We start from the raw sequence: 72,089 nt of genomic DNA, 5'->3' as shown, positions 1-72,089 counted from the left end.
TGGTAACTTTGGTGAAGGTTAAGACAGCACACAATACAGCACAACTTTGACTCAGGAAAAGTCACAGACGCTTCATAAACACATCCAAACTCCCTGAGGGACCAAATTACTGGGCTGAGGGCTGGGGACCATGGTCTCAGGGAACATCTAGCTCAATTGGCATAACATAGTTCATAAAGAAAATGTTCTACATCTGACTGTAGTGAGTAGAGTCTGGGACCTTAAAAGCCTATGAGCGGCCCTCTAAGGATATCTACTGGTGCCACCCTATCTGGAAAAAAAGGAGAATGTAGACAAATTATTCCAAAGGACTGAGGAAGCACACAACTACCACAGCCTGCACCAGACTGAGCCAGAACAACTAGATGGTGCCCGGCTACCTCCAACGATTGCTCTGACCAGGTTCACAATAGAAGGTCCCAGACAGAGCTAGAGAAAAATGTAGAACAAAATTCAAAATCACAAAAAAAGACCAGACTTATGGCCTGAAAGAGACTAGAGAAACCCCAACCGTATGCCCCTGGACACCCTTTTAACTGAGTACCAAAGTCACTCCTGAAGTGCATTCTTCAGCCAAAGCCTAGACAGGTCTTTTTTTTAATAAAACGAGCAAATAACCCAAGAAGATGGACTACATCATTAATATCACACACAAGTAAAATTTTGCTGACAAAACAAGAAAAAAACAAACCCAATGCCGTTGAGTCGATTCCGACTCATAGCGACCCTATAGGACAGGGTAGAACTGCCCCATAGAGTTTCCAAGGAGCACCTGGTGGATTTGAACTGCCAGCATTTTGGTTAGCAGCCATAAAACTTAACCACTACTCCACCAGGGTTTGCTGAAGATCATTCAAAACGGTTGCACCAGTACTTCATCAGAGAACCGCCAAAAATTCAAAGCAGATTCAGAAGAGAGCATGGAACACGGGATATCATTGTTGATGTCGGATGGATGCTGGCTGAAAGCAGAGAATACCAGGAAGATGTTTACCTGTGTTTTATTGACTATGAAAAGACATTTGACTGCGTGTATCACAACAAATTATGGATAACGTTGTGAAGAATGAGAATTCCAGAACACTTAATTGTGCTCATGAGGAACATGTACACAGATCAAGAGGTTGTCATTTGAACAGAATAAGGGGATACTCCATGGTTTAAAGTCTGGAAAGGTGTGTGTCGGGGTTGTATTCTTTCACACTATCTATTCAGTGTGTATACTGAGAAAATAATCTGAGAAGCTGGGCTATATGAAGAAGAATGGGGCATCAGGATTGGAGGAAGACTCATCAACAACCTGTATTATGCAGATGACATAACCTTGCTTTCTGAAAGCAAAGAGAACTTGAATCGCTTACTGATGAAGATCAAAAACTGCAGCCTTCAGTACAGATTGCACCTCAACATAAAGAAAACAAAAGTCCTCACAACTGAACCAATAAGCAACACCATGATAAATGGAGAAAAGATTGAAGTTGTCAAGGATTTCATTTTACTTGAATCTTCAGTTAATACCATGGTTGTAAATGGAATCTATGTACAGTTTCCTGCAGGAGCAGTCAAGAAGTCAAACGATGCACTGCATTGGGCAAATCTGCTGCAAAACACCTCTTTAAAGTGTTGAAAACCAAAAATGTCACTTTAAGAGCTAAGGTGCAACTGACCCAAGAGAAGGAGAAGTACAACCAGAATGCTCCTTAGAAACAAGGATGGCAAAATTTCGTCTCACATACTTTGCACATGTTATCAGGAGGGATCAGTCCCTGGAGAAGGATATCATATTTGGTATAAAGTAGAGGGTCAGCAAAAAAGTTGAAGTCCATCAACGAGACGGATTGACCCAGTGGTTGCAAAAATTAACTCAAGCATAACAATGATCATGAAGATGGACCTGGTTGTGTTTCATTCTGTTGCACATGGGGTTGCCATGAGTCGGAATGGACTCAATGGCAACTAACAACAACAACAACATACCAAATGTTGGAAAAGAAGTAGAAAGAGTGGAACTTTCATACATTGCTGGTGGGAAAGTGAAATGGTACAACCATATTCTAAAACAGTTTGACAATTTCTTAAAAGGTAAAACATCTGATCAGTGGCTAATCTCTCAAATATACATGTTACTGCAAAAACTCAACAACAAAAAGACAAATAACCCAATTAAAAAATGGGCAAAAGATGTGAACAGGCACTTCACTAAAGAAGACATTCAGGTAGCTAAGAGATACATGAGGAAATGCTCATGATTATTAACCATTAGAAAAATGCAAATGAAAACTACAATGAGATTCCATCTCACTCCAACAAGGTTGGCATTCATTCAAAAAACACAGAATAATAAATGTTGGAGAGGTTGTGGAGAGATTGGAACACTTCTACACTGCTGGTGGGAATGTAAAATGGTGCAGCCACTTGGAAATTGATTTGGTGCTTCCTTAAAAAGTTAGAAATAGAACTACCATACTATTCAGCAATCCCACTCCTTGGAATATATCCTAGAGAAATAAGAGCCTTTACATGAACAGATATATGCACACCCATGTTCATTGCAGCACTGTTTACAATAGCAAAAAGATGGAAGCAACCAAGGTGCCCATCAATGGATGAATGGATAAATAAATTGTGGTATTCACACAATTGAATACTATGTATCAATAAAGAACAATGATGAATTTGTGAAACATTTCATAACATGGAGGAATCTGGGTGGCATTACACTGAGTGAAAGTAGTCAGTTGCAAACAGACAAATATTGTAGTTTAAACAGAGAAAAAACATTCTTTGATGGTTATGAGATGGGGGAGGGAGGGAAGGAGGGGGGATTCACTAATTAGATAGACAAGAACTAATTTCGGTGAAGGGAAGGACAAACCACAATACAGGAGAGATCAGCACAACTGGACTATACCAAAAGCAAAGCAGTTTCCTGAACAAACCAAATGCCTCAAAGGCCAGCATAGCAGGGGCAGGGGTTTCGGGGCCATGGTTTCAGGGGACATCTTTTTTTTTTTTTTCTAGGTCAACTGACATAATGAAAACTATTAAAAAAATGTTCTGCAACCCATTTTGGAGAGTGGCATCTAGGGTCTTAAACGTTAGCAAGCAGCCATCCAAGATGCAACAATTGGTCTCAACCCACATGAAGCAAAGGAGAATGAAGAACTCCAAAGACCCAAGGTAAGTATGAGCCCAAGAGTCAGAATGGGCCGCAAGAATCAAAGACTACATCAGCCTGATACCAGAAGAACTAGATGGTACCTGGCTACAACAGATGACTGCCATGACAGGGAGCACAACAGAGAATCCCTGAAGTAGCAGAAGAACAGTGGGATGCAGACCCCAAATTCTCGTAAAAAGACCAGACTTAATCATTTGATGGAGACTAGAGGGACCCCAGAGGTCATGATCCCCAAACCTTCTGTTAGCCCAAGACAGGAGCCATTCCCAAAGCCAACTCTTCAGACAGGGATTGGACAGGACTATAAGACAGAAAATGATGCTGGTGAGGAGTGGGTTTCTTGGACCAAGTAGACACACAAGGCTTTGTGGGCAGCTCCTGTCTGGAGTGGAGATGTGAAGGCCAAGGTGGACAGAAGCTGGCTGAATGGATGCAGAAACACAGGATGGAGAGGAGGAGTGTGCTGTCTCATTAGGAGGAGAGCAACTAGGAGTATAGAGCAAGGTGTATATAAGGTTTTATATGAGAGACTGACTTGATTTGTAAACTTTCACTTAAAGCACAATTAAAAAAAAAAAGTTAAACATACATACACTATATGATCCAGCGCTCCACACCTAGACATTTATCCAAGAGAAAGAGAAGCATATACCCACACAAAGACTTGTACATAAATGGTCATACAGGCTTTATTTGTGATAGCCCAACACTGGAAACATCCCAAATATCCATCAAGAAATGAATGAATAAATAAATTGCTGGTGGGAGTGAAAATGACAAAAAACATTTATGAAAGCCAATTAGAAAATCTGTCTATGTATTAAAAAGCACATATCCTCTAATCTAGAAACAGTGCTTCTAAAAATTTAGGCTTCACATATTACCACACTTATAGAAAATAATATTTCTAGAAGGATATTAATTGCAACATGGTTTGTAAAATAAGATTTGCAACAACCTAAAGGGTCTCCAATTGGATAGTAAATAAACAGATTTTGATACACCATAAAATTAATTCTATGCAGATCATAAAGGATGTGACACCTTTTTACGTAATAATGTGAAACAATCTTCACCCTCTACTGAGTGGAAAAAAGAAAAGCTCAGAGCGTATTATATTAATAAGGTAGAGTATAGGCTCTCTTGGTATAAAAAGCATTAAAATAACAATGGTTTAAATAAACCATTACATAACGCAACCATTAAATAAACTCTTACATAACAGTCCAGAGATAAGTATCCACAGCTAGTATCGTGAATTTAAGTGTCAGGGGTTCAGGTTCCCTCTCTCTTGTTGTTTTGTCATCTGTAGCATATGGCTCACTCTGCTCCAATCAAAATGGAGGGGGAAAAGAATGGGAGAGCATCAGCCTTATAAGAACACAATCTGGAAGTCGCACGTATCACTTTCACTCTAATTCACTGGCCACCACGTAGTCCTTGGCCACATAAAGATGTAAGAGAGGCTGGAAGTGTGGTCAATAACATGGTGGTCAATAATACATGTTTTTATATCAAAATTCAGGAATCTCATTACCACAGAAGAGGAGACAAAACATTATTAGAACTGTTAGCTGTCTAATCTGAAGTTATAACTGAGTTATGACAAGCTATAATATTGAGTTATAATTTGGATTTAAAAAATAAAAATCACACGCAGAGACACTTATATGTATAGAATATTAATATGTGTGGAAGACACAAAGAATCTGCTAACATGGCTGCATCAGAAGAGAGAAACTGAGTAGCTGGGGCATAGGCAAAAGGAAGAATTAACTTTCAACTGTATATTTACTTTACCTTTTGAATGTTCTACTATTTGCATATGTATTACTTCGTCAAAAAATAAAATTTAATTTAAAAGAAAATTTTCCAACTTAAAGTAAAATTGTGTTTCAAAATATTACCAATAATTATACTCAAGATGCTCCAGGTAATAGTTTTGGAGTAAGGTAGAAAAAAGTATTATCTTTCTGTGCATATCTCCAAAGACTTGGCAAATAAATAAAGTTTAAGTCTGTCAATTGAAGATAAAAACCTTTAAAAATGAGAGTTCTCTAGGGGACCTTGGGGGGAGATGTGTCTTTCACACTCACATCTTAACACATAAATTCCTACTCTGAGACGATATTTCCCATATTCCTTAGTATGTCAGGATCAGCCTATGAGGATCCAGCAGGCTCACTTGTCCTGGTCAACCTCCCATCTTACCCACACTGGGTTCCAGTCATGCCACGCAAGTTCCAATTTTATCACTAGAGCAAGCCTTTTCTCATATTCTTCCTTAACACATATTTCCCTTCCTGGGACACCCCTTCTCCTCACTTTGTCAACTGGGAAATCTCACCCTTGGAGATTCACCTCTGCATCATGTCCCCTTGGCATCCTTCCTTCCATTTCCAGACGCATTTAAGTCCTTCATCAACTCTATTTCTGAGGGCCCCTGTTAAGTACTTCTGCTTGAGCCTTCTTACGCTGCTTGAGCTTTCTTAAATGCTTGGTGTTCTCAGTAACTGTAGAGAATGTCCTAGAAGGGTTTGGTGCAAGTTTTGCATGGGATACAGTCCTGAATATATTTCCATTAACAAATTACATGACCTTAGGCAAGTTATCTAATCTCTGAGCCCAACCCTCCTTATCTATCAATAAGACTGCCAAGTGGCCTGTTTTGAACTGCTCTGGAAATATGTGCCAGCTATAAAAATGTCGGAGCCCTGGTGGTGCAGTGGTTAAGAGCTTGGCTGCTAACCAAAAGATCGGCAATTCAAATCCACCAGATGCTCCTTGGAAACCGTATGGGCCAGTTCTGCTCTGTCCTATAGGGTTGCTATGAGTCAATTGATTCGATGGCAAGGGGTTTTTTGTTTGTTTTATACAAATGTGGAAGAGTCCTGGTGGTGCAGTTGTTAAACACTCAGCCACTAACTGAAAGGTAGTCTGTTTGAACCCACCAGCCACTCTGCAGGAGAAAGATGTGGCAGTCTGCTTTTGTAAAAACTATAGCCTAGAAACCTATGGGGCAATTCTACCTTGTCCTATAGGGTCACTATGAGTCAGAACTGACCTGAAGGCAATATATAATGTGTCTATTCTCCTTTTACATAAGACAAAATTCGTAAGGAATTAGGACTCACCCTATTATGTAAGACTTTGTTAACCAAACTGACAAAATCTACAATGAAGTATCCTATTTCCCCAAGCAGGGCCACATTCACAGATACAGGAGTTAGGACTTCAGCATATTTTCTTTGGGGTGGCAACTTAATCCATAATACCTGCCTTATCTATTTCTGTAACCAGTATCACATTTATTCTCCCTGAACATGCCATATGACTTTATTTTCCTTTGTTTTTGTTGTATCCCAGGGTCTATTTGGGGTACATGGTGGTGGAAAGATAATTGTTCCTGGGGATTTTATTCAAAAAGTGTCTTACATTGAGGCTTTTTTATTATCTCTAAATAAACAGATGTTTTCAGCTGTTTCTTCTCATTTTGAGTCATGCCACATCAGCAAATGAAGGTCCCGAAAGCTTGACTTCATCCACATCATTTAGGTCCTCTTTTCTTTGAGGAGGCAGCTGTTTCCCAGTAGTATTTTGACCACCTTCCAACCTGAGGGGCTCATTTTCCAGCACTATATCAGACAATATTCCACAGCTATTCATAAGGTTTTCACTGGCTTATTCTTTTCCGAAGAAGACCGCTGGTTCCTTCTTCCTAGTCTTTCTTAGTCTGGAAGCTCCACTGAAACCTGTCTGTCAGGTGATCCTGCTGGTATTTGAATACCAGTGGCATAGCTTCCAGCATAACAGCAACACTTAAGCCCCCACAGTATGTCAAACCAGACACATGGGAGATCAATAATCGGAATGTAGAATGTACCAAGTATGAATCTAGGAAAATTGGAAATTGTCAAAAATGAAATGGAACCCATAAACATCAATATTTTAGGCATAAAAAATAACTAAAAAAACAATTTTTCTGACATGGAGTCAACTCTGACTTATAATGACCCAATAAGACAGAGTAGAACTGGCCCATAGAGTTTCCAAGTTGCAGCTGATGGGTCAGAACTGCTGAACTTTTGGTTAGCTCTTAACCACTAGGGCTCCAATACTGGTATTGGCGAGCTGAAATGGGCTGGTATTGGTCATTTTGAATTAGACAATCATACGGTCTACTATGCCAGGAATGACAACCTAAAGAGGAATGATGTTTCATTCATCATCAAAAAGAACATTTCAAGGTCTATTCTAAAGTACAACGCTGTCAGTGATGGGATAATATCCATATGCCTACAAGAAAGACCAGTTACTATAAGTTTTTTTTTAATTTACACACCAGACACTAAGGCAAAAGATGAAAAAATTGAAGATTTTTAGCAATTTCTGCAGTCTGAAATTGATCTAACATGCAACCAGCATGCATTGATAATTACTAGTAATTGGGATGTGGAAGTTGGAAACAAAGAAGAAAAATTGGTAGTTGGAAAATATAGCTTTGGTGATAGAAACCATGCCAGAGATCACATCACAGAATTTTGCAAGACCAACTACTTCTTTATTGCAAATACCTTTTTTAACCAACATAAATGGCAGCTATCCACATGGACCTTTCCAGGTGAAATACACAGGAATCTAATCGACTACATCTGTAGAAAGAGAAGATGGAAAAGCTAAATATCATCAGTTAGAACAAGGCCAGGGGTTGACTGCTGAACAGACCATCAAATGCTCACAAGCAAGTTCAACTTGAAACTGAAGAAAATTAGAACAAGTCTGTGAGATCTAGAGTAGAGCCTTGAGTACATCCCACCTGAATTTAGAGACCATCTCAAGAATAGATTTGACACATGGAACACTAATGACTGAAGACCAGACGAGATGTGGAATGACTTCAAGGACATCATACATAGAACAGAAAGTCATTTAAAAGACAAGAAAGAAAGAAACTTCCAAAATGGATGTCAGAAGAGACTCTGAAACTTGCTCTTGAACGTCAAGTACATAAAGTGAAAGGAAGAAATCATGAAGTAAAAAAGCTGAACAGAAAATCCCAAAGGGCAGCCAGAGAAGACAAAGTATTATAATGATATATGCAAAGACCTGGAGATAGAAAACCAAAAGGGAAGAACATGCTCAGCATTCCTCAAGCTGAAAGAACTGAAGAAAAAATTAAAGCCTCAAGTTGCAATATTGAAGGATTCTATGGTGAAAATATTGAATGATGCAGGAAGCATGAAAAAAGTTGGAAGGAATACAGAGTCACTATACCAAAAAGAATTGGTTGAAGTTCAGCCATTTCAGGGGGTAGCATATGATCATGAACCAAATGGTACTGAATGAAGAAGTCCAACTTGAACTGAAGGTTTTGGTGAAAAACAAGTCTCCAGGATTTGATGCCAAGAAATTTGGAAGACAGCTACCTGGCCAACTGACTGGAAAAGATCCACATTTATGCCTATTCCTAAGAAAGGTGATCCACCGAATGCAGAAATTATCGAACATCATTAATATCACACGCAAGTAAAATTTTGCTTAAGATCAGTCAAAAGTAGCTGCAGCAGTACATCAGCAGGAAACTGTCAGAAATTCAAGCCAAGTTCAGAAGAGCACATGGAATGAGGGATATCACTGCTGATGTCAGATGGATCCTGGCTAAAAGCAGAGAATACCAGAAATATGTTATTTCATGGATTGAATTCTGTCCCTCAAAAAATGTGTGTCAACTTGGTTAGGCCATGATTCCCAGTATTGTGGTTATCCTTCATTTTGTGATTGTAATTTTACATTAAGAGGATAAGAATGGGATTGGAACACCACACTTACTCAGGTCTCCTCCCTGATTAGGTGTAAAGGGAGTTTCCCTGGGGTGTGGCCTGTACCACCTTTTATCTCTCAAGAGATAAAAGGAAAAGGAAGCAAGCAGAGAGTTGGGGACCTCATACTACCAAGAAAGCAGCACCAGAAGAAGAGCGCGTCTTTTGGACCCAGGGGTCCCTGTGCCTGAGATCCTCGACCAGGGGAAGATTGAGTACAAGGACCTTCCTCCAGAGCTGACAAAGACAGAAAGCTTTCCCCTGGAGCTGACACCCTGAATTTGGACTTGTAACCCACTAGACCCCCACGTATCTGTCAGTTTGTTGTACTGTGGAGGCTCGTGTGTTGCTGTGATGCTGGAAGCTATGCCACCACTATTCAGATACCAGGAGGGTCACCCATGGAGAACAGGTTTCAGCTGAGCTTCCAGACTAAGACAGACTAGGAAGAAGGACCCGGCAGTCTACTTCTGAAAAGCATTAGCCAGTGAAAACCTTATGAATAGCTGTGGAACATTGTCTGATATAGTGCTGGAAGATGAGCCCCCAGGTTGGAAGGCACTCAAAAGATGACTAGGGAAGAGCTGCCTCCTCTAAGTAGAGCCGACCTTAATGATGTGGATGGAGTAAAGCTTTTGGGACCTTCATTTGCTGATGTGGCATGACTCAAAATGAGAAGAAACAGCTGCAAAAATCCATTAATATTCGGAACCTGGAATGTAAGAAGTATGAATCTAGGAAAATTGGAAATCTTCAAAAATGAAACAGAATGCATAAACATAGATACCCTAGGCATTAGTGAGCTGAAATGGACTGGTATTGGCCAGTTTGAATTGGACAATCATATAGTCTACTATGCTGGGAATGACAACTTGAGGAGGAATGGTGTTGCATTCATTGTCAAAAAGAACATTTCAAGATCTATCCTGAAGTACAACGCTGTCAGTGATAGGATAATATTCATACGCCTACAAGGAAGACCAGTTAATATGACTATTATTCAAATTTACGCACCAACCACTAGGGCCAAACATGAAAAAATAGAAGATTTCTATTTTTCTGAAATTGATCGAACGTGCAATCGAGATGCGTTGATAATTACTGGCAATTGGAATGCAAAAGTTGGAAACAAAGAAGAAGGATCAGTAGTTGGAAAATATGGCCTTGGTGATAGAAACAACGCCTGAGAACTAATGATAGAATTTTGCAGAACCAATGACTTCTTCATTGCAAATACCTTCTTTCACCAACATAAATGGCAACTATACACATTTTTTTTTTTTTATACACATGGACCTCACCAGATGGAACACACAGAAATCAAATTGACTACATCTGTGAAAAGAGAAGATGGAAAAGCTCAATATCATCAGTCAGAACAAGGCCAGGGGCCGACTGTGGAACAGACCATCAATTGCTCCTATTCAAGTTCAAGCTGAAACTGAAGAAAATCAGAGCAAGCCCACGAGAGCCAAAATATGACCTTGAGTATATCCCACCTGAATTTAGAGACCATCTGAAGAATAGATTTGACGCATTGAACACTAGTGACCAAGGACCAGACGAGTTGTGGAATGACAGTCCACAAAGAAAGCAAGAGGTCATTGAAAAGACAGGAAAGAAAGAAAAGACCAAGATGGATGTCAGAGGAGACTCTGAAACTTGCTCTTGAGCATCAAGCAGCTAAAACAGAAGGAAGAATTGATAAAGTAAAAGAAATGAACAGAAGATTTCAAAGGGCCTCTCGAGAAGACAAAGTAAAGTATTATAATGACATGTGCAAAAAGCTGGAGATGGAAAACCAAAAGGGAAGAACACGCTCAGCGTTTCTCAAGCTGAAAGAACTGAAGAAAAAATTCAAGCTTCGAGTTGCAATAGTGAAGGATTCCATGGGGAAAATATTAAATGATGCAGGAAGCATCAAAAGAAGATGGAAGGAATACACAGTCATTATACCAAAAAGAATTAGTCAATATTCAACCATTTCAAGAGGTGGCATATGATCAGGAACCGATGGTACTGAAGGAAGAAGCCCAAGCTGCTCTGAAGGCATTGGCGAAAAACAAGCCTCCAGGAATTGATGGAATATCAATTGAGATGTTTCAACAAACAGATGCAGCGCTGGAGGTGCTCAGTCATCTATGCCAAGAAATATGGAAGACAGCTTCCTGGCCAACTGATTGGAAGAGATCCATATTTATGCCTATTCCCAAGAAAGGTGATCCAACTGAATGTGGAAATTATAGAACAATATCATTAATACCACATGCAAGCAAAATTTTGCTGAAGATCATTCAAAAATGGCTGCAGCAGTATATCGACAGGGAATTGCCAGAAATTCAGGCTGGTTTCAGAAGAGGACATGGAAACAGGGATATCATTGCTGATGTCAGGTGGATCCTGGCTGAAAGCAAAGAATACCAGAAGGATGTTTACCTGTATTTTATTGACTATGCAAAGGCATTTGACTGTGTGGATCATAACAAACTATGGACAACACTGTGAAGAATGGGAATTCTAGAACACTTAATTGTGCTCATGAGGATCCTTTACATAGATCAAGAAGCAGTTGTTCGGACAGAACAAGGGGATACTGATTGGTTTAAAGTCAGGAAAGGTGTGTGTCAGGGTTGTATTCTTTCACCATACCTATCGAATCTGTATGCTGAACAAATAATCAGAGAAGCTGGACTATATAAGAAGAACGGGGCATCAGGATTGGAGGAAGACTCATTAACAACCTGCGTTATACAAATGACACAACCTTGCTTGCTGAAAGTGAAGAGGACTTGAAGCACTTACTAACGAAGATCAAAGACCATAGCCTTCAGTATGGATTGCACCTCAACATAAAGAATAGAAGAATCCTCACAACTGGACCAATGAGCAACATCATGATATATGGCGAAAAGATTGAAGTTGTCAAGGATTTCATTTTACTTGGATCCACAATCAACATCCACGGAAGCAGCAGTCAAGAAATCAAAAGATGCATTGCATTGGGCAAATCTGCTGCAAAGGGCCTCTTTAAAGTGTTCAAGAGCAAAGATGTCACTCTGAAGACTAAAGTGCGCCTGACCCAAGCCATGTTATTTTCAATTGCATCATATGCATGTGAAAGCTGGACAATGAATAAGGAAGACCGAAGAAGAGTTGACGCCTTTGAATTGTGGTGTTGGCGAAGAATATTGAATATACCATGGACTGCCAAAAGAACGAACAAATCTGTCTTGGAAGAAGTGTGGCCAGAATGCTCCTTAGAGGCAAGGATGGTGAGACTGCGTCTTACATACTTTGGACATGTTGTCAGGAGGGATCAGTCCCTGGAGAAGGACTTCATGCTTGTCAGAGTACAGAGTCAGCAGAAAAGAGGAAGACCCTCAACAAGGTGGATTGGCACAGTGGCTGCAACAATGAGCTCAAGCATAACAACGATTGTAAGGATGGCGCAGGGCCGGGCAGTGTTTCATTCTGTTGTGCATAAGGTCGCTATGAGTCAGAATTGACTCGACGGCACCTAACAACAACAACAGCAACCTACTAGACTGTGAGAGAATAAATTTCTTTATTAAAGCTATCCATTTGTGGTACTTCTGTTTTAGCAGCACTAGATAACTAAGACAGTTGTTTACCTGTGTTTTATTGACTATGAAAAAGCATTCGACTGCGTGTATTACAACAAATTGTGGATAACATTGTAAAGAATGGGAATTCCAGAACACTTAATTGTGCTCATGGGAAGCCTGTATATATATCAAGAGGCAGTCGTTTGAACAGAATAAGGTAATACAGCGTGGTTAAAGTCAAGAAAGGTGTGTGTCAGGGTTGTATTTTTTCACCACACTTATCTGGGGCCTCTTTCCTTTTCATATGAAGTTAATGATTAGTTTTTCCATCTCGTTAAAGAATGCTGTTGGTATTTTGAATCAGAATCACATTGCTTTTGTAGATTGCTTTGGATAGAACCGGCATTTTCACAATGTTAAGTCTACCTATCCTTGAGCATGATTATGTTTTTCCATTTATTTAGGTGTTGTTTAGTTTCTTGCAATAGCATTTTGTAGTTTTCTTTGTATAGGTCTTTTACATCCCTGGTTAGATTTTATTTTTTTTAGGGGATATTATAAATGATATTGTCTTCCTGATTTCTTTCTTATAGTTTTCTTTATTGGTGTACAGGAATCTAACTGATTTTTGTATGTTTATCTTGTGTTCCATTACTTTGCTGAAATCTTTCTGTTAGTTCCAGTAGTTTTCTTGTGGAGTCCTTTGAGTTCTCTATATATAGTGTCACATCATCTGCAAATAGGTATAGTTTTACATCTTCCTTACCAATTTGGATGCCCTTTATTTCTTTTTCTTGCCTTATTGCCCTAGCAATAGATAGATTTTGTATCTACTGAGACTTTATGTTTTTCTTCTTTATTTTGATGAGTAAGTTTGTTAACTTTCTTTGTGGTTACCTTGAAATTTACCTCTAGCTTCTTAAGTTTAAACCAGTCTTTTATTGCTTGATAACAACTTGACTTCCTCTCCATTTGAAAATTCTATACCTACTTAGTTTATTCCCTCTTTTATTGTTGTCACTTTCAGATTGACTTCTCTGGTTCCCTGTTGTAAATTTTTTAGTTTTGTTTTATCCTTGAGAGTTCATTATCTAGATTGGTATCTGGCTGATGTTGTCTTAGGTCCTAGATTCAAGTTGTTGCCTATGTTGGTTCTCTAACCAAAGGACTCCCTTTAATAATTCTTGTAAGTTTGGTTTGGTTTTTACACATTCCCTTAATTTCTGTTTATCTGGAAATGTCCTAATTTCGCCATCATATATGAGAGAGAGTTTTGCAGGATATATATTATTTTTGTTTGGCAATTTTTTTCTTTCAAAATTTTATATGTGTCATCCCATTGCCTTCTTGCCTGCGTGGTTTCTGCTGAGTAATCAGAGCTTAGTCTTATTGTTTCCCCTGTGTCTGTGGCTTTGCATTTTTCTTGTGCTACTCTCAGTATTTTGTCTTTGTCTTTGATTTCAGCAAGTGTGATTATGATAAGCTTTTGTGTTTTGGGGGGGTTTATCCTATATGGGGTTCACTGAGTTTCTTGGATGGTCAACTTCTCATCTTTCATGATATTAGGGAAGTTTTCTGTCAGGAAATAGTCAATGATCCTCTCGTGTCTTCTATTTTCTCCCCTTGTTCTGGAATTCTGATCACATGCAGATTTTTGCTCTTGATTTTATTCCACATTGCTCTCAGGTTTTCTTCATTCTTTTCTCTGATTTTCCTCAAACAAAGTGATATACAAGAATTTGTCTTCAATTTTGCTGCTCCTGTCTTCCATTGTTTCAAATTTGCTCCTAAAACTTTCTATTGCACTCTCCATTTCTGAAATCTTGTTGTTTATGTTTTGGATTTCTAATTGCTGTTTTTGTATTATTTCTAGTTGTTTATTTATTTTAACATTTTCTTCCTGTATTATTTTCCTGGAAGAAAATTTCAAAATAAATAAAAAACTAGAAATAATAAATTTGACATTTTCTTCCTGTATTATTTTCCTACAAAACCCTGGTGGCATAGTGGTTAAGTGCTATGGCTGCTAACCAAAGCGTTGACAGTTCAAATCCACCAGGCGCTCCTTGGAAACTCCATGGGGCAGTTCTACTCTGTCCTATAGGGTCACTATGAGTCGGAATCAACTCAATGGCACTGGGTTGGGTTTATTATTTTCCTGAAATCTTCCATTGCTTTTTCTGTTTTCCCTGATTTTGTTTGTATTACCCATTATTTTGTCTATTTTTACATATTTTTGTCTGCATTTTCCTTCATCAGTTGGAGAATCCTAAATATTAGAATTTTGAATTCCCTATCAAGTAGTTCCAGTGTCTTTTCTTCTACCAGAAGATCATCTGATGTTTTATTTTTGTAGCTTTCTGGAGCCAGCCTCTCCATTTTTTAAATATGTTTTGATATTCTTTGCTGTCTCTAGGACATTCAGGAATTATTTTCTTTGTTTTTTGATTGTAGATTTGATTGTTTCATCTTGCTTTTTTGTTTTATTTGGTTATGTCTGGGCAGGTGGGTTGGGCTTGTTTTGTTTCTTGCTCACCTATGAGCATGATACTTCTCACCACCTTGTCCAGGTGGACAGGGCCAGTCACTCAGCTATGGTGCAGCAGGATGTGTCCAGCAGGGGTTGAGGGGCAGGGATGGGTATTTTGTTACAAGGCCTGGGGCCAATGGGGCATAGCCAGGAGGCAGTGCAGGGTGGGCCTGGGGGACCACGTTGGTGCCATTCCGGAGCATGGCACTTGGCATATGGTGCAGACGGGCAGGCGGGAAAGGAGAGGATGCAATGTGCAGAGTGGGTGTTCTGTTTCCTGTTGGTAGCTCCATAAGTTGCCTTCCCATACTCCCTGTCAGTGGTCCTTGGTGGCTGAGGTTCAAGTGGCAAATCCAGGTGGCAGTGAGCTGGTGTCTCTCCCACCAAGTGACCATGCTTGTTGGAAAGAGGCAGAGACCACAAACAAGGAAGTAGGGTGGGGATGGGAAAGCATACATCCCTGGTTGTTGGTTGCCCTGTTTCCTTTTGGGAGCTCTGTGAAGTTGCCTTCCTGTACACCCTGCCTGTGTCCCTTGGTGGCTGTAGTCCAAGATGGAGACTCCGTGCTGTGTTAGCTGGCAGGGTACCTCTACTCCATAGCTCTTCTCATTCTCTGTTCTTTGTCAGTTTCTTATTCCATTTGGTGCTCGATCAAGTTCTCTATTGCTTCACGTGGTGCTTAATTCTCCAGGGTTGACGTTTATATTTGTTTTACTTAGTTTTTTGGTTTTTTGCTGCAGAGGGGTATCATGGTGCTTTTGTTTACAGCACCCATGTTGTCTAGGCCCTCCATTGTGATCCTAGTCAATTGGTTGGTAGAGGTAGCTGGGCATCATCTAGTTCTTCTGGTCTTGGTGTGGTGTAGGCTGTGGTTCATGTGGTTGACTTGTCCTTTGGACTAATTGCTCCTTTGAGTCTTTGGTTTTCTTCATTATCCTTTGCTCCAGATGGGAAGGAACCAATAGTTGTATCTTAGTTGGCAGCTCACAAGCTTATAAGACCCCAGAGGCAACTCGCCAAAGTAGGATATAGACCATTGTCTTTATGAACTATTTTGTGCCAATTGATGTCGATGTCCCCCGAGTTTATTGTCCTTTTCCTTTGAGCCTAGGAACTTCATCCCATGTGGTGTTTGGTTACATCTAAGAGGTTTCCTTGACTGTGCACCTTGTGTGCTCTATTGTCTATATTAATATATGAGGAGCACCTATAGTCGTGAATGTAGAAATATCTACCACCAAACCTGTATCTGCTGGTGGGTGTGCTCACTTACACTCTCTCACATCTTTTGGCATATCTATCTACCTATATATCCATTCATAAATTATCAGTGGTTAATACTATTGTTGCAGGATTATCTATGCTGTAGTAGTTACCTTAAAAAAAAATAAATAGTTGCCCTTTATTCCTGCATTCCTCTCAGTGCCCTCTCTTGTCCTGGTCATGTTGTGCTGACTTCTCCCACATTGTGTATTGCCTTTCCCTTCACCAACATTAACACATGTCGTCTATCTACTTGGTGATTTTTCCTCCTTTCCCTCGGTAAGCTTCAAATAATTTTTTTTCTGTGTGTAAACTTTTTGTTGTTACTTTATAATAGTTATCTATATATGTCCTTTTATGACTGACATTTCACTCAGCATAATATCTTTCAAATTCATCCACATTGTGAGATGTTTCAAAGATTCGTCATTATTCTTTGTTTTTGCATAGTATCCCATTGTGTGTATGTACTACAATTTGTTAATACATTCATCTGTTAATGGGCACTTAGGTTGATGGGCATCTTTTTGCTATTGTAAATAATGATGTAATGAAAGTGGGTGTATAAACGTCTATTCGTGTCATGGCTCTTATTTCTTTACGGTATACACCTAGGAGTAGGACTGCTGGATCATATGTTATTTCTATTTCTAGCTTTTTGAGGAAGTGCCATACCATTTTCCATAGTGGTTGTACCATTTTATATCCACATTTTATCTCCTTATACTAGGCTGTAGGCTTAATGTAAGCAAGGTTCTTGTTTTATACTTCTACTATGTACTTAGTGCCTCTTAAGCATTCCAAAATATTGTTTCTGAATGGGAGTCTGTGATTGCTGTATTTTCTCAGTCATTGTTTATTAAATCCTCCCCTCCCCCCCAACTCTGCTAACTAGAACCAAAATTGGGTGAAATGTTTTACATGTTGTGAAGGCAACATTTCTAAGCTTGGTGTAGTTTTCAGACTAGGGTATGGAGTTTGTTAGTGTAGATGTTAATATTAGTGTTCTCTTTATTTTCAATGATCTCCATTAGCATCACTTCTCTAATATCAGCTAATTTAGTATGATAACTCAAGAGGCCTCTACTTAACTAGAAAGTCATTCCTCTGGCCATATTCTTGGCTATTTGCGATGTAGTTAGTGATATCTTCACCTCGGTGGCAGAAAAAACATTCCCTGGAGCTCTCAAAGGTCATTAAGCACATGTCCAATTACTGCCTGGGTTATGTTTGGCAACATCACTATTAGATGGCTTCATTCTGGTTATCTTCTAATATTTATCTGTCTACTTTACTCATCTTTACTGAGTTTTGTCTACAGGAAACAACAATTATTCCTATAGTAAATCTTTGCATCCCAGAATGTATTGGTTTTGAGTTGGGCTTCTTAAAACAGTAATTCTAGCACATATGGCAGCTCTTGGTTATATAGTGTTGGTGGTGGTGGTACTGACTCATAGTGACCTCATGTGATGGAGTAGAACTTCCCCATAAGGTTTTCTTAGCTGAAATCTTTAAGGAAGCAGATTACCGGGTCTTTCTCCTGGGGAGCCACTGGATGAGTTTGAACCTCCAACCTTTTGGTTAACAGCCAAGTGTTTAACAATTGTGCCACCACGGCTCCTTCTTGGTTATATAGTTGAGATTTTCCCAGACTCTCCAAGTGTCAGGAAGGTGTGTGGGTGTTCTGAGTGAATTTCACATCTCCAGTGGGAACAGCAATTTCCCTTTGGATGAGCAAGTCAATTTGCCTTTCAGAACCCTGGAGAGATTGGAGAGATCAGATAATCCATAATGTAGGGGCAAAGTGGTATGTAAAAGGGCCCTAAACTGGTGAATTATTTAACAGTCTGTAAAAGGAGCAGCAGTTAGATTGCCATGGCCTCCTCTCCCATGCTGGCTACACAGGTTACTATCCTTTTCACTCTTATAGGAGCCTGAAGATTTAGTCTCTGGAGAAACTGAACCTGCAAAGGGTTTGTAAAATAGGTGGTGTACTGGATTTAGTTCCAGACTGTAGATTGCTGAGCCCAGAATTAACAGCTAAGGAACACTAGATATGTGAGAAAAGTCTTCTCATGAGAGACCAAAACAAACCAACATTAAAAAAAAAAAAAAGAAGTCATTGGAGAAACAGAGATGATGCAAGGCACAGAAGAAAACTTTAGACACTAAACCTGTTAACCTGTTACCAGCCATTGTTTTTAGAAAGGTAAGAAAAGTACAACATCCATTACTCATGAACTGGATTCTATTTAAAAAAAAAAAAAAAAATGGAGCATTCAGAATATAAATGAACTCTAAGAAATTAAAACTCTAAAGGCTAAATTAAAACAAATTCAAAAGAAACTCAAGTTGGCAGATAAAGTTAAGAAATTCCTAGAACAATTAAAAGACAAAGGAATGGATAATTGGAAGGAAAAGATAAAAAAATAAGATGATCAGCCTTGGAGTTTCAACATCCTACCAATAAAAGTTTCAACAAAAGAGAATAGAATACACAGAATGAAAGAAATTAGCAATTAAATAATACTGGAAAATATCCCAGAATTGAAGTACTTGTGACTCTAGATTTTAAAAGCCTACCAAATTTCTGGCTCAAAAAAATTATAACAAACTCTTTCCAAGGCTAATTGTCATGGCTTTTCAATACCAGGGAAAAAAAATCTTAAAATTTTCCAGAGGGAAAAAGGTTTACTTACAAAGAATAGCATCAGAAAATCAAGTAGCATGAAACTTCTCAATAGGAACTTTGAAAGTTAGAAGACTTATAATTTTATACAGAACAGATTATAAATCAGGTGTTATAATGGAACAAAGTTGTCAAACATGTAAGCCCCCAAATCTTTACCTCCCATGCCCTTCCTCAGAAAAATACTGAGAAATGTGCTTCAACTAAGTAAGGGGGTAAACTAAGAGGAAAAAAAATATATATATATATATATATTTTAGCTAACAGCATATCCAGAATGAGAGTGGTGAAGGGAATTTTCAAGATGCCAGCCTAAGGAGCAGTTGGTCTGGCCTGGAGGGGAGCTGAGGCCACGGATCTGGGAGACAGCTACAGGACTATCTCCAGCAAAACGTATGGAATTGAGGAGTTATCTGGCGAGTTTGGTCAAGTTCAAAATTGTATTGCATCGAATTTTATAGAGCTATTGGCGTGTGCTAGAAATGAAGCAAAGAAAAAAAATGAGGCTATCATCAATTCCTGGGAACACAGATTTGTGCAAGAAAGTAAACGTAATCATAATACTCTACTTGACTCAGCGTTGATGACTATTTACATAATTATTATAATTAAAACTCTCCCCTTAATTTAAATGAGGGAGGGAGGAAATGGAGCAGAAAGAAAATAATTTTATAGGGAAGAATAAGAAAAAAATCATTTACCAAATTGGAAAGTTAGTAAATAACATTTAAAAACTAATGAATTGGGAGATAGTAATATATACATATTATTTAGAGATTTGAAAGTAAATATTAAAGAAATATTAAAACAAACAGGACAAGAAGGGTGGCAGGCAAGGAGAACATGGAACTGCTATTCCTTTTTTGTTAGAAGCCTTTTACAATTGCATAAATATAAAAAATGTTTATAAATGTAATACTTTGAAAAAAATTAGAATTAATCAAAGCAATCCACTGGAAAAAAGATCTGTGTACAATCTGTAGTTGAAATTCATTAAGGAGTCTTGCTGACTTCAAATCAGTTCTACCTAAAAGAGACAGTGGTAGAAATTTAGCAGTTATTCCAAGAATTTGGATGTGAAGCACATATGATAATTGAAAATAAAATCTAGAAATCCTAGGAAAGTCAGCTTATAATGGAAAAGCTCAGAGCCACCACACAGTTTTCATGCCTTTTAACAGCATCCACTAAAATGATCAAAATCCTTACATATAAAATGACATAGTAGAACTAGAAAAGAACTAGAAAGGATCCAAGAAATTCTTTCTTATTTTATTCTCTTTCAAAATATTGAAAAAGAAGTCCTATTGCCTTGAATAAGATGTTTTAATTACATTTTGATTGTTTCACAGCCATAAATTGATACTATGAAGAAAGAAGCAGTTTGTTACATCAATACTTCTGTCACCAGACTGAGTTAATGTTGCCCAACTATTTTGTCCATTTTATTAGTTTATTTTATCTTATCTAACCCTAGGAGTCCCTGAGTGACAGTTTAGTGCTCAACTACGAACTGTAAGGTTGGAGGTTCAAGTCCCCCCAGAGGCACCTCAGAAGAAAGTTCTGGGGATCTACTTCCACTGAAAGTCAGTTATTGAAAACACTGCGGAGCACAATCCTACTCTGCCATACGTGGGTTTACCATGAGTTGGAAACAATTTGATGACAACTGGTTTGGTTTTTGGTTTTATCTAATATTAAGATTGACCTGCTCATACGAGTTGTCACAACCATTGTCCCACACACTAGGATCTTACTTCAGTTATCTGAGAATTAGGGTTGATTTTTAATTTCAAGTTGTACTTATTTGGGTTCTTAGATCACTACGACTAGTGTTTCAACTCCAAGGGCATAGCTCTTTAGAAAGCCTCCAATTGAAACTATTCCTCTTCCTCCCTAGAAAGCTGCATCAGGAACTTGGTTCCAGTACTAAAAATGAAGTGTTGTCCAGTGTTCATGTCCAACCGGCCAGTAGACTCCAGGGTACTGTGCAATCTGTGAAAAGACTGTGTTGTATTCTGCAAATTGGAGTTAATTACCTTTGACAGGGAGGTGCTTTGATGTTGCTGTATGAAGTCAATGCAAAGCATCTTGAAGCACCCACATGAAAGGATGCTTTTCTTCATCTTGTCTGAGCACACAGAAGTGTGTCTGCATGGGATTATTCATCTTCTTTCCCTGTGAGAACAGACTGTGGACTTCTGTGTCACGTGCAGCATGAATTTATCTTAACAGGGCTTACTTCCGAGTACAGCCACAAAGAGCAGCTCTGTGCTCATAAAAGCAGACATTTTTTAACTTTCTGTGAAATCTGGTACTCTCCTTCCTAGGATACCCAGGCTTAGAATCATGTCGGTATGTATCACTTTTCCATTTAAGGACACAGTGATTTGAATTTGGGTTCTAGGTACCAGATCGAAAGCTTATCTATCTGCCTTCCTAAATAATTCTAATCCATTATGTTCTCTCCCCTTCTATACTTGTTTTGCAATTCATCTGCTATACTAGACATTGACCTTGTCTTTGTTGGGTGCTTTAGAGAAGCAAAATCAGGGAGATGTATATATATACATAGAGAGAGAGAGAGAGAGAAAGAAATTTAGTTCAAGGAATTGGCCCACACAATTCTGGGGCTGCAGGTCCAAAATCCATAGGTCGGGGAGTAGGCTAGAGACTTCTGCAGATTTACCTCCCAAGGTCTGTAGGTCAAGAGGACGGGAGAAGAGTGCAGTGTCAAAGAGATACAGAGCTCTGCCAGAATATCCGTTTATATTCTGGAGACAGTCCATGCACTATACTGATATAGTCTAATTTAAATAAATAAAATTCTATTTCTAAATGGGATCACATTCACAGGTATAAGGATCAGGATTTACTACACATATTCCTGGGGGGAGGGGGTGGAAATTTCAATCCATAACCCATTTCCTTCAAGTTGATTCCCCATCATAGCTACCCTATGTGTTACATACAGCGTAGAACTGAGCTCCATAGGGATTTCTTGGCTGTAATCTTTACAGAAGCAGATCACCAGGCATTTCTTTTACAATATCACTGGCTGGGTTCAAACTCCCAATCTTTCAATTAGCAGTCAGTGCAAACCATTTGCATCACCCGGAGGACCTATATATAATTAAAAAAAAAAAACCCACAAACCCATTGCCGTCCAGTCATTCTGACTCAGGGCAACCCTACAGGACAGAGTAGAGCTGCCCCACAGAGTTTCCAAGAAGCGTCTGGTGAGTACAAACTGCTCACCTTTTGGTTAGCAGCCGAGCATTAACCACTACAACACCAGGGCTCTACATGTAATATAAACAAAAAAAAAACCTAAACCTGTTGCTGTCAAGTTGATTCCAACTCTTAGTGACCCTACAGGATAGAGTAGAACCACCCTATAGAGTTTCCAAGGAGCCCCTGGTGGATTCGAACTGCCAGCCTTTTGGTTAGCAGCCATACCTCTTAACCACTACGCCATCAGGGTTTCCATATAAATAATTAAAAAAAAAAGACCTTAAAAGAGAATGAGTTGAAAACATCAGGCAAGAAATTGTCAAGGAACTGGAAGAAAGGGCCAGCAGAATCACAACAACAACAAAAAGCTCTGAAATAAGTTGGATGAAGGCTTTCCTAAATAAGAACTGATAAAAATTGAGCATTATGAATTCTATCTTAAAGCAACCAGGGCATCATTTGAAAGGATAGGTGATGAAGTTATAAATGGGCTAATTTTACACTGGCTTAAGTATCTATTTAAGTAATGCAGAATGGCTTTCCAATTTATCAGAAGCTTATTATTTTTTTTTTTCTTTTATAGACTATCTATACTTACTGGTGTTTTTTCATAATATTTATTTTCCTCCAATGGAGTGAATCTACAAAGACTGGTACTAGAATTATTCGTGGAGGATTCATAAGACAGATAAGTTTTTTTTGTTTTTTAACATTTTTTGTGCTTTAGGTGAAAGTTAAACACAGCAAATTCGTTACCCATTCAATAATTCGTACTCAAATTGTTCTGTGATATTGGTTCCAATTCTCACAATGAATCAACACTCTCTCAATTTCCACCCTGGTTTCTCTGTTTCCATCCTCTGGTTCCCCTGCCTCCCCTCTCTGCCTTTTCATCTTTGCTTTTGGGCAAATGTTGCCCTTTTGGTCTCACATAGTTGATCATTTTAAGGAGCACATTCCACAAGGAATGCTTGTTTTAGAGGCTGCTCCATTATTTGGCCAAAAGGTGGCCTCTGGGAGTGGCTTCAGGTCCAAGTTTGAAGAATGTGTTGGGGCTATAGTTTCAAGAGTTCCTACAGTCTCTATCAGAACAGTAAGACTGGTCTGCTCTTTTTTATGGATTTCGATTTTGTTCTACATTTTTTTCCTATTCTAACTGGAACCCTCTATTGTGTTCCTGATTAGAGTGGTCAGTAGTGCTAGCTGGACACCATCTAGTTCTTCGAATCTCGGGTAGAGGAGACCATGGTTCACGTGGGCCATTTGGACTAATTGTTCCCCATGTCTGCAGTTTTCTTCACTCTCTTTTGCTCTGGACGGGAAGAGACCAATAGTTGTATCTTAGGTGTCCCCTTGTAAGCTTTTAAGATGCCAGGCACTACTCACCAAACTAGGATATAGAACATATGTTTATGAACTATGTTATGCCAATTGACCTAGATGTCCCCCAAGACTGTGGTCCTTAGCCTTCAAGCCCAGTAACTTAGTCCCACGAAATGTTTGACTTTGTGTAAGATGTTTCCATTACCATGCTCCCGTGTGATCTATTATATGTATGAATATACAGGCAGCATCTACAAATATATGCATAGAAATACCCATAACCATAACTAGATGTGCATGCAGGTATACTCCCTTCTGACCTCCCATATCTATTTAGCACACATATGTATCCATCCACAAATTATTGTTTGATATTACTGTTGTTATAGGATCATATATGTTATACTACTATACTAGTACTACCAGTTGCCGTCAAGTCGATTCCAACTTGTAGTGACCCTATAGGACAGAGTAGCACTGCCCCATAGGGTTTCCAAGGAGTGGCTGGTGGATTTGAACTGCAAACCTTCTGGTTAACAGCTGAGCTCTTAATCACTGCGCCACCAGGGCTTCTGTATATGTTATAGTATTTACCATACCCATCCAAGTATTAAGTATTTACCATAAAAATAGTCGCCCTTTATTCTTGCATACCTCTCAGTGTCTTCGTTTGCCTTGGCCACTTTCTGCTGATTTCCCCCTTATTGTGTCTGTCTTTCCCTTCACCATTTTTAAAACATGTCTACTGTTTAGTTCGTGATTCTCCCTCCTTCCCCCTCCCATCCCTGGTAATCATCAAAGAATGTGTCTTTCTGTATGTAAACCTTTTCTTAACTTTTTATAACAATGGTCTTTATATTTGTCCTTTTGTGATTGACTTATTTCACTCAGCATAATGTCCTCCAGATTCGTTCATGTTGTGAGATGTTTCCCAGATTCATCACTATTCTTTATCTTGATTAGTATTCCCTTGTATGTATGTAGCACAATTTGTTTATCCATTCAACGATTTAGGTTATTTCCATCTTTTTGGTATTGTGAATAATTCTCCAATGAACATGGGTGTGCATATGTCTATTCGTGTCACAGCTCTTATTTCTCTAGGATATATACTTAGGAATGGGATTGCTGGATCATATGGCATTTCTATTTCTAACTTTTTGAGGAACCACCATGCCATTTTCCCTAGTGGTTGTACCGTTTTACATTCCCAGCACCAGTGTGTGGGTTTTAATCTCTCCCACAACCTTCCCAGCATTTGTTTTCTGTTTTTGTTTGTGTTTTTTATGAGTGTCATTATTGCCAGAGCGAGAAGGTATCTCATTGTAGTTTTGATTTGCATCCATTTTGAGTTAGTTTTTGTGTATGTTGTGAAGTATAGATCCTGTTTCATTTTTCTGCAAATGACTATCCAGTTTTGCCAGCAACATTTGTTAAAAAGACTATCTCATCTTCATTTAATAGACTTCGACCCTTTGTCAAAGATCAGCTGTCCATAGTTGGATAGGTTCGTTTCTGGATTCTCAGTTCTGTTCCGTTAGTCCAGGCTGTTCTGACTACTGTGGCTGTGTAGTGCATTCTGAAATCAAGAAGTGTGAGGCCTCCGACTTTGCTCTTCTTCTATAAAGGTTTATCTATCCAGGCTCTTGTTCCTTTCCATATAAAGCTGAAGATTCATTTTTCTATTTTGTCATTGCTATTGTGAATAATGTTGGAATTTGGATTGGGATTGCATTGTATCTATTGACTGCTTTGGGTACTACTGACATTTTCACAATGTTAAGCCTTTCTATCCATGAGCATGGTATTTTTTCCCATTTATGTAGGTCTCTTTAGGATTCTTGCAGAAGCGTTTTGTAGTTTTCTTTGTATAAGTCTTTTATGTCCTACTTAGATTTATTTCTAAGTGTTTTATCCTTTTGGGGCCTATTGTAAATGGTATTGGTTTCCTGCTTTCCTTTTTGGAGTTCTCTTCGTCAGGGTAGAGGAATCCAACCGATTTTTGTATGTTGATGTTGTACCGTGCCACTTTGCTGAATTCCTCTATTAGTTCCAGTAACTTCCTTGTGGAATCTCTGGGATTTTCTGCTTATAGGATCATGTCATCTGCCAAGAGAAATACTTCACCCTTACCAATTTGGATGTCCTTTACTTCCCTTTCTTGCCTTATTGCTCTGTCTAGAGTTCCAGTACGATGTTGAGTAAGAGTGGTGATAAAGGGTATCCTTGTCTGGTTCCCATTCTCAAGGGGAATATTTTCAGTCTCTATCCATGGAAAATAATATTGGCTGTTGGTTTTGTATATATGCCCTTAATTATGCTGAGGAATTTCCCACCTATTCCTATTTGCTGAGAGTTTTGATCAGAAAAGGTGTTGGATTTATCAAATGCCTTTTCTGTATCTATTGAGATGATGATGTGATTCTTTTCCTTTCTTTTATTTATGTGGTGAATTACATTGATTGATTTTCTAATGTTGAATCATACTTGCATCCCTGGTATGAATTCCACTTGATATGCTGTTGAATTGTATTGGCTAGAATTTTGCTGAGAATTTTTGCATCTATGTTCATGAGGGATATAGGTTGTAATTTTCTTTTTTAGTGGTGCCTCTATGTGGCTTTTGTGTCAGGGTTATGCTGGCTTCATAGAATGAATTAGGGAGTATTCCTTCCTTTCCTGTGTTCTGGAGTAGTTGAAGTAGGATTGGTGTCTGCTCTTCTCTGAATGTTTGATAGAATTCTCCAGCGGAGCTCTTTGGGCTGTGGCTTTTTTTTTTTTTTTTTTTTTTTTTATGACCTCTTTAATTCCTCCTTTTGTTATGGGTCTGTTCAAATTTTCTACCTAAGTTTCTGTTAATTTAGATAGTGTGTTTCTAGAAATTTGTCCATTCTTCTAGGGTTTCAGATTTGTTGGAGTGCAATTTTTCATAATATTCTGTTATGATCGTTTTTTATCTTGGTTGGCTCTGTTGTAATGTCACCCATCTCATTTCTTATTTTGGTTATTTGCATCTTCTCATTCTTTTCCTTTGTCATTTTGGCCAGTGGTTTGTCAACTGTATTGATCCTTTCAGAGAACCAACTTCGTCTTGTTAATTCTTTCTATATTATTTTTCTGTTTCATTTATTTCTTCTCTAATCTTCCATTATTTCCTTTCTTCTGGTGACTGTGGGCTTCTTTGGCTACTCTTTTTCTAACTGTTCAAGTTGTAGGGTTAAGCTATTGATTTTGGCCCTTTCTTCTTTTTTGGCTTCTTTTTTGATGTGTGCATTTATTGTTATGTTATCCTCTTAGCACTGCTTTTGCTGTGTTCCTAAGCTTTTGGTATGTTGTATTTCCATTCTCATTTGATTCTAGGCATTTTTTTAAATTTCATTTCTAATTCCTCATACTCCTCAGTAGTTTTTAAGCAAGGTGTTACTCAGTTTCCATGTATCTGATTTTTTTTTCCTTGTTATTCCTGTTATTTGTTTCTAGTTTTGTAGTGTTGTGGTCAGAGAAGATGCTTTGTATTATTTTGATGTTTTTAAATTTATTGAGGCTTGCTTTGTGGACTAAAATATGGTCTATTCTGGAGGATGATCCATGTGCATTGGAGAAAAATATGCACTGTGCTGCTGTTGGGTGGAGTGTTCTATACATGTTAATGAGGTCTAGTTGGTTGATTGTGTTATTTAGATCTGTATCTGTTTCTTTCTAGATGTTCTATCCTTCATGGAAAGTGGTGTGTCAAAGTCTCCTACTATTATTGTGGAACTGTTTCTCTTTTCAACACTGTTAGAGTTTGTTTTATGTATTTTGGAACTCTGTCATTGGGTGTGTAGATATTTATTATGGTTATGTCTTTTTGGTAGACTGACCTTTAATCACTATGTAATGCCCTTCGTTGCCTCTTATGATGGATTTTGACTTAAAGTCTATTTTATCAGAGACTAATATTGGCACTCCTACTCTTTTTTGGTTACTGTTTTCTTGATATATATTTTTTCATTTTTTGATTTTTAACCTATTTTTGTCTTCTTATTTAAGGTGTGTCTCTTGAAGGCAACATATAGATGGATCATGTCTTTTTTAATATGTTCTGCCACTCTCTATTGACTGGTGCGTTTAAGCCATTTCTATTCAGGGCGATTATGGATAAGTATGAATTTACTGCTGCCATTTGTTATACTTTTCTGTGTGTGTGTGTGGTGTTGGCAGTTTCTTTGTTCCACTTAATTTTCTGTGCTGAGTTCTTTTTGTCTATGGAATTTCTTTTCATTTCCTTTATTGTTGTTGTTTTTGTGTTTACTGATTTTCTTCTTTTTTGTTGAGTAGGTTTATTAATTTTCTTTGTGGTTACTCTAAAATTTACCTTTATCTCCCTAAGTTTAAAACACTCTGTTATTTCTTGATATCATCTTGATTTCCTCTCTTTATGGAAGTTCTTTACCTATGCCATTTATTCGCCCTTTTTGTTTTGAACTCGTTTACAAATTGATGTCTCTCATTCCCTGTTTTCAGTTTTGCAAATTTATTTTATTTTTTTGAGATTTATCTGAGTTGGTATCTGGGTGGTGATGACGTGTGTCTTAACCTCAGCAGCTCCATGGGAGAAAGATGTGGCAGTCTGCTTCTGTAAAGATTACAGCCTTAGAAATCCTATGGGCAGTTCTACTCTGTCCTAAAGGATCACTATGAGTCAGATCAACTCAGTGGCAATGGGTTATGGGTTAGATATCATTACTGTCTTATTTTAGAGATGAGGAAACAGAGAGGAGATTAAGTAATTTGCCCAAAGTCATATCAGTAGTAAAACCAGGATTCAAATTCAAGCAGTATGGCTCTGGAAACCATACTCATTATCTTATTCTGTATTTGAAAAATGTATGAAGTATTCTAAAGATAGGCATAGCATATGAGGCATAGCACAAGGTATATTTTACAATACTACAAATATGTGGTTTTTCAACTTAAAATAATACCAAAAAAATCCACTGCCATCAAATACCAGTACACAATAATTATATTAAAACTGTTTAGCTCAATTCTTCCCTTCCATATTGGAAATAACATATTTTCCAGCAAATTGATGAGTGGGGCAATTAAGAGATTTCCAGGTCTGAGGGTTCTAATTTTCTCATTCCAGGTGTATCTACTTCTTCCATGAGTTTAGAAAATCTGACATCTGGCATCCAAGTTAGGGAATCAAGCTGATTGTATTTCAGAGTGGTTATCCTTGGAATCAATTAGACAGCAATAAATTTTATCCTTCACAAAAAATTGGGGTGATGGTCTAAACAACGTTACTCCTTCCTACCACCAGGTTATATCCAGCTCAATACAGGGGGTGGGTCTGTTGCTGTAGATCTGAAGAGTAAGGAGGAACCCAAGGTCTGAGACAGATCTTAAGACTCAGTCACCCTTGAATATGACTAGGCGATAGGAAGGAAGAATGTTGCTGTAGACCACTGCCTCAATCTTGGTGAGGAATAACCAATCGGAAACATAATCAGCTTGATTCTGCAACCGGGAGACCAGAGTTCAGACTAGAAAGTATGCAAGTAGGTTGTAAGCCATTTCAAAAGAACCTGAAGATCTAGCACTGAGCCTACCCCTCATTAGCCAGAACTCCCATCTCTACTTTTGGCCAACAGTTTCAAGACTGCTAGAATACTCCTAGGAAGAGGAGGATCTTCAAGTGTGTAGAAGCAGCTATGTGATCAGGACCTCACCCTCCTGCTCAGGTAAGAACTTCTATATACAGGTATGAACTAATTTAAAAATTGTTTCTAAACTTGGGAAACCTAGGTGTTCCTTCTCCAAACCTTCACTACTTTTGTTCAACATTAGTTTCCATAAAATAAGAAAATGTTAGAATTGGAAGATGTGGTAGGCACAATAAATGGCTCCCCCAAAATGTCCATACCTCAATCCTCGGAACCTATGAATGTTACCTTACATAGCAAAAGGGACTTTGCAGATGTGATTAAAGCTAATGGCCTAGATTATCTAGTGAAGTCAGTTAAATCATGTAAGTCCTTAAAAGCAGAGAATTTTTTCCGGCAGGGTCAGATAGATGAGATGGAAGGCCGAGAGAATCAAAGCATGGGAGGGACTACACTCACCATTGCTAACTTTAAAGACAGTTCTCACTGGAACAAATTTAAATTGATTTTGCAAAGAATAAGTCAATATTGAATCAAAGTGTTTATTAGAAAAAATAAACAATCCTTTCCTCACCTAATCTTCAATTTCTCTCCGAAATGCAATTGCCTTTTTAAAGTAAGTTTGTAGTTGTATTATTAAGCAAATGGAATCAGGAGTCTTTGGTTGTAAAGATGGAAATTCATTTTTCTTCTTGTCTTCAGGTAGTTCCTAAGATAAGTTTCCTTATTTTGAATGAAAATGCCTTTGCGACTCCTTGATGGCTTTTATTTTAACTATGTTTACCACCTTTTTTTTTTTTTTTGAATATTGGACTCCTAGGAGATTTGTAATGAAACATTTGTGCTCCCTTTTATGTTTTTCTAAAATACTTTATAAGCTTTATTTCCTTTTCCTTGAAATTTTCCTCAGGTCCACTTGAGTAATGAATTATTGTATTATGCTCTATAAAAATTTCTCACTTTAAGAAAAATACAAAATAAATAAATAGATAAACCAAACAAAAAAAAAACCCAAACCCATTGCTGTCAAGTTGGTTCTGACTTATAGTGATCCTATAGGACAGAGCAGAACTGTCCCTTAGGGTTTCCAGGGAGCGGCTGGTGGATTTGAACTGCTAACCTTTTGATTAGCAGCCATAGATCTTAACTACTACACTACGAGGGCTCCAAAATAAATAGATAAAAAGTAAAAATAAAATTTTCACTTTACAAAAATACAGGGCATTAAGATTTTCATCTCTCCGTAAAATAAATTTGTAGTCCCAGGCTGTTTTACTCCCCTGTTGTTAAAAAGAATGTCTTAATTTTTTCTAAGTACTCAAGATTTCATTGTTACTTTCTTATTCACCGCTCATATCTCAGAGCTTGTAGTAGTCTCTGCACAAAATTCCAAAATAGTGGACCATATTGTCCACCTTACCTATAAGAGAATTCATTGAAAATCTAAAAGCAAACGTACTATAAGAACACTGAGTAGAAGAATAAGACCCATTTTTTATCATGCTAATTGATACCAGCTAGAAGTCAGCTATGAATAAGTTCACAAGTACAAATACATGAGCAAACTGAGTCACAAGGAAAAGAAATAAGCTTATTACACTTTACATTCTCCATAATGAGGTCTTCTCTTAAATGTCATCTATCTGAATAAAACACAAACAATGCTGTGTGCCTCCTTAACACAGCACCCACTGGCTTTGGTATGAGATAATAATTTCACACTTGGAATTTCAATAGTGAATGTAGTGAAAACAACGGTAGGATGGAGTTTTACATAATGTGCCCTATAAAGCGACTCAGTTAAAACAGTGTCCTGGAAGCCTTATCTCATCTAACCTGGCTGCCTAGTGACATGCTCCTCTACAAAACCAGGCGTACTGTGAAGAGGATGTTTAAACACTCTGTGTGAAGTGTGTTAGTGGAGGCAGACATTATTGCAGATAGCCAAAAACCATGAATAAACTTCATAAACCCCAGGAAACATAATGATGCCTTCTTAGGCAGTGAAGGGCAGTGTCCAGAGCATGGTAGTTACTTAATAAAGGATTTATAGCTCATCAGATGCCCTCAGGTCCTGAGATGGCAAGAAATCAGGTCTTCCATAAAACACAGTGGGATATGACCTGCCTCAAGATGCTGCTGCCCACAGAGACTGAATTTCCAGACTTGGTGTCCCTGAGGGATGCAACCAGTCCACACACTTGGCTGCAACTGCAGGACTGGAGATTTGAATCCACCCAGAGGCACCTTGGAAGAAAGGCCTGATGATCTACTTCAGAAAAGTCAGCCACCGGAACCCTATGAAGCACAGCTCTACTCTGGCACACACAGGGCCACCATGTGTCAGAATCAACTCTATGGCAACTGGTTCTGGTTTTATGCACTTACTTCAGAATGTGGACAATATGTGAGAGTGTCGATTCTTAGGTACTATCCTCCTACACAGCACCGCTGTTAATCAGGCTCAGTGATAGGCTTCCTTTCACTGAAACAATGACAGCAAGACGTAATGTATACTAGAAGACTGAGAGCCTTTAGAACGATAACAGAATTTAAAAAATCTAAGTATATGACTTATGGCTTATTGACAATAAGTTACTATCAACTTAAATCAAACAGATTTGTTTTTAAACAGGCTCTCCTTCAGCCTCAACAAATTTAATGTTTTCAGATAAAAATACAAGAAGTAATATTTCTCTCTAAAAAAGTAGCCATTCTCTCTATGGAAAGTGTCATGTGCAAAAATTATAACTAATCTGCAAACACTAAGATTTTGGCCTGATAATTCCAATGATGTTATGAAAACTAGCATAAGAGGCTGAGACTTATATTTGGGAATCAAAAGAACCCAGTAATACAGATTAATGTCACATAATATCGGAATATCACCATGGGACAGATTTGATAACTAGATTTATTTTTTCAAAAAATATTAAGTACGAACTTAAATCAGTAGAATTTAACAGTAAGCTTTTCAAGTATTTGATTTTTGGCTTATGGTAATAAAGTGTAAACCATCGCTGTTTCCAACGATATGCAAAAATCACACCTGATTTAAGAACATGCATTTAATAATTTAAATTCTTCAGGAAACATCAAATATGAATTACCATTATATTGTAAACATGATCAAAATAAATCTTAAGCTATGAAAAAAAGAACACGATCACCAGAAGCAGTACAAATCTCACATCCTTCAAAGGCGAATGTGTACCAAAATAAAGAAAAAGGCATTAATAGAATTAACTTGTCAATTACAATAAGAGAAATAAGAAACTGTTTTTAACAGAGATGAACTCTGGAAAGGTACAGTTTTGAAAGATAACAAGGTGCTTTAAAATTTTTACTTGAAAATTCACGTTCCATGTGATTATTCAGAAGACGTGATCTTCTCAAGAAGCAGCCTCCAGCAGTAGTTCTGGAATGCTAGTTGTTACTTGGAGGATGCTGTATTAACATGGGCAAGAAAAGTATGTTATTAAACCTTCAGGCAAAGACTTCACCTCCTCCAAGAAGTCTTCTCTGAATACTACCAACCATTTATATAACCTGTCTATTGCAGGAGGAGAAAACCTTTTATGTTCACCATGAAATCATTCATCCGCTCATTATCAATGTAGTGACCCTCCCTCCCAAGGTTCAAACACAAGCACACACACAAATAATAATAAAACTTACCGCTGCCTTCAGAGCTTGATCTAGATCTTCCAGTAGGTCTTTTTTATCCTCTAAGCCAACAGAGAGTCGAATCAGTGTGTCGCTAATTCCGAGGACATCTCTGTCACTCCTCGGCACAGACGAATGGGTCATGATTGCCCTGAAAGAAAGAGCCAGCATGTTCCTGATCACTATATTGGGTCCATGGATAAATATTTATGTCTCATGCACTGCAATTAGCTTCAATTCTTTTCTATTCCAAATAGCAAACGCTTTGTTTTCCCCTACATTTTTTCACAGATAAAAATGAGAAATTATGAAAAGCATCTCTTCTAATCATGATTCTAGGTGAAAACCAGAATCTTTCATCTGTGAGTAAGGCATGCTCAACCCAGGTGCAAAAGATGCCAATCAAGCGCCCCCACGCAGGGCGAGAAAGACACAGCCACCTGCGTGTGGATTTTAAGACCTGCCTGAAAGAGGGCATGGAGAGAAGTCATATACCTTACAACTAACCTGCTGGACAGCTACCTAAAACTCTGATTTACATGAGGCCTCTTAGACCAGGAGCCTGCCAGAATTAATTCTCTCTATATCAATGGAATCGACTCGACGGCACTGGGCTGGGTTATATCAACAGATCAGTACAGAGCTGGACCTTCTGAGGCAGATCAGGGAAAGACCATCAGGGTTATCAGTTTGCATGAGGAATTCCAGTGTATAACCAATGACATAGAGACCGGGAAGGATTTTCCAAACTATCTAGCAACTCATTGTCGTCATTAACATGTGTAAAGGTAAAGCTCCTATTATGTGTCAAGCACTAGAGTAAGAATTCAGAAAATAAAAGGAATGAGATATTTTCTTTCCCCTAGTTTATGAAGCAGGAGCTAAAAGGTATGACAATTCACAATACAGAACAGTTGATAACAACTGACAAATAAGTTTGAACAATAAGGGATGCCAAATTTCAGAAGGAGCGGTCTCTGTGGGTAAAGAGATCATGGGGGAGAGGCTTGTAGCCTCACTAAGCCTTAACACATTAATTCCTGCCAACACTCACCTTTTCCCTCCACACCACCAGCAAAACCACTGTCTAAGCTGCTTTCTCCTGTCTCACTTCAGACCCATGGGAAGAAAAGCTCAGCTGTGGTCAGAGTAAATGCATATCTTCTTTTATCATAATAAAGTTTTTACACACCAACGTCCTCCTTAAAATGTTCTGCCCTGATCAGACTCTAAATTCCTTTAAAGTGCACAGATAGAAATAAGAACTTAAGCTTCGGAGACCAATAGACTTGGGTGTGAATCCCAGCCCTTCCACATACTGGTTATGAGGACTTGTAAAATTACCTGTCCTGAGAGCCTAATTGTTTATTGAAATAAAAATAGCTATCACTTATTGCAGAAACCCTGGTGGCGTAGTGGTTAAGTGCTACGGCTGCTAACCAAAGGGTCGGCAGTTCGAATCCGCCAGGCGCTCTGTGGAAACTCTATCAGGCAGTTCTACTCTGTCCTATAGGGTCACTAAGGGTTGGAATTGAGTTGACGCCACTGGGTTTGGTTTTTGTTTTGGTATCACTTATTGTATGCTTGGAGTCCCTGGGTGGTGAAAACATTTAAAATGCTTGGCTGCTAACAGAAAAGCTGAAGGGTCAAGTCCATCCAGAGGTGCCTTGGAAGAAAGGGCTGGTGATCTACTTCCAAAAAATCAGCCATTGAAAACCCTATGGAGCACAGTTCTACTCTGATACACATGGGGTCACCATGAGTCAGAATCAACTCAATGGCAGGTAGAGTTGTATCATGTGCTTGTCCTGAAGGCAGGTACTCTACCTAGGTGATTTATGTGCATTAATTCATTTTTGAAATGAATAAAAATTGGTTAATTAAAACCTATCTCAAAAATTTGAAACAAGCATTAATTTAAGGAACATGTATAAAGTACTTGGAATATAGTAGATGCCTAATAAAAATAATTCATTGTAGTAGCTAGCACTTACTGGGTATTTAGTAGAAATCAAGACATTAGTTTCAGGATTTTGTCCCCCATGTTCTCTTACAGTATTATCTACATTTGAGGAAACTTGGAAGTAGAGAGGACAGGTAATGTTTCTAAGGCCACAGAGCTAATATGTGCGGTTAGGCTCACAGACTGTAACTTAGTACATGTTGGCTCAGCTTCCTTCCTCCCTTATTGCAATGCTGCGCTGGTTGCGGCAGAATTGGGAGACACAGAATGAAGGGTAATAGAACAGACAAGCCCTGACCTAAATTCACTTGTCCACTGGCATCTGGGTTATAGCCTAAGCTGGAGTGTCTGGGCCCGAACAAGTTTAAGCAAATCCCTAAATAAGGCAGAAGAGAACCTTGAAGTTATTGTACATTTTATTGCTATGAAAAACAAGCCTATTTTATATGCTAACTGTGCCCTCTTGTGCATCCAGACTTACTAGCAGGAATCTTCTGGGAAGACTGATAGAAACCCCTATCTGTTGCTTGAATTATTCTGATTCATTCTTTGGGCATCTTATTTTTTTTTAACTATGTGAAATTGCGTGACCTCTCCCCATAAACTGTAAACTATTTTGAAAGGGCAGGAAATGTGCCCAAATTTTGGCAACACTCCTCAGCACAATGCTTCCAGAACATAATTATTTCATAAATGTTTATGAAAATTAAAACATAGAAACATCCCATGTGCATGAGTACAGATGAAAATTATTAGGTAATGGTGTTGATTTACCCTTGCAAAAATTACAATATATGGTCATGTTGTTGTTGTTGTTGTGTGCCATCAAGTCAATTCCAACTCATAGCGACCACATAGAACAGAGGAGAACTGCCCCATAGGGTTTCCAAGGAGTGACTGTTGGATTTGAACTGGTGACCTTTTGGTTAGCAGCCGAGTTCTTAACCACTAGGTTAAGAGGCATAGCAACATACAGTAAAGACGTAATTCAGGAGTGGTTGATGGAAAATGTAATCAGTAAATTATAATCATTATTTTTATTATTAACCCCATTTTATGGATGAAAAATTGAGGTTTAAAGCTTAAGCACCTGGTGGAACCACGTTCCAAATCCAGGTGCTGGCTCCTTTCAATGTTTGTGCCTCCTATCACTGTTTCTGATACAAAGCCTTAAGAATGAAGTTGCTAGCATACTCCTGTGTTATTTTTTATTTTTTAACATATTTCTGTGTAACATTTGAGTAAACCAGTTAACCTTTCTGGAGCTTTGTCTGTCTATAAAATAGGGTGTATGACCACATGACCTTAGGCTGCTTTCTATTTCTAATATCCTTTGGTGCTTTGATAAGATTAGGTTAATTGACTGGATCAGACAGTCAAGGGCGTGGAATACCAAGATAGATTTTGGATTTACTTGATAGACAACAAGGGAGCCACGGCATATCTTTATCCCATGGAGAAGAGAAAATAAATGGGTTTCTCAGCATCTAGTAGGACTTTTCTCTGATAAGGAGGTATTTTATCAGAGACACAGTCTCTATTTCTCAGGGAGCCTTGAAATCAACTTTTACAATAGTCTCTAATCAAGCTGAGTGGGGTAGGGCATGTGGCCCTGGACCAGAGGTCAGAGATCACAGGCTGCAATTACTGCTGGGATCTCTTTCCGGTAGAACAGGAAAGCAAGCAAAACATGGAAGGATGCAGTTCGTAGCCCACCACTAGATTTGGTGGCATAGTTTGTGCTCAACTACTGACCTAAAGGTTGGGAGTTTGAAACCACCCAGCAGTACCATGGAAGAAAGGCCTGGAGATCTGCTTCTGTTAAGATTGTGGCCAAGAAAGCTCTATGGAGCAGTTCTACTCTGTAACACATGAGGTTGCTATGAGTCAGAATTGACTCAATGGCAATGGGTTTAGTTTTTTTTTTTTTTCATTCTGACTGTGCTGGAGTCCCTTCTGATTAGTTAGAGACATGCAGTTGTTAAATAACTTGAGTTGCCCCGATTTTATCACATTAATTTCCCAATCGTTAAAACTAACATCAAAGTTAAAATACTGAGAAAAACAGAAATATACTCACGGAAGCTCAGCAAGACTTTCGTATCCTCCCAAGCTCTCAGCCAGAGTAAATATCTACAGCAAACAAAAGATTAATTTAGATCTTCCAGTAAAATAAAAATACCAAAGTCTAAAAATAAAGATTTTAAATAAAGTGGCCCTGGAACAGGTGATGAGGAACAGTACTGATTATGACTACACTGCAAATTAAGCAAGAAACTCAGAACTAAAATGAGAATAAAATCTCTAACGATTTCACCAGTTAGACATATTATGTGTAAATTTTTAAAATATTAAAAGTTGATCAAAGTCAATTTCCTACACCTTCCTGACCTGGCCCTATTCGTAATATGTAACATGAGCTCTAAAAGCCCAGGATATTGCATCTGAAACCTAGCCCTGCAGTTACCTTTTAAATAAAAATCTCTAAATATCTATGAAATTATACATACTTGCTTGTTAATATGTATCACTTATTAAATTAATACATCCACTTAATCCTGTATGGGAGTAGCAAAAGAGACATAGTTCTTGTATTTAGTGCTACAGTGCCATAGAATTTTGCAAATGTTTTTAAAATGTCTCTCACAATTACATCAAATGAGGTAGATATTACTATCATTCTGATTTTAGAGGTGGACAAATTTGAGACACCAGGGTGGGTTTGACTAACCTAGCAGCATTCTATTTATTCTCTTCATTACCACTTACCAGTTGTCGATTCTGACTCATGGTGACTGTGTGTATCAGAGTAGAACTGTGCTTAATAGGATTTTTAATGGCTGATTTTTTGGAAGTACACCGCCAGGCTTTTCTTCCTAGGCACCTCTGGGTGGACTCCAACCACCAACCTTTTGGTTAGCAGCTGAGTGCATCAACCATTTGCATCACCCAGAATTAGATCTGTACTATTTAAACCTGAGAGTCTATTGTAGGGATTCAAGATAAACCTAGATTATGAAGTTACATAGGCCTCTCACCCAGGGCCCTTGAGAGCCTCCTGCCTTTGTACAAATGACAAACAAAACTTCCCTTCTCCAACCCCAAGCACAGGCAGCCTGGGAGCACAGGTTTTAGAAAGCCATTGCTCCACTGGATTTCAGAATAGACTTCGTACATTGCACTAATCACACAATACTTCTAGGTTTCACAAAATATTTTACTTGTAAAAAGGATGTACTTTTAAATAAATGTCAAAACCAATGTATTAGAATATGCCATCTCTCTCAAACTAATTATGGTATGTGGAGAATTAAGCAAATGGACATATTCAGATATCTGCTGCTGTGCCATTACTGTTTCATGCCATTATCTGACTCAATGAATTTCACGATAAACAGGTTTTATTAGTGTGAACTGTACATACGAAAACATTAATCTGAGTAGGATGGGAGAATGAATTGCTGTAAGAAAGTTAGGAGGTCCCTGGGTGGTGCAAGCAGTTTGTATTCAGCTGCTAACTTAGAGGTTGATGGTTTGAATGAACCCAGCAGTGCTGTGGAAGAAAGGCCTGGCAAACTGCTTCTGTAAAGGTTACGGACAAGAAAACACCATGATGCAGTTCTACCTCTCTAACACACAGGGTCACCATGAGTCTGAATCAACTCAACAGCAACAGGCTTGGTTTGGTTTAAAGAAAGTCTTACCTTTACAATTTAGAAACCTATTTTGAAAGTTTACCTTTAAGTTCTTGAGGAAAGCCTCAGCATGCTGAAGAGTGCCCTTAATATAGAAGGTGACCATCCCCGGGCAACCTGTGCACTGACGCTTTGCCAACTCGTATTGCGGATGAGAGGGTAGTCCTGTAATTAAGGCATAAGTGAAGTCTTATTTTAGCATCTGTTATGGATTGAATTATGTCACTCCAAAAATATGTGTTGTAAATCCTAATGTCTATGCCTGTGATTGGAGCCCTGGTGACACAGTAGTTAAGAGCTCAGCTGCTAACCAAAAGGTTGGCAGTTCAAATCCACCAACCACTCCTTGGAAACACTGTGGGGCAGTTCTACTCTGTCCTATAGGGTCACTGTGAGTCAAAATCGACTCAACAGCAACAGGTCTGGGTTTTTGGTTTCTTTGCCTGTGGTTATAATCCCATTTGGGAATGGGTTGTCTTTGTTATGTAAACAATGCAGGATCTTGAATCAATCTCTTTTGAGATATAAAAAGAGATTAACAAGTGAGCAGAGAAAGAGATGTGGTAAAATAGATGCCAAGACACATGGAGATCTATAAGGAGCCAGGAAGCCGAAGTTGAAGAGACAAGGACCTTCTTCCAGAGGCAACAGAGAAAGAAAACCTTCCCCGTTTAGCTGGCACTCTGAATTCGGACTTCTAGCCTCTTAAACTGTGAGAACATACCTTTCTGTTTGTTAAAGCCAACCACTTGGGCATTTCTGTTATAGCAGCACTAGATAACTAAGGCAGCATCAAATGTATGATTTCAGGTAAAAAAAAAAAAAAAAAAGATCCACTGTCCACTTAAGTAAACTGCAAATAAGCCTCATAATGAGATTTATGCTATACTCACAATTGACTACTTGCTCTGGCCCCTGGCTATTTCTCCAACTTCATTTTGATTCATCCTTTGTACAGTCACCACGCTCTAGTCACAAGGCTATCTTTTCACCACACTCTCATCTCAGGACTTCTACACATGCACATTCCTTTTAACCAGAACACTCTCCCCAATGGCCACCCTCCTTGTAAACTTACAGTTTATAATTATATCCTTCTGTAACGTTTTGCTTAACATCTGTCTCATATACTGCACTAGCTCCATGGGGAGATAACTATGTTTATTTTGCTAATAATTGGATCCCAGTTCCTAATACAAGCCTATCTCATTATTAACATGTAATAAACATTTGTTGAATGAATCTGAAATGCCTTGTCAATGTCCTTCTACCAAATGTCACCCATTCCTCAGGGCCAGCTCAAACTTCTTTTCTTCTCTCTATCTCTATTCAAAATATACCAGTCAACAGCTTTTCACACAGAGTGCAATAGAGCATTTAACCTCCCAGGTGTTTCTGCCTTGGCTTATCTAGGTTCCTTGAGGATAGGGACCAGTCTTAGTTCTCCTATATACCTAAGACCACATGGATAAAAAAAAAAAAAAAAAAAAAGACCACATAGATACCCCAAAAGAATCTAAAATAGTGATTGACTTCAGTACTTAGACTATCATAGTTTAAGGGATTTAAAAAATAAATCCCAAGAGTAACATGTAAGTCTGCTAACTCTTTCCACATGTGTATTTCCACACGCTGGGGGAGGTGCAGGAATCCAAAAAGAAAGGAGACCTTCAGGAGAATTTAGCGGGTACATATCAAGTCTCAACTTGGGACAAACCTCTATCAGAAAACAATTACAGCTAATGCAAACTAGCAGATTGACAAAACAATTGTAAGCAAATCAACTGGAAAGTGGAATCATTGTAGCAATCTTAGAATAGGTGTACACAAGCTACAGGCTAGTTTTCTAACATCCAAGCACCTACCAGACCATAGGCAACACAGGGCCAGAGACCCACCCTAGTGCCTGACACACAGCAGTGTTTAATAATAAACGAACAACATGAAATTATATGAAATCAAGTACCCGATTTACAAATAAATGCTATAAAACAGAAAGCTTAGAATAATCCTTAAAATCCTAGTCCACGGCATATCTGCTTAGAAATCAGATTAACATACCAGGATAAACAACTTTTTCTACCCTAGGATTAGATTCCAGGAACTGAGCAACTGCCATTCCATTTTTGAAATGCTTATCCATTCGGATTTGTAGAGTCTTCAGGCCTCTATTACAGAGGTAACAGTCCAGAGGAGATGGAACTGCTCCAAGAGCTACAAAATGAACACAACCTGGGTTAGTCTTAGGGAGGGGGTAACTCAGAAAAATCTAACCCCTCTTCTTCGTTATTATGACTTTCACAAGGTAGCTACAAAGCCCAATATTTAAGTTTCAGAAGGAATAATTAATGCTTCAAATCAGAAGCATAACAATGAAGCATAAAATGCACTTAGAGAAATATCCTTTAAAATGGGAGAAGAAATGAATACATTAAAGCTAAATACAAACATTCAGAAGAAACTAAATACAAACACTTGCATTCTGCTTCCAAAGTATCAGCCACTGAAAACTCTGTGGGGCACGGTTCCTCTCTGACACACACGCGGTTGCCATAAGTTAGAATAAACTTCACGGGCAACTGTTTTTTGTTTCTTTAATACAAATATAAAGATATGAACTTTTCAAACATGAACATAAATGGTCCCTTCATAGCGAATATTCGATGATTTTAATGAAATGACATAGTGCACAGTTTAACCTTGCATTTCTTTGAAAAGGTATTAGAACATAAAGAGAAAAATGGCAGTTCAGTTCCCATTGTTACTAAATGTTCCACACAGCATTTAGCCTTTGTCTGAAGCAGTCTATGATTTCACATGCCTCCAGGCCTGTACGCCACATTCCTACTTTTTATAAAGAAAATGACATTTATTGAGCAATAAGCTTTGATTTCTGTCTTCAGTGTCTGTTTTACTTTAATTCCTATTTCCTAGGAGAATATTTTCATTCTTAATTATGTTTATATCTTACCTGTCAACTGCAAATTTCTTTAAATAAACCCTTATCTATACTTGAGAAAAGCCAAGCAATATAAACAGGAAATGCTGTTTAGACATTTATTGAAAAATGTTTTTACCTTAAGTACTATTTAAAATTAACTACCATTCCAGAGGAAACCCTGGTGCCGTAGTGGTTAAGTGCTACAGCTGCTAACCAAAAAGTACCCAGAACCCAGTGCAGTCGAAAAGTGGGCATTTCAAATCCACCAGGTGTTCCTTGGAAACTCCATGGAGCAGTTCCACTCTGTCCTATATGGTCGCTATGAGTCGGAATCGATTCGACGGCAATGGGTTTGGTTTTTTGGGGGGTGCCATTCCAGATATAAAAGGCACAGTACATGAAAGCCATTATTGCAATTTTTTTTAAAGAAAAAAAAAATCCATTAAGTCTTAAAACTAAAAATGTACTTGAGTTTTACCATATTATGATCAAATTTAACATCGATTTGAAAATAACACAACTCTCCTTATGTCAAAAGCCTTCTGTAAAAGTGTGCTTAAACTATAATATCTTTATTCAATTTTTTCTACTTTCTCTAAAATCAGAATTATCTCCCTCTATTTCTCATTTCTTCACAAAGTATTAGAATGCTAGCACTTCACAACACTTAGAGGAAATGTAAATATCAAAGATATTTATGAGCACGGAGGAACTGGAATTCTTAATACTTAACAGTTTTGCAAGAAGCGGAGCCTTTTATGGAGATCCTCAGAATTAACAGACACCAAGCCCATTACAACATCACCATGGCCTGCAGCAAACAAGCAAAAAAAAAAAAGGTTAAACAATTTATGTTTATACTTCATTTTATAATTTTTTAAAAAAGTCCCTTTCACTTAAAATTCTCAGAGAAAAAGCCCTATAAAATAAGGTTAAGTAAATTCAATTCAACAGTAGCAAAAGCAATACATAAAATGATAAAATAAAAATCACATAGAAAGTAAATGCTTCAAGTCGTCATCCAGTTAAAAATATAACCTTGTATAGTAAATTTTACTCCTTATAAACAATGAGAATAGTTTTCTCTACTATGAGTGAAATCCTATATTTAATCAGAATATTTTTTTTTTCTTTCCACATGAGGCACAGAGAAAATCTGAATAACAGTAGAAGAAAAGGGATCAAAATGTCAAGCCCTATGCTATTTTCATCTATCCGTGGAAAAGAACATTCAAAGCACAGGCCGTGCTGATCTTACTTACCGTTCATATATTTTGTTGCCGAATACATGCAAATATCAGCTCCCAGAGACAAAGGCCGCTGAAAGAAAGATTTTTTATTTTAAATGAAAAACCATTTGAAAATATGCTTCATTACTCACTTATTTGCTATTACAAATTCCATTCTCATTCCAATCAGTGCTACCTTTTCAAAAATAAATACACCTTAAAAATTTTCAGGATCTCTGATATTATCTTCCTCTTTTCTTCCCCCCACCAAATAAAAGTATGGAGTATTGGAGTCAGTATTCAGTTAGCAGACACAAGTGTATTGAAAGAGCAGATAAACCCAGGTCAACAAGTCTCCTGAACCTGTTTATTTAGAACCTCTAAATTTATTACCTACAGCAGACACATGGGCATTTTATGACTCATTTAAACACATAAAATAGTCTACATAAACATTCACCAATTCTTATGTCAATAAGTACAAAACTAATCTGCTTAGATTTTTAGTCTTTTAAACCTAACAACATATGCTAAGATTACTCACACTTGGTTTTCCAAGAACTTCATTCTTAATTACTCTTTTATTATACTAGTTTTGCCAAGGGTAAAGTCACTTATAAAGACATTCATTTGAGTTGTTTTCCCAGCCAATTTTTCTGCATCTTAAAATGTCTTTGTTTACATCCATTAACCAACTTATGCACAAAACAATATATCATCGACTTCTTTCCTTTTACATTTTCTTTAAAACCAATTTGTGTGTGCGTGTGCGTGCCTGTGTGTGTGTTTTTGGAAGTTTCTGAAGACACACCAAAGAGTTTTTGGAAGTCTTTGGAAGGTATTAGTGTAGGGGAGCTATAGGACCTTTTCATTTAACATGTTTCAAACACAGGACATTTTAAGTGAGGTATTGCCCAAAGCACTCTCTACATCTGTGTTGGCTCATCTCTGGGATCAAACTAGATAATGTCTAAAGTCTTGTCTAGTTTTAACATTCTTTATGGCCAAAAGGGGCGGGGGGCGAACTAGATAGCAAACATCTATTGATCCCTGTATGTGCCCAAAAACATGCTAAATGCTGTACATAACTCAGTGAAGCACTATACAAAACACTTACCCAATAAAATCAGGACTTTTATGACTCTCATTGCACAGGTGAGAAAAGGAGACCAGGAAAAGTGAGATGATCATTTAGATTAAAAAGCTGGTAGAGACAGGATTCACACCCAGACTACCTGACTCCGGAGACTCTCCTCTGAAACTTTACACTGGTATGCTCATTGTGTCTTTTGTGAGACTTACAGAAGGTCCAGGAGACAAAGGGCAAGGAAGAAAGAGAATATATTCAGTTTTCATGTGGGTAAGACAAAGAGAGGGCCTTTTCAGGTGAAGATTTTGTGAAACCAATATACAGAGTAGACAAGTGGCTACCAAGAGATGGTGTGGTTCTAATGAATTCAGCTGGAATGAATCAAGGTGAGATGAAGTAAATTCCAATTCCTTGCCTAAGATATGTGATTTGGGCTTCAAAAGGGCAGAAAAACTGAACCTATCTTAGTGACAGTAACAGGAGGAAGAGGGCTAAGCCTGATGAGTAACCTGGGCAGGACCAGGCTAAAAAATTCATGTGTTCTCTTTGGAAATGCACAGGACTCACTGCGACTCAGCTAAAGAGATCCTTTGATATGTGAGCTGGCCTAATGTAAGTAGCACATGGGATATGGAGTTGGAATAAAGAATTTAATAGTGAAAATCACCTGGGACAAATATATGATGCCAGGGGGTTTTCACTTGATAACAGACTGCTTTACCTGATATAAGAAGCAGTTAAAGATATATCAAAAGCCACAGGCAGATAGTTCATGAAGCTTCTGAATATGATAAACCAGGAACTGTGTATCAGGAAAGGAAAATAAAACAAGGTAGTACCTTCCGAATAAAACAGAGGAAGTGAGAACAGGATTGCCCAAACTGTTCACGGAATCTGCCACTCACAGGGAGGCAGCAGCTTGTGCCAACTTCAAGACCCAATACAGAAGTGGGAAAACGCAAACAATTGAGCTTGTAAACACCTGCCAAATTGAAGAACTGGAGAAGATGAGCAAGAGCTTTAAGAAGCCTGAAGAATAATGAAGAGCTATAGAAAGTATAATCAGAATGACCACAGAGTACAGGAAGGAAGAAAAGGGCAGGAAGAAGGTAAATTGTACCAGGGAAGGGAAACAGACTTAGGTTATTCAGAGCAAAGGGAGGGAGAAGACGCAGGAAAAAGTAGACAATAGATCAATTATAGAGAGATCCCAAAACAATCTACCAAAGGAGAAAAACAGGAAGAAGGAAGAATCAGGAAAAAAAGGAAAGAAGGAGGGTATATGGAAGGGTTGGGGCAGTGTATGCCAAAGGGCAGATGGAAAATAGATATATATAGTGAAACCTGTGAGAGCTGGACTGCCTTGTTTTTCCAGGCCTCACAAGCTTTCCGTCTTTGATAGGGTGTAGTCTTACCAGTTTTCTATTGCTTGCTTGTTTTGCTGGAAAATATTTTTAATTTTCCTTCTCTGACAGGTTTCTGCCTTACACAGGGTTCAGCTTTCGAACGTTTTACTGTACATACAGCTATGATGTAAAACATTGTAGGAATTCATAATACAAATAAGATAAAGATGCAGAAGGCTATGTGTAGCCTATGGGGCACTGAAAGAAAAACTAGAAAGAGGGAAGAGAAATGGAGAAATAGTATGTGTGACATATACTGAGATGCTATGGCTTTTCCTTTTTTTATAGAAAGCTTAGCCAGATTAAAATACATACATAAGCGTAAGTACATGAAATATCATTAAAAAACAATATAACTGACTTTAACCAATACCGCCACCACCACCCACTGCCATTGAGTCGATTTTGACTCAAAGTGACCTCATACGGTTTCCAAGGCTGTAAATCTCTATGGAAGTAGACTGTCACATCTTTACCCCATGGAGCCACTGGTGGTTTCGAACCACCTACCTTTTGGTTAGCAGTCTATAGTATTAATCACTGTGTCACCAGGACTCCTCTTAACCAATACGTAAGCACTGAAATCCCTACTACGTGTAAGGCATTGGCAGATGCAGTCACATAACAAGGTCATGTCTTTAGAGGCTACACATCCTAAGAGAACTTGAAAGCTTTAATTGAGAGAACATTTAAAAAACAAAGCACAATACAAAATATTAACATATGACTAAAACGATATCGACTCATTGTAGAAAAGATCCAATTTAATTCTTTGTCTCATCAATAATTATGATTAGATTTCACGAGTTTGATAGTGCTTTTGATGTAAATGAGTCCTTCCTTCCCTAATTACAGGCATCTGTGCAGTCTGGTAACAAAACGCCAAAGAAAAACATTACTTTCACTTACTTGGAAATATGCTGACATAAAAGTGTTATCCACAACCAAAATAATGTCTCCTTGTTTATGGACAGTGTATGCACAGGCTTCAATGTCAACCATCTTCAAAACAGGGTTTGAGGGAGTTTCAATCCAAACAAGCTAAAAATAATTCAGCATATAACAACAGTTTTGTAAAAGTATACTTCACAAACATATATCCCATATATTTTAACCATCTGGGAGCTACATTATATAATTAAAAGTATAGATTACAAAGACATGAGGTTTAAATCTGTATCTTAGCCTCTCCCACAAATTTCTCAGAGGCCATAGCTAAGTACTTTATCCTCTTTATTCCTCACACTCTTCATCTGTAAATGTGTTGACAATATTTGTCTTATATAGTTATTATAAGAATCAAATGAGATAATATATATGGTATAAGAAAAAAAAGGAAACTCTGGTGGCATAGTGGTTAAGTGCTACGGCTGCTAAGCAAAGGGTCAGCATTTCAAATCTGCCAGGCGCTCCTTGAAAACTCTATGGGGCAGTTCTACTCTATCCTATAGGGTCACTATGAGTAGGGATCAACTCAACAGCACTGGGTTTGGTTTTTTTTAATGAGCAAAAAAGTGCTAAATTTAATTATTGTAATTCTTTTCCATAACAAACAGGATGTATCCCAAGATATGTTTTAGGGACTGGAATTTTCTTCCCAAAGATAAATGTCATAGGTGGTATAAGGATACATCCCAGAGTTTTCACTAAAGAGAATTATCCCCATGATAACAAAAATATCCTTGATAATAACATAAATAATTCTGATGTACTGTGTCGTTGTTGCGTGCCGTTGAGTCAATTCTGACTCATAGAGACCCTATATGACCATATGTGAGTAGAACTACCCCAAGCCACTGGTGGGTTCGAACAGCCAATCTTCTGGTTAGCAGCTGAGTGCTTAACCACTGTACCAACAGGGCTCCTTTCTGATGTACTGGACACTATAAAATAATGTACCTGAGACTTGAGGAAGAACAGAAGTTTTAGAATGAACAACAGAAACACCGGCTACAGCTCACTTAAGAAAGGGGCTGTATCATATTTATCTGTATGTCACCAAAACTTGGCACAATTCAGGCACACAGTAAGGGCTCAACAGTTAGCGAAAAGAATAAAGAAAAGAAGATATTTCTATTTGTTAATCAAGGTGTCACTGTATTGAATTACCTATAACATTCTTTTTAAAAGACTAATGATTTTTCCTTTTCTAAAAAGGTCAAGAGATCTGTTTTAATACTCTGTTCCTAGAGTTTTACTGTAGAAAAAGTAAGGTGGTTAGGATAATATATATCCTACAAGAATCTTGAGTTATTTAAAGAAGCTATAAAAATTACTCCTCGGCCAGAATTTATTGCCACTGATAATAAATAAATAAATAAATAGTAGAAACGAAGAAAATTTTACACAGACTCTTTAAAACTCTACTTCAAATGAGGATTCAAATATTCCAGGAGTATTAATTCCAGTTGGTTAAGAGTTACAATAAAAGGTTCTGTTGTCAAGGCTTAATATTTGCTGTCCACCCTTAGACTCAGATCAGCCATTTTCATAACTGTCTTTCCCCCAAGGAAGATAAACGAGTTCCTTTGAAAACAAACCTGAACCACTCAAAGCGTACCCCTGTCTTAATATCCAAACTAATTATCTGTGCTCAAAAAGATTTTTCATTTTTAGCATCCACTGCAACAAAATTTTAAGTATAAGTCAAACCCTTTAATCATTAGCAAAAAGTTTGAAAAAGCTGCCTTATATAAGACACTGGTCTTTCTTGTACACACTCAGGATTTAAACGAGGTCTCAAGAATATCACATATGTCATTCACTGAGACACAAAACACCTTCCAGTGGCATACAAGCTTCCCAGGACAGAGGCTAAAGATTGCTTCTGCCCCACTCTCTACTTCTCTTATTGTGCTGAAGTATTCCTTACAACCCTTAAAATGTCACCGTACTTAGGGTTTGGGGGCTTGATAAGCTTCCTTTTCTCTAATGCTGTCTTTGGGATGACTTCCGGTTATCGGTACTAGCTGGGTAAAGCAGTTATGAGTTGCATCCTCTCCGCTAACAAATGTTTTAACAATTATCATGTATCAGGTAGTGTACGAAATATTTTACATGCATTATCTCATTTAATTTTCACAACCACCTTCCCATAAAACAAGTAAGATAACACCCATCTGCAGAGGAAGAAACCAAGACTGGTTAAATAATTCTGCCAAGATACTTCACTAAGTATGATACAGCATTAAGGTTTCAATCCTATTCCAGAATTCAACTTATTAACAATTAGGCTTCACTGCCTGGGAGATGCCAGATTTCTCTTAATTTTGTTGATCAGTTCCAATGGCTTTTAACAAAATGTGTTATTCAGATTTAAATTATATCCTGTAGTAAAAGGGAATGAAGAAAACAAAACATTACAGGGAAAACAGACAAACCTGAAAATTAACTGAGTACCTTGGTTTCTGGTGTAATTGCTGCCTCTAGCAATTTGGTTTTGGAACAATCAACAAAAGAAACCTTCAATCCAAATTCAGATGCCACCTGCCTGAAATATCTGTTGGTACCTGCGGCAGAAAAGAATCAGATTAAATGGAGAACATTGTAGTAAGAAATGTTTGTTCCCGATAGGTATAAACATCTGAAACATACAAGGAATTCTCAATGCCCAATAAAAATAGATCTAAATGCGATTTTAGTTTGGTTAAATAGTTTGGCTGTCTTGCATAGTAAAGAAGATGATGCTTGGATTTTAAATTACAGGTTCAAGAGTCAAATAAAACACACCTGATATCCACACCAAATGGCATGGAGCAGAAAATGATTCTTAAAACACATCATCTCTACTATTTAAACATTAAGTGGCATGCTCCCTGAAACATCACTGTCTCTGTTAATGATTTCTTCCTAGTGCTTGAATCTAAAATAAACGAACCAATGTCTATAAAGTGTTCAAAACAAATTTTTATTCTGTGTATACTTGGGTAATAGAAAAAAATTGGTCACATATTCTTTGTACTTTCTCAATCTTTTTATGTGGCTCTGAAATCTTTAAGATAAAATGAGACAATGTAAATCAAACTGCTAGGTTTTTAAACCAAAAGAAGATAAACCTTCAACTTAGAATCTTTATTTTTATAAACACTGCCCTGGATTTAATTTTTATATATGAAAATTTAAAGGGAAAATTGTTATTGATAATCAACCAAAAAACTGAATAACCAAAGATACACTGAACTTTTGATGTTATGTAGACTGACCCTAGTTTATATGAGATTTGATAATAAATATAAAGATGTATTGAAAACCTATAGCAATTTTCAGAACTTTGTACCTATGTTTACCATGAGGTTTTCATAATGCATTGTGTTGGTTCAAAGTAACTAAAGGGATTTCTTTTATTTCAATTCAATTAGTAAAACAATCTAAGTTAAATTATAAAGCTTGTACAAATTTCTCCAAAAAAGAAAATGATTAATAAAAGTGAGTCTGTTCCTTCAAAAAACTTACAGATTTAAAGTTTTGTTCAAATAGGAGAGATATAAAATGATAGTAACATTCCAGAAGCCACATTTTTTATTTGGGAGAGTGCAGAACATACGTGTATATTTACAAAATTCTTTGTTGTTTTGAACATGAAAATCAACCTTGCTTAAAGGTATGTACAAGCCTCTTTTCTTCTCCACTCACCACTCTAAATAACTCACATTTAAGCTCTTTAGAATGGAAGTTCTTAAACTTAAAAGCATGAGGGTTTCAAGGAGTCAATCTATGAGATCCCTGAAATTAAATGCTAAATGTTGTGTGGTTAGTCTTAGTACATTTTCCAAGGGGGTTTCAATGGATTTTCAAAAGGTCCCCTGAAACCTCCCCCCAGGAAAAAAAAAGAGAAAGAAAAGGAGGCAGGGTTAAGCTGTTTAAGAATGGCCCTTATCATAGTTCATCTTTATTGCAGATAAAAATTTTGAATTACACTAGAACATTCTCTTCTAAACACAATCTCCTCTAGAGCGGAATGATGATCAAGGTCTATATCCTCATTCCAAAGCATTTTAAATGAAATTCTTATTAAGCAATCTCTTGTTACAAGCATGGATCCCAAGTAGTTATGCTCTTTCTTTGCCAAGTCTGACCAGCACAGAGGTACCCATCACACCTTTAAAAGACAACAATCAGTGATACTGGTAACATTATTAATATAATTCAGGACTCACTTTATTTTCTTTAAAATATCAGTTGAAACAATAAGAACAAAAAGAGTCACCTACCTCCATATACATCATCCATACAAATAATGTGATCTCCTGCTTTTAACAGATGGGTGATAGTCACAGTGGCTGCTAACCCTGAAGCAAAGGCCAAACCTAAAATAAAAAAAAAAAGTTAGAATAAACCATGAAGTCAGACCTATTGGAGGTTCAGTGGTAGAGTTCTCTCGCCTTCCATACAGGAGACCAGGGTTCGATTCTCAACTAGTGCACCTCACACACAGCTACCACCCACCTGTCAGTGCAGCCTTCCATGTTCCTATGATGCTGAACAGATTCCAGAAGAGCTTGCAGGCTACCACGGACTAAGAAGGAAGGCCTGGAAGTCTATTTCTGATAATCAGTTAATGGAAACCTCGTGGATCACACCAGTTTATGTTTTGCCGTGAGCTGAGGGATGACTCAAAAGCAGCTAACAACAACACTGGTTAAAAAGGTTCCATTTATCTCCTTCTTTCTGCTGATGGGAGAGCCATCTCTTCTGAGACTCCAGATGTCACCTGATTAATACCATTACAGAATCTCCCTTTTTATTGCAAAATTGAAAGGTCTTTAAAATAAAAAATATAATGTGGGCAGATATTTTTGTGTTATATCAATTCTGCCTTGTTTATAACATTTCTCTGAAACACTCTGAGGAAATAATTCTTTATAAAAGTCTGAGATAAAGGGCTACTGTCAATTAACTTACATTTTAAAAGCGTCAAATTCTAAAGAAATTTCAAACTTATGGAATGGAGCCAAGATATGATTAATTCACTAATTATACGAATATACAACTCAGAAAATATTTTTTAAAAACTCAAAATCAGACTTGAGATGTGGCTGATAAGTTTATTTAATAATGATGGACAAATAAGACTCTTATTTTCCATTCACTAACCAAAAAAAAAAAACTAAACCCATTGCCATTGAGTTGATTTCGACTCATAGTGAGCCTATAGGACAGAGTAGAAATGCCCCTTAGGGCTTCCAAGCAATGGCTGGTGGATTCAAACTGCCACTCTTTGGTTTACCAGCCAAGCTCTTAACCTCAGGCCACCAAAGCTCCACTCTGACCTTATTTAGAATCATTTATTTAAAAAAATGTATAAAGAAGATATAACTGCCAGTCTCTTCTCACCCAGAGCAAAAGAGAAAGAAGGAAACCAAAGACTCAAAGAAGAAACTAGCCTACAGGACTAAAAGTCTACACGAACCCCGGCCTCATCTACCCTGAAACCAAAAGAACTCGATAGTGCCTGCTACCACTAGTGACCATTCTCATCGGGGCTACAGTAGATGGATCCTGATGGAAGGGGGGAAAATGTGAAACAGAGCTCAAATTCTTAGAAAGTCCAGACTTACTGGACTAGTTGACTAGAGGACTCCTCAAGACTATTGCCCTGAGATACTCTCTTAACCTTGAACTGAAACTACCCCTTGAGGTCACCTTTTAGCCAGCCAAATAACGGACTGGCTGATATAATAAAGAATATGATCACTGAGAACTGCGCACCTTTAAAAAATCATCTGCATGAGACTGAATGGTCACCGATTACTCTAAAGCAAAGTTTAAAGGGTAAGGGGACAGAGAAACAACCAAGTTAGTGTAAAAAAAACATCCACAATGGAATGGATGAGAATGTTGATACAATATGAAGAATGTAACCAATGTCACTGAACAATCTTTGTAGTAATTATTAAATGGAAACCTAATTTGCTGTGTAAACTTTCACTGAAAACACAATAAAACATTACATAAAGATGATTTCACTGCAATCTACACCCTTAATTAAAAAAAAAAAAGAGAGAGATTTAATTAGTTAATCCCTAATCTCAAGAGCACATTACCAAGGGCACCTAGCTATTTAAAAATATACCTTGGTGCTATTCTCAGGCACAAATTATCAGAATGAATGTATCAGAGTAAGAAAGTTTATACTCTCATTGGTAGTGTTATAAAACTGAGTTAATGTTTATCTATTTATAGTGACAGTATCAGATGAACAGTGTACTTACATGAATTCTAAATGGCAAATGCTGACATTTTACCTCTATTTGTGTTTGTTTTTACCTAATAATTACACTATGTATATTACACCAGCTGTGTGACATTAGACAAATGATTCAGTGTTTTGCTGAATGAAATAAGAGTTTTGAACTAGCCAATCTTTACTTTAAGATCCCTAGGTGGTATAAACAGCTTGCCCTCTACTGCTGACCAAGAAGTTGGCAGTTTCAACCCACCCGCAGGTACCATGGAAAATAAGGCCTGGCAATCTGCCTCCGTTAAGATGACAGCCAAGAAAACCTTACGAAGCAGCTCTATTCAGATATATATGGGGCCGCCATGAGTTGGAATCAACTTGATGGCAACAAACGACAACAATCTTTATATTCTTCCAATTCTATATTCTGTGCTTCCATGATTTTCTCTACATACTTAAGAATGCATTCTAGACTTTACAAGCTTTGAAATGTAAATTACTTACAGTACTTAGCTCCATCCAGCGTTGCCACTGCTTTTTCCAAGCAATTCCTGGTGGGATTTCCAGAACGGCTATATTCAAAACCCTGAAGAAAGGAAGCTAAATTTCATCCTAAAAGACTTAGTTTAATACCAGAGTCCCAACATAGACATCTCCACAACTACCCTGAGATTCAGCCTGCCACAATGATACTCTACTGTTTAGTCATGGCATGTGGTGCCCTCAGAGCCATGACAGGGTTACAGCTGTAACGACAAGGAGAGGCTCTGAAGTCGACCAAACTGGATCACAATTTTGTGTCTGCCACGTAAGAGCTGTGTGCCAGTAGGTAAGTTACTTAATATTTCCAAGAGTCAATCTCAATATCTGTAAAATGGGAATGATAACACCATGTACTTTGTAAAATTGTTCTGAGGACAAAACAAGATAATGTATGATAAATTCTCTATATGGAATCTGGCAAATGGTAACCAGCGGGTAAATGACAGCCTTTATTACTAGCATTGTTATTTTGTTAGACTCACCTTTACCCATTAATCTGGAGACATTAGGAAAAGGGGCACCACATGAGTTAACAGAAAACCTAATTCCAACCTGTATTTCAGGTCCTAAGAAATAATGCAAAGTTTTATTTAGCACACAACATGAAAAAATGAATTGAACCTTCAAATGCTCCAAGTTCAGGTTTTGGTTCTATAAAAGTGACTAAAAAAATAGTAAGTAATTCTGAGCAAGGTAGCTCCACATAATACTTTTAAAATTTGCATTATGTTCCTTTCACATGTATGGTACTGTACTAAAAAGCTGTGCTCAAATAGTCGTTTTATTTAATCCTCACGACCTGCTTTGAGGAAACTGAAGCCAAACATCATAGTAACCTAGGGAGGGTCAGGGCCAGAATTCAACCCAGGATTTGAACACTGACTAAAAGTCCTATACTTTCCTCCCCCTGCTTCATATAAAGGGGTCCTTAGGTAGTGCAAACTCTATGGGGGCATTTCTACTCTGTCCTATAGGGTCGCTATGAGTCGGAATCGACTCGACGGCACTGGGTTTTTTTAGGTAGTGCAAAAGGTTAAACATTAGGCTACTAATCAAAAGGTTGGCTATTCAAACCCACTCAGAGGTGCCTTGGAAGAAAAGTCTGGCAATATGGTTCCAAAAGTCACAGCCGTTGAAAACTCTATGAAGCACAGTTCTACTCTGAAACACATGGTGTCGCCATGAACCAGCAACTGCTGTGTGTGGTATGCGCCTCATATAACACTAACACTAACAAAACAGAGCAGTTCTCAAGGTTTCTAATAATAATAATTTTAAAAAATGCTTTGTTGCTTTGTTTGTTTCCTTGTTTTTGTCAAACTGAATACTAAAACCAAAACCAAATCCATTCCCATCAAGTCAATTCTGATTCATAGTAACTGTACGGGACACAGTAGAACCGCTCCATAGGGTTTCCAAGGCTATAAATCTTTATAGAAGCAAACTGCCACATCTTTTTCCCGAAGAATAGCTGGTGGGTTCCAACTGCCAGACACTTCAGTTAGCAGCCCAGCACTTTAACCACTGAGCCACCAGGGCTCCTTGTCAAACTGAGTAGACATATTTTATAGGAATCTAGGACATCCTTACCATACCCCAACATCACCTCTTTGGCATTACTTGCAGCTATATACCCTCCAGAGAGAAAAAAATGTTTGCATTCATATGGTGACTGCCACAGTAAGCTACCCATGTTTCTATAAATATTTATGGCAGATATTTAACTTTGTAGAGGGGCAGGAAAGAATATTTGAAGGTTCAGTGGCAAATGTCCACTCTCAGGCCCATTCAATCACTCTCTAAAGCAAACAACAACAACAACAAAAATCTGTTGCCATGGAGTCAATTCCTACTCGTAGCACTTCAAATTCCCTTAACCCACTAAAAAACCACTGCCATCGAGTCAGTTCCACCTCATAGCGACCCTACAGGACAGAGTAGAACTGCCCTACAGAGTTTCCAAGGAGCACCTGGCAGATTCTAACTGCTGACTTCTTCGTTAAGAGCCATAGCACTTAACCACTATGCCGCCAGGGTTTCCCAAATTCCCTTTAGGGCTATTAATTGATTTTTTAAAGCTATTAAGCATGGTCTTGTAGGTTTTACTAACCCTGATGGCTTTGTGAAACCATTATTTATTAATATCATGACTGAGGAAACCCCGGTGGTGGACTGGTTAAGTGCTACGGCTGCTAACCAAACGGTCAGCAGTTTGAATCCACCAGGCGCTCTTTGGAAACTCTATGGGGCAGTTCTACTCTGTCCTATAGGGTCGCTAGGAGTTGGAATTGGCTCGACAGCACTGGGTTTGGCTGGCGTGGCGTGGCATGGCATGGCGTGGCTTGGTTTGGTTTATCATGACTGAATGGTTAACTTTTGTATTTAGTTCCAAAGTTTAGACTTACTTAAACCTTACACCAAGAAAAACTGCATGCTTGGAAGACAGGTTGTGTACGTACTTTGATTCCAAAATACAGGAGCTAGGAGAATCTTAAACCAGCTACAGAAATGCCCTTAGAACTACACCTCACAAAACAAAGGGCTAAGTCTAAGAATTTTCCTGGACTTATGTAATATGTTAAAGAGGTTTTTGAAGCATAATAAAGGTTTGGGATCTACGCAGTTTAAATGATTTCTTGTAAAACTCAGCAACTTTTAAATACTTTAAGATTCTTTAAGTATGCCATAAAAAGGGGGCGAGGAAGCTATGCAATTAGTAAATGGGGCTCTCTCATAGGCCTGATCAAAACCAAAACTGTTCCCATCAAATGGAATCTGACTCATAGCGACCCTACAGGACAGAGTAGAAGTGCCCCAAGGAGCGGCTGGTGGATTCAAACTGCCGACCTTTTGGTTAGCAGCAAAGCTCTTAACCAGGGCTCCCAGAGGCCTGGCACAGGTCATTTATGGGTGACTCCGAGTTTCCTTTTCTGTAAAAAGTGTCTAATACCTGCCCTGACCTCTGATCAGGCTGTTAAATACCACTTATGCACCATGCAATTTTATATTCATCTCAACAATTTATGTCCTAGGTACTATTATTACCCATTTACACAGGATCAAACTGAGGCTTGAGTAACTTGCTTATGGTCACCCAGCTCAAAAGAGGTGGTGCCAGAATTCAAACCCAGGTCTTCTGACTACATAATTTATACTCTTAAGCACTAAGCCACATTGCTTAAATGATGCAATGAGTTATATTATTGCTATTATTACTGGAGTACAGCCTAGTGGCTAAACGTGGACAGTTCTAGAAAAGAGTTTGAATCCCAGCTTCATCACTTACTAGCCATTTGGCCTTAGGCTAGTTACTTAACCTTAATCCTCAGTTTTTTCATTGGAAAAATGAGACTGTAGTTCAGACTAGGGTTGTTACAATTATATGAAATAATACATGTAATACACAGGATATAATACATATAAGTATGTATCTAAAAAAATGTATCCATACAGTAAATACTCAGTAACTATTAATTACTCAATTCATCAATCAGGAATGATCTTCATTACAGGCAAGTTATCAGACCCTTAAATTTTTTATCTGACTCTTTACTAAAAAAACAAAAAACCAAACCCAGTGCCATCGAGTCGATTCCGACTAATAGCGACCCTATAAGACAGAGTAGAACTGCCCCATAGAGTTTCCAAGGAGCGCCTGGGGGATTCGAACTGCCAACCCTTTGGTTAGCAGCCGTGGCACTTAACCACTACGCCACCAGGGTTTCCGACTCTTTACTACACCGCTATAATTTTTGCTGCTAATGGTAATTCTAGAACATTACGGCCCTTAGTTTTCAAATTGAAAATTTGCAAAGTTACATGAATTTCAAGCGCAACTATTTGACAAACTGTTCCCTCCGTCTGGTTTATCAAAACATGTGATCGTTGGGCCATGCAATACAAAACTTCACTGCAAGGAGGATTACGAGTACAGGAAATATCGTTTCGAGGTGTTTTTCCAGTGTATAAAAATAAGCCATATTAAAAATTATTCGCTTGCCTTTCTACTTTATAAGCCAACTCTCTTTTCCCGACCCACCCCTAATGGCCCCAGGCCCAGCTCACCGAGTGTCTACCGGGCGCCCCCTGCTTGAACGTCGTGGACAGTGAAATAGGGGGCACCAAAGCCTTGGAGTTCCATTGCTCCGGTTCCTGACCCGCATGAATGGCCTGCGTAGCGAAATGTTGGAAGCTAGGCAGGAAACCCGGTGGGGAGACGTCTTCTTTCTGCATGTTGAGCTGCGAAGGAAGAAAAGAGGAAAAGAGGGAGGAAGGTAAAACTCGGAAACTAAGGCGTCAGGGTTGGAGAAAGCAGAATTAGGAAAAAAGGGAGAATAAGCACTCCCGCAGACCCAAACGCATACCGCGGCTCTGGTACTGAGGCTTTAATAGCCACCCTGATGGGTGGTGGTTGTCGCGGGGCGTAGACATCTCGGCCCAATCAGCGAAGGCCCCGGCGCAGCTTCCGCTCCTCATTGGCTGGCAGCATAGGCGTTGCCTGGAGCGTCGCCGCTACCTCCCTTCCCAGTGCCGAAAGCAGAGAGAAGCGAGAGTCGGTGGGTTCACGTGGCTTTGGTCTCTGCGGGCGAAATTCCTGAGTCCTGCCCTACTGGGTGGGTCCTTGAGGAAGCTGCTGTGCTGGCTCCTGTGAGCCCCCAGGCGTCTGTGTGACCTCAGCGGGAGGTTCGCTCGAGAAGTGGAGAAAGGCGGGCTTGGTGTTGAAACCGAGTCAGCCCCTCTTACTTCATCCAGTGGCCCTGACCGGCCACCCTTTGTCCTGGGGGCGGTACTGACGGACGCAAACGACAGTGCCATAAAACAAAATGGAAACTCCTTTTGACAACCGTGGCCCGAGCTGCCAGGTTTGCAGCTTGGATTCTCATTAATCGCAAGCAGCCTGCCTTTTAAGGTACACTGAACTCTGTAATGACTCAGTGCTTTTGATGATTGGAACCGGAGCGAGGGTGATACTTTCCTTAAGTAATAGCGAAGCTACTGTGGTCGAGGCGTCTAAGCAGAACTCCTGCAGCTTCCTTAAAGGCGTTCAAAGTTTGCAGTTTTTTCAAGCATCGTTATCTTTTGAAGTACTGGAAGAAATTCTCCCTGATGAGAAAGATGGTGTGGCTTTGTACAACTTGATGGAGCCTCAAATCCTTACCAAAAAAGAAAATGTTTTACAATTGACAACAACATCCTTGTAGGAAAAAAGCAGCAGCCGGTGTCAAGGGTGTACCATATACCTGCACCCAGATCCCTACTCTCACAAGGATCACTCCTTGAAAACAAACAACAAAAAAAATCTTCTTGTTCCTTAAACAATTCAGACCTTGGCCTACTTACCATTGTGGCTATTTTTCAGGACTAGGGAATTTAGGAATATTTCTATTCCTACAAACTATCAGTTTAAAGACCTAAAGTTTTCTTAGACCAATTAAGAAAAAGGAGAATATGAAATAAACAGATCTTAACAATTTACAGTTTGAAAAAAAGGTGTGGAAAGAAGGGATATGGCAATTTGCTTTTCAAGTTAGCTTCAGAGACATTTACCCCTCAAGCACTAGCAGTGCCAAAGGGCCTGTGAGCATTCAGAAACCTACCAAAAATTTTATGCTTGGGAAAAAAAAAAAATTCATGGAGTCCAAAACACTAATAGAAATTAATACATATTTAATATTTTAATTTAATTAATATGTTTCCAAATGTTTGTGTGTGTGTGTGTGTTTAAAACATGCTGTCGACTGCAATTCAGCTCAGCTATGCATGGGTATATTTTTGATGTCACATGACACTCAGAGTTGAGGAGGAACTAAAATAGTCCTAATTAGTTTGCCTGAGTTGCACAAATATGGATATTTTATTTAGTGTTACTGTGAGCAAGAATTCTTGAAAAGGTAGCCACAATATAGATGCTCAAAATTTGACTTTTTTTAATCTCATAAATTGAGGAAGCTTTATTGGATAGCAACTTAGTTATATATATCAAGGATTTAAAATGCCCAGCAATTTTACTTTGAAGACTATCATTCAGATGTATTCCTACATCCATGCAAAGACCAGCAAGGATGTTCTTTGTACGAATGATTTAGGAAATAATATTGGAGTTATTATTCCCTATTCTTGAGCAAAGAGAATGTGACCCAACTGGAGCTGGACTCACAAGGACTCACAAGGACACGTCAGCTGGGCCCCAAGTTATAAAGATAGTAGCTAGGATAGTCTTGGAAAATATCTTTTAGGGAGCCTTTCCCATAAACCAATCAAACAGAACACAAAAGACTTTCCACTCTTATCTTTTTCTAGTAGTATTTAGTGAAGAGAAAATTTGTTGGACCAGTGAAGACTCTTATGACTGTCCTTACTGAAACCTGTACCAATGATTGTTAAGAAAAGCAATTCAAAATGTAGGGTCTCAGTTTCTAGCCAGTCTGTGCAAGGATGAAGCTTTCAATAGTTTTGCCCATGTTGCAATGTTAATATACACTGGCCATTCTGTAATAGTTCGGACAGACATGGCTGTGGCAGCATGCTTGTCTCTTTTCCCATTCTTGCCTCTTCCATAGTATTTTCCTGGACTCGGGCAGACATGGCTCTAGTACCATGCTTGTCCATTTTCCCACTTTTGTCTATTCTGTAATATTTCCCTAGACTCGGGCAGATATGGCTGTGGCAGCATTCTTGCCAGCTTCCCACTTTTGCCTTTTTGAACATATGTCAAATAGAACTTTCTTTTTTGCTTTACTAAGCTTTGTAATTTTTTTCCCTACAACACCAATATTTTTCATAGCAAAAGAACGGAAAAAAACTTAAATTATCCATCCATAGGATACTGGTCAATCAGCTTTGGTTCAGCCATGTGATGGAGAAACTTTACCAGGAAAGGGAAAGAGATGATATATGCTCTGATATGACATGACCTCTAATTCCTAATAAAACTAGGTACAAAGCAATGCATGTTTTATACTTCTACTTTTTCTAAAGAATATAAACCAGTGCATTATTTTTAGACAGATATTTATGGTTTAATATGTATAACATCATTCTGCTGTACACAAGAAACTGGTGACTATGGGTCTGTAGTCAAAAGGTGACTTTCTTTGCATTTTATGTTCTTTTTCTTGTTCGCATTTAATACTATGGGCATATATTACTTTTTCGATAATAATAATTATACCAAAAAAACTAATTTAAAAAAAAATTTAAAGATTGCATTTAAGCAAGTTATTTAGAAAAAACTTTAAATAAATAAATGATAGTCATTTTAAAATACTGTAAATGCTATACAGTTTGGGTGTGTGCTAAAGTGTCATGTAAGTTGGCTTGTAAACAACAAAACACAGCATTATAACAAAACACTGAAAAACGATTAATTCTTTTTGGGACTGGAACTGAGAAAGGAAAGATATTTTAGAAGAAATAGAAAACTTATTTTTTTATATTTCTTTCCTGTTTACTTATTTTATAAAATGTGTAGTGCATTATTACTTTCACAATACTTTTTAAATACTATGAAAATAGAAGTGTACTTCTTGCATGTATGCACAAAGATTTCATTAGTCAGGCTATAGATGACGATATCATGACTGGACTAACCAGTAAGGGCCTGGGAGGTGTGTCCATAACTGCCCCATAGGGTTTCCAAGGAGCAGCTGGAAGATTTGAACTGCTGACATTTTGGTTAGCAGCCAAGCTTAGCCATTGCACCACCAGGGCTTCATTATGTATTATTGTTGTCAGGCAATGGTTAGTGATCTACAAAAGACTCAAATTAAGAACTTGTGCTGTAACCTCTTCCTCTCTCCGCCAAAATAAACTCTCTTCTCATAATTCCATTGGTAAAAGCTTAAGGATGAGAAAAACTTTTTTCCCCATTTGAGGAAAAACAAAAGAGATCTAATCATTACCTATACATGGAGTCCTTAAGGAGCCCTGGTGGTGCATGGTTAATCAATTCAGCTGCTAACCAAAAAGTTGGCAGTTTGAACCCACCAGCTGCTCAGCAGGAGAAAGACGTGGCAGTCTGCTTCTGTAAAGATTCACAGCCTTGGAAACTCTAAGGGGCAGTTCTACTCTGTTCTATACAGTTGATATGAGTTGCAACCAATGGGTATGGAGCCCCTGGGTGGTGCAAATGGTTAAATCTTAAAGCTTAGCTGCTAACTGAAGGGCTGACTCTTGAGACCACCCAGAGGCACCTCAGAAGAAATGCCTGGGAATCTACTGTAAAAAAAATCAGCCATTGAAATCTCTGTGGAGCACAGTCCTAGGCTGACACACATGGGGTTGCCATGAGTCAGAATCTACTCAACAGCAACTGGTTTGATTTGTTTGTTTTTTTTTATTTGGCAGATCACAATAATGGATCACTCGTGACACCTTCATTTACCAGTGAAAACAATTCTAAAAAATAACAAAAAGACACTGAGTCTGGTTTTAATATGACATAATTGAAAGTGATATCTCTTGAGAGTAAAAGTCTAAGTACTGTTGACAGGACTATCAAATTTAATATCAAGAGACACTGGAGAACCACAGTGAGATATTATTTCACTCCTACTAGGATTTTTTTTTTTTTTTTTAGGATGGCTAAGATTAAAAATAACAAATGTTGGCGAGGATGTGGGGAAATTGCAACCCTTATCCATTGGTGTTAGGAATACAAAATGGTGAAGCTGTTATGTAAAACAGTGTAGCAGTTCCTCAAAAAATTAAAAATAGAACTACCATATGACCCAGCAATTCCACTTCTAGGTGCATAACCAAAAGATTTGAAAGCAGACACTCAAAAAGAGAGTTATACACCAATGTTCATTGCAGCACTATTCACAATAGCTAAAACGTGGAAACAACCTAAATTCCCATCAACAGACAAATGTATAAAAAAAAGTGTGATATGTACATGGAACCCTGGTGGTGCACTGGTTAAGGACGAGGCTGCTAACCAAAAGATCTGCGGTTCAAATCCACTAGCTGCTCCTTGAAAATTCTATGGAGCGGTTCTATTCTGTCCTATAGGGCCGCTGTGTTGGAATTGACTCGATGGCAAGAGGTTTGGTTGGTACATGTATATAATGGAATACTGCTCGGCCAGTAGTAGAAACAAAATCTTGATACATGCTACAATATGGATGGGGCTTGAAAATATTATGCTGAGTGAAATAAGCCAATTACAAAAGGACAAATATTGTATGACCTCACTTATTTAAAAAGACCCACCACTTGTCTGTCAGTTTGTCATACTGTGGCGGCTGTGTGTATTAAGTGTTTAATAAGAAACTAATTTGCTCTGTATAACTTCATCTAAAGTACAATAAAAAAAGAAAAGAAAAAAGAGATAGCTGAATGTGTAAATAAATTACTTGAATAAATGATAGTTAATGAAAAAAAATAGCCTGAAGTCATCTTATAACCAAACAATAGTGTAGCTTAACTAAAAAGTTCTGCCTTGAGCATTAAGCTCTTTTAAGAACTATCTATATGGGATCAAACTGACAACAGCAACTCAAAAGATTAGAAAGGAACCTCAAGGGGCAGTAAGTCTATGTTAATGAGGGAGGAACAACTCAGAAAAGGAGGGTGAGAATGGTTGCACAACTAGAAGACTTTAATTGATGTTGCTGAAATTGTACAGGTATAAACTGTTGAACTGATGTATGTTTTGCTGTGTATTTTCTCAACAACAACAACGAAATAAATAAAATAGGGGGGAAAAAAGAGACACTGGAGAGCGAATTTCTAGCACAATTGCTGTATTTTGCTGATGAGATGCAAAGAAGGTAAGCGCTTTGCTTATACTAACATACATAGCCAGTGAGAGCCTAAGCTGAGAATTGAATGCGGAGTTTCAGGTATTTGGAATGAAGAGTAACTCAGGAATCATTAGGATACATTCCAGAACGACATAAAAAGAGCTATCTATGACGGAACATTATAAAGTACTATCTCAGGCACATTGGAGTAATGGTTAAGTAGCTGAGTTTTGAAGTCAGAATGTTTAAATTTAAAGCCTAACTCTAGAACCTGCTGTCTCTGTGGTCTTGAGAGGCAATTAACTTAGCCTTTATCAGTTTCTGTTTTCTCTTCTGTAAAATGGGGAAGATAATAGTACTTGGCAGTCTTGGAAATAGGCCACTAGAAGCTCATGGCAAGCGAGGGAAGGAGTAGGTAGACTTGCCAGGAAACACTTAGATCAGGGAGCTACTCTGATATTTTGATATCTTTGCAGTGTTACACTATACTCAGGCCACATGGTCCAATGAAGAAAGTGCGTGAGATCGTTTTGCAGTGCTCATAAACTGTACACAGAACACAGAGATAAGCTATGAATGTGGTAGATGATTTGAACTATCCAGACATGCAGAAATCTTGTTCAACTAGTGGTACAGAAATTGGCAAGTTCTTGACTTGTCTTGCTGACAATTTTGTATCATAGAGGAAACATTTCAGGGAGAGCAATTCTCCATGTTGTGGGACTGTCTGGCTCACTGCAGGACAATTCCTGATGGCTAGCACCCTTCCAAACATCAACATTTCCAACTGCAGAAAGACCAACCCCAGTTGAGAACCATGATTAGAGAAACTATAGGGGCAGGTCTGAATCTAATCTTACAAACAAGGATAAGAGATTAGTAACATAGACATTTGGAGGTCTTTGAGATAAAATGACCTTATTATTAATATCTCAAAGATGACAGTATCTAGAAAAGGAAAGCCAGACCTATAAGACATACTAGGCCAACCTCACCAAACTGTTCCGAGGAATGTCTGTACAAAACAAAGGGTCTGTGGCTAAAAAATATTTGGGAAACACCATATGTTTATTAAGCCATCTTTAGGATCTTAATGCCCATTATTAGGATGATAACGGCTCAGAGAATTACTAGTATAAGCAACCAAACATAAAATATTTTCAAAAGAGAAGTTTTTTTCTCGTGAACCTATTAACATGTTCCCTTCCTATGACCCCTTTTCCATTTCTGCTGTAACAGTTTTCTCTTTACAGTAATTCAAGAAGAGTTTCCCTAGTTTTCAAATTATTTAAGAAAAAAATATAAAATAATTCTAGTGTGGAAGATAGATCAAGAAAATGATAAAGAGCAATTCCAACTTTTCCCAATATTTTTTCTCATCAGGAGGAAATTAGTACTACTTTAAGATTCTCTCTTCTAATTCACCTCAACACCAATCAAAAATTCCTTTGGATGTCCACAGTTGATCAGTTTCTTCTTTAAAAAGCCACTAAAGCTATTCTAAGTTTTCATCACTCTCCTATAAACCTGTTTCCCAGGACCCTCTTCCTCATTCTCTTCTTGACATCTTCACAGAAAAATATGTATAAACTCATTTAAGTTTCCCTTCTGCCACCCTCAAACCTTCTCCACCTCTTTATTGTATTTTCTCCTATCTGAAAGTCACATACTTAAAATAATAACAACTACATTTTCAGGGCCTACTTATTCTAAATGTTCTACATAATTAATTTCTAATACTTACAACAATTCTGGAGGATAGAAATTATCTCAATTTTACAAGTGAGTAAACTCAAGTTCAAACAGTTTATGTAACTTGCCAAGATCAAACAGCCAGTGAATGGAGAATCTAAACTCCAGATCCCATTCTTTCTCTTCCCTCCTCCTTTGTGTTTATTATGTACTCTCTGGCAACACCTTTCCCTCAGGATATAATCATGCTCAAGCCTCTCCTTATGCCAAGCACCTAGATTTTGGGGGGTCCTTCACAAGAAGAAAAGGAGAAGAAATAAATACAATGTCTCCTACTGCTCCCAAGTCTTATATCTTGATGTTTTAACTCCTAAAAATGTAACATTTAACTTAAATAATATCTTATTTAAAGAGCATCAACAAGACAAATTCCTCAAACTTAAAGAGCATTGAGTGATTTTATCCAATTGTACTTGAGCACACGAGTTTCTAGTAGTATCTTACTTCCTTACTGCTCCTGTAACGGAAATACCACAAGCTGATGGCTTTAAAGAACAGAAATATATTCTACTCACCATTTAGGAGGCTTGTTGTTGTTAGGTGCCATTGAGTAAGTTCCCACCCATAGCGACCCTATGTAAAACAGAATGAAACACTGCCCTGTCCTGCACCATCTCCACAATAGTTGCTATGTTTGATCCCATTTTTGAAGCCACTGCATCAATCCATCTCATAGAGGGTCTTCCTCTTTTTTGCTGATCTTCTATTTTACCAAGAATGATGCCCTTTTCCAGGAACTGGTCCCTCCTGATAACATGTCCAAAGTATATGAGATGAAGTCTCCCATCCTTGTTTCTAAGAAGCATTTTAGCTGTACTCCTTCCAAGACAGATTTGTTATTTCTTCTGGCAGTCCATAGTATATTCAATATTCTTCACCAACGCCATAATTCAAAGGCATCAATTCTTCGACCATCTTCCCCATTTATAGACCAGATTTCACATGATATGAGGCGATTGAAAATGGCATGATTTGGGTCAAGAGCACCTTAGTCCTCAAGGTGACATGTTTGCTTTTCAATACTTTAAAGAGATCTTTCGAAGCAGATTTGCCCAGTGTAATATGTCATTTGCTTTCTTGATTTCTACTTCCATTGGTGTTGATTGTGGATCCAAGTAAAATGAAATCAACTTCAATATTTTCTCCATTTATCACGATATTGCTTACTGGTTCAGTTGTGAGGATTTTTGTCGTCTTTATGTTGAGGTGTAATCCATACTGAAGGATTTAGTCTTTGACCTTCATCAGCAGGTGCATCAAGTCCTCTTCGCTTTCAGGAAGCAAGATGGTGTCATATGCATATTGAAAGTTCTTAATAACTCCTCCTCCAATCATGGCCCCATGTTCTTCTTCACATAATCCAGCTTCTTAGATTATTTGCTCAACACACAGATTGAATAAGTATGGTGAAAGGATACAACACTGATGTACACCTTTCTGATTTAAACTACTCAATATCCCCTTGTTCTGCTTAAACCACTGCATCTTGATCTATGTACCGATTTTGCAAGAGCACAATTAAGCGTTCTTGAATTCCCATTCTTCTCAACGTTATTTGCAATTCGTTATGCTCCATACAGTTGAATGCCTTGCGTAGTCAATAAAACTCAGGTAAACATCTTTCTGGTATTCTCTACTTTCAGCGAAGATTCATCTTACATTAGCAATGATATCCCTCGCTCTACATCCTCTTCTGTATCTGGCTTGAATTCCTGGCATTTCCTTGTCTATATAGTGCTGCAACAATTTTTGAATTATCTTCACAATTTTACTCGTGTGTGATATTAATGATATTGTTCAATAATTTCCACATTCTGTTGGGTCACTTTTCCTTGGAATGGGGTACAAATATGGATGTTTTCCAGTCGATTGGCCAGGTAGCTGTCTTCCAAATTTCTTGGCATGAACTGGTGAGCACTTCCAGCCTTTCATCTGTTTGTTCAAACATCTCAATCGATATTTTGTCAATTCCTGAAACTTTTTTGCCAATACATTCAGTGCAGCTTGGACTTTTTCCTTCAGTGCCATTAGTTCTTGATTATATGCTACCTCCTGAAACATTTGAACATCAATAAATTCTTTTTGGTATAGTGACTGTGTATTTCTTACATCTTTTTTTGATGCTTCCTGCGTCATTCAATATTTTGCCCATAGAATCCTTTGTCTCAAAAAAAAAAAAAAAAAAATCCTTTCAGTGTAGTCAGTGAGGCAGGAGCATAATATGCTGACCACGCTACCTGATTTTAATCTGGACTTCTAGTCTAACAGCTATGTTTTCGATAAAAACATGTTTCTCCTTGGTGGTCAAAACCAGGATGTGAAACCATATGCCCTGAGAGTCTTGACCAAGAGACCATCCATAACCCTCAAAATATACTTACTGAGGTAGTGTTGTCTGGGTGCTGTTGCCAGCAAGGTATTCCTACAAGATAGACAAAGAAAATACATGTAAGCATCTTGTGACCACTATCTAAGCATCCTGCGAGACTGTTTGTAATCTCTAATTATAGGTATTAATAACTGGTAACCAATCAGTGTTTCGCAGCTACACCCTCTGACCCAATAAGACACCTTTCCCCCACCTCAGCAAGATCCTGCCTCTGACTTCCCTAATCAGAGTTGCACCAAATAAAAATAATCTGATGCCTGCTGCAGCAGTATATTTATCCCTGATTCAGAGCCCCCACTTTGAACACCACTGTCTTGTCTCAAAGTACTGTGCTGTTCCCAGTTCAAAGTGCAATCTTTGCTTGGAATAAACCTCTGTGATTTTGTCTTAAACAGACTTGGTTTTCTGTATCAGGGTGACATTTTGGCGGCGGTGGTGGAATCCAGAAGTACTGCTTAGCCTGCATTGACCGTATGTCTGAGGACTTGGAACACCAAGTGCCATCCAGAGTCTTTTTTGCCCCTTCTGCCTCCCCAGTTACTGAAGTTCGACACTGAGCCTTCCCATTCCAAACTCCACACTCCTTGTATTGCAGTTCACTGAGGTTGTTCCAGGCTCTTTGTATTCTCTTTTACTTTCCACTATGGGACCTTACTTATCAAGTGGAACTTGGAGTGCCTTTCTCTAGTCACTGTTGCTGGCTTTTGTTTCCCTAAGGAGCTCATTTAGGAATCTTGAGAACACCTTTTGTTGTCTCTAGAGCTTTAAAGATAATCTTTCTACCACACGTGGTAGCTATCTCGGTTACTATGTTTTACGGATTGAATTGTGTCCCCAAAAACTATGTGTCAACTTGGCTAGGCCATGACTCCTAGTATTATGTGATTGTCAACCATTTTGTGATCTGATGTGATTTTCCTATGCATTGTAAATCCTATCTCTATGATGTTAATGAGGCAGGATTAGAGGCAGTTATCTTAATGAGGTAGTACTCAATCTACAAGATTAAGTTTCGCCTTAAATCAACTCTTGAGATACAAAAGAGAGAAGCAAGTAGAGAGTCAGAAGGATCTCATATCACCAAGAAACACGAGTGAGAAGAATAGCACATCCTTTGGACCCAAGGTCCCTGAGCTGAGAAGTTCCTTGTCCAGGGAAGATTGATAACAAAACCTTCCCCCAGAGCTGACAGAGAGAGACAGCCTTCCCCTGGAGCTGGGACCCTGAACCAGAACTTTCTAGCCTCTTAGGCTGTGAAAGAATAAATTTCTCTTTGTTAAAACCATCCACTTTTCTGTTATAGCAGCATTAGATGACTAAGACGCTATGGGACAGGTCTGCTCTAAGGTACAGGGACTCCTGCTGGGTTTATGTTTAAACATTACAAGCCCGATTCCTGTTCATTTTTAGCTGAATGACAGAACATAGCCAGAGGTAGTGTTGAGAAATGTTGGCCAAAATGGGGAACTTTTGACATGTCAAAAATTGCCTTTCTACTCTCCAAATTAGTAAAACGGGGTGCCCATGTCAGAGAGAAGCAGTAGGACATCTTTTACAACTGGTACTAGGAATCAGCAAACGGGCAATTGGAAGGTAGGCTGGCTTCCCTCGCAGAGTCAGTATCCAAATTTAAAGCACAGAAACTTACTCCATCCCCTGACCTTTCCCTTACCCCTCTTGCTGCCTCCTCAGCTCCTCTGCAACCTGACCCCCTCCTCTTATTCCTACTGCCCCACTCCCACTCCCCGTTCTCCTTAACCTGTCTTGCCTACCTGCCCTCCCATATCTGTCAGTGCTTCCTTTGTACCTTACCTCCCTCTTACTGGTGCCCCCATGGGACCAGAATCCAAACCAGCCTTAGAAATCCCTCTTAAAATTCAGTACCCTGAAGAGGCTGATAAACTACCCCCAAGTAACCTTTGCGCTGTGGTCCTGGGCTGAGCTTTGTGCTATCATCAAAGATTTCTCAAATCCACGGGAGAACCCCCATAAATTTACCAGGAATTTCTTATTTTAACCCAAACCTATGGACCAGGGCTGGCTGATATGTATAACCTTGTTTTTATGTTGGTTTGGCCTGGGGTTGCTTCCAGGTGAATGAAAGAAGCTAAATGGAAGTCCCCTAAGAAATGCTTAACTATGGACATCAAAGCTCCTGTGAATATACTTTTCTGAAATTAATACTCTTACTGATTCACTTATTCAGGCTATTCTTAAGGTGTTCCCAGGAAAATAAACTGGGCAAAAATTCAAGGTTGTACTCAAGAAAAAGGTGAAAGTGTTCATAGCTACCGTGACTACCTTACCAAAGTATTTGACAAACATTCAGGACTGAAAATAGAGGATACTGGCACGAAGATTGCTTTTAATTCTTTTTTTGTTAACAGCTTCCAACCAGAGCCCAGAGATCTGGTCAAATGCCACAAATTGGATTGAGAAAACTCTGAAAGTAGTAAATCGGTGACTTCAGCCTATAAACTAAGCCAGACTTTAGAACAACCGGCTAAGGAAGCAGAGAAAAAAAAAAAAAAAAAAGAGCACGAAACAGACAAAATTGCTTTGCAAATGAAGCAACTACAAATATCCACTAGAGGTCAGCATCTGCCTTTGAAGAGTAATCCACAGAGTGAAAGCCCTGGAATATGTCATTACTGTAAGAAGCCCCGGCACTTCAAAAAGGATTGCATTGAGCTTAAAAAAACAAGGTAAGCACTTTGCCCTCGCCCCCTGTGATGACCAAATGATGGGGCTCCAAGGATAAAACGGGCTTTTTCTGTGATTCCCCTGTACTCACAAGGTGAAACTGCTATTAACAGAAGAAAAAAAAAATTTTTTTTTTTTTTTTTAAATTAACAGACAGCCTTGCAAATTTCTGGCGGACACAGGTACAACGTTATCCACATTTAACCCCACAAGCCTTCAAAAGTTCCTGCACCAGAATACTAGAGTTGTGGCGTTGCTAACTTAGAACACTCTCAACCGATAACTGTGTCTTTAGGACTAAATGAAGACTCACAGTCCTTCTTACTTAGCCCCAACATTCCTGTTAACTTACTAGGAAGAGACTTTACAAATGGAAATGCCATTTAGGGTTTAATGAAGAAGGGAAAATATTATTAAGTATACCTTCCCCTTTCACATGATTCTGAGGATGATCAGGAAGAGGCCTTGTGCTACACACATGCTCTTAATTTACCCAAACTCCACATTTTAACCCTCTGAATTTTCCTATGGACTACTTCAAGTCAGTGCCTGACTGTGAGCCATTTCGTCTGATACTAGGAGGGTCCATTCGGCTGAACACAGTAAGGTGCAAACAGATACTGCTAAACCTTTGCCCAAGATTCCCTAATATGCCATTAAGCCTGAAGCCCAAGAAGGACTGACTGTTATAGTTAAAGACATTTTAGAAAAAGGCCTCATTATTCCCAGCACTAGTCCATGTAACACTCCTGTGTTCCCAGCCCACAATGCCAGTAGTCAAGGTTGCAGATTTGTTCATGACCTAAGGGCCATCAATAAAATAGTGATTCCTAGATATTCTGTGGTCCTAAATCCTCACCCATTACTATCTAATGTTGCAGCAGAAACCACATATTTTATAGAAGATTTGTGTAGTACATTCTTCAGCATCCCCATCCATCCCGAGAGTCAGTATTTATTTGCATCCACTTGGGGTAATCAACAATACACCTGGATCATCCTTATCCAAGGCTTTACTGAGTCCCCCACCTATTTTTCACAGGTTTTGGATGTGGACCTACAATCATTAAAATATATCCATGGATTAGTCCTTCTCCAATACAGGGATGACTTGTTAATTTGCTCTCCCACTGAGGAATCCTGTTTGAAGGTTACCAAAAACGAAACCCAAACCTGTTGCTGTTGAGTCAATTCTGACTCATAGCAACCCCATAGGACAGAGTAGAACTGCCCCATAGAGTTTCCAAGGAGCTCCTGGTGGATTTGAACTGCCAACATTTTGGTTAGCAGCCATAGCTCTTAACCGCTACGCCAACCAGGGTTTAGCATTGCCTTATCAATACACTTAACAAATAGAGGTCACAAGGTTTCTAAGGAGAAACTTCAGATTGCTCCACCGTCTGTGAAATGTTTAGGTCATATATTATCAGCCAACATGGTGTCTGTTGACACTAAGAGAAAGGATGCTATTCTGGCCTTTCTTATGCTTAAAACAAAAAAGGAGTTAGGAGGATCTCTTGGCCTCTGTGGGTACTGCCAGACTTGGATATCAAATTTTTCCCTTCTAGGTCAACCTTTATCATTATTTAAAAAACTCTGAGCCAGACCCCTTTCAGCTTTCAGGAGAGGGAGAATCAGTCATCTACAGACTAAAAGGCTCTCTCTCTCACACTCCTGCTTTAAGATTTCCAAATTATAGCCTTAGCTTTTCCCTTTAAGAGATGAATGGATATGCTCTGGGGGTACTCACTCAGGGCACAGAGAACAGCAGAGACCAGTTAAACCCCATGCCCAGGGAATACCCATCATGCCTTGGGGCAGTTGCCTCCACCACCCTATTGGTAGAAGCCATTGCTGATATAGTATTGGAAAACAATTTAAATGTATTTGCCCCCCAACAGTCTCCACCAGTTTAAACTCAGGTTTGACCCAGCACATATCTGCCAGTAGAATGATGTCTTATGAAGTTCTTTTATTATCTGCTCCACATATACGGTTGCACACCATCTCAGGGATAAACCCAGCAACCCTTATGCCCCTGCCAGATGATGAAGAAACCACACCCTATGACTGTATTGATTTAGCTGATCGTTTATTGACTATCAGATCTAACTTACAGGAGACCCTCTTGACTATAAAGAGTTTAACTTATTTGTTGACGGCTCTTATTTAATGTCAGCCAGCCCTCGTTTCCAGGGAGGCTATGCTGTCACCATGTCCACTGAAGTTCTTGAAAGCAGGCCTCTCCGTGAAGTTACCCCAGCTCAGCAGGCTGAACTGATTGTTCTTGCTCAGGCACATAGATTGGTCTACAGATGATCGGTAAGTATTTACACAGACTTTCAATAGCTTTCAGGATTGCTTATGATTTGAGGGGGCACTAAGGAACCCCCGGGGGTTTCTTACATCTTGAGGTACCCAGATAAAAAATGGTGCTTTAGTAGTAGACCTTCCGGAGGCCATGCTACTTTCCTCTGCAATCACTGCCATTAAAGTACAGAACCCATCAACCTAAGGACATTCTCAG

The 72,089-nt window shown here is 38.4% G+C and overlaps 1 protein-coding gene across 1 annotated transcript; it reads right to left on the bottom strand.

The window, feature by feature from the left end:
• Positions 1 to 32,150: 32,150 nt before the first annotated feature.
• Positions 32,151 to 58,140, bottom strand: CTH (cystathionine gamma-lyase). The gene is made up of 12 exons (XM_010591194.3): positions 57,038 to 58,140; positions 52,934 to 53,015; positions 50,460 to 50,555; positions 48,649 to 48,758; positions 46,159 to 46,290; positions 42,787 to 42,844; positions 42,258 to 42,335; positions 40,645 to 40,797; positions 38,627 to 38,748; positions 36,969 to 37,021; positions 32,938 to 33,076; positions 32,151 to 32,706 (listed from the first exon to the last, which is right to left on the bottom strand). The coding sequence occupies exons 1-12, from the start codon at positions 57,203 to 57,205 to the stop codon at positions 32,686 to 32,688; spliced, it is 1,212 nt and encodes a 403-aa protein (XP_010589496.2). The 5' UTR covers positions 57,206 to 58,140; the 3' UTR covers positions 32,151 to 32,685.
• Positions 58,141 to 72,089: the final 13,949 nt, after the last annotated feature.

Source organism: Loxodonta africana, chromosome 3, assembly GCF_030014295.1.
Source record: "Loxodonta africana isolate mLoxAfr1 chromosome 3, mLoxAfr1.hap2, whole genome shotgun sequence".
NCBI lineage: Eukaryota > Metazoa > Chordata > Mammalia > Proboscidea > Elephantidae > Loxodonta > Loxodonta africana.
Note: the sequence above shows the minus strand (reverse complement) of the source record. Positions and strands in the feature narration are given on the sequence as shown.

What these genes read in the sequence shown, in the direction of transcription:
- CTH (XM_010591194.3), bottom strand. Translation starts at nt 57,205, where the DNA reads ATGCAGAAAGAAGACGTCTCCCCACCGGGTTTCCTGCCTAGCTTCCAA. An exon ending in GCTGGATGGAGCTAAGTACT is followed by an intron (nt 50,556 to 52,933) that starts GTAAGTAATTTA and finishes TTTTTATTTTAG; the next exon opens with GTTTGGCCTTTGCTTCAGGG. An exon ending in ATCAAGCTCTGAAGGCAGCG is followed by an intron (nt 32,707 to 32,937) that starts GTAAGTTTTATT and finishes ATGTTAATACAG; the next exon opens with CATCCTCCAAGTAACAACTA.